At 39.6% G+C, this 72089-nt stretch overlaps 1 protein-coding gene across 1 annotated transcript; it reads left to right on the top strand.

Annotated features, from left to right (window-relative positions):
- Positions 1–46170: 46170 nt before the first annotated feature.
- OBI1 (ORC ubiquitin ligase 1) lies at positions 46171–68405 on the top strand (the record flags this gene model as incomplete). The annotated part of the gene is made up of 6 exons (XM_084285556.1): positions 46171–46242; positions 50631–50766; positions 51822–51913; positions 53561–53809; positions 56798–56886; positions 66112–68405. The coding sequence occupies 6 exons, from the start codon at positions 46171–46173 to the stop codon at positions 67604–67606; spliced, it is 2133 nt and encodes a 710-aa protein (XP_084141682.1). The 3' UTR covers positions 67607–68405.
- Positions 68406–72089: the final 3684 nt, after the last annotated feature.

Raw genomic sequence — 72089 nt, 5'->3', positions numbered from 1 at the left:
GCTAGCACCTTCAAACAGATGTGTCTGGACAGAACTTATCCAGGGAGTCAAAAATACAGCAAGGGAACATGCTAGCAAACAGTGGGGTGGACAAGCAGAGTGACACACTCAGCCTGGACTCCTAGCCTTCACTTAATTTTATGCCTCTGCATATAAAGATACCTAGAAGTGTCAAAAAAACTGGTGGCAAACAAAGAGGGTGTCCCTAGGATTTAAGCAGCTGAGGAGAATTGCCAGGAAGTTTTGTTTTGCTAGGGAGGTCCCACGAGGAATGGGGAAGGTAGCATAAAGCATCTCTTATGGTAGGAAAGGGAATCTTTTCCTCTTCGAGTTGTAAGCAGTGGTACATGAGGTTAAAGAGAGGCAAACTGAGGTAAACACAACAGATATTATTTAGTCTGCTTGAAGTGTTTGATTGAAAAGACTCAGGGCCCAAGCCACCCTTTGTAGCATCCCTCCTGGATTGCCAGCACTGTCCCTGGGGGTGGTAAAAGCAAATCCAGACTGACTTAGGCAACCCAAACGTTCCTGTTCACAGTGGAAATGGGAGTCAATGAGAGACTTCAATGCTCATCTCCTCACCGGCTGTACTCTCAATTCAGGCATTTTACGCAAACACCTGTAGTTAGGTGGGATACAGCCAAAATACCATACCTGAATGCACTGGAATGAAGACCATTGAAAGCATCCCGTTCAGTAGAAAACACTCTCCCTTCAATCCTGCTGTTTTTAAAGGACAGACTTCCAGGAAGGTAGGTTCAGATCCTGGACTTTGACTCAGGTGTTCTTGCTGTAGGTCAATGAATTGTCTTCATATTGCAAATCCAAACCTTGTTGCTGAGACCAGCAATCATAATGTCTCTCAAATTTAGGGCAACATTTCTTTGAAGCAGTCCAGAACTATAAATAATCCAGAAATCTCTTTGAACTTGATCAGAACTTTTGATTCAAGAGCTACTGACAAGATGGCATGCATCTCTAGGTAGCATGTCAAGTCTTTGGATAGGATAGTCTCAAAAATGGAGCAGTTTATGTACTTGAAATCCCTAATCCTCTTTTAGTTAGTAGTTTAAATATAGATTTAGCTTACCTTTGCTCCGTTCCTAATTCTTAAAATGAGAGTAGTATGCCTTGAATTTGAAAATCTCTTATCAGAACACAAAACTTAAAATCTAAAAGATTCAGAGAACTATCCAAAAATCCCTGAGGAAAATCAACTGCCCAGTTACTGACTGGTATCAACATTTTTTTAAATGAAAAGACATCTATAAAATCAGACAATCTTTCCATTCAAGTTTATAGAAGTACATTTTAAAATTAAATACATTCATAGAAGTGTGGGCAAAATTACATGTATTTTGTGGGATGAACTGGCTACAGGAGAATGAAGTCCAAAAAGAAACACAGAATCACTTAGCAAGGCAATCTGTTGCCTGTGACAGTGATGTATGAGACATGGGTGATATATATACTGGGTGGCTTTATCAGTAAATCATTGAGTTATTTACTTCCCCGAGGAACTGGACCTCTCCCTGGAAGAGACTACACTGTGAGATGCACGAGTGGGGAATGAATATTGGCAAAGCAGTCAGTTTTGATTTGTTCCCACACAGGTTTCATAAAACATAATTTAAGAAATAATACACCACAGATATAGCTCTTCTAAATATTAGTGCTTGCAAAACAGTAGAATCCAGATCTTCCTGTTGTTTTCCTCATTAACTTAAAAGAAAATTCTCCATAAAATGGGCTAGTTTAAAACAAAGTGTTTAGCCAATATAACCCCTTGAGATGTACTGGCTAAATCCTTTATTTAAACACTTTAATGCTTTTAAACTAATGAAAAACAAACTTAAATACTTTATTTTTAAATACTTGAAAATAAATTTAAAGTCTTTTCTTCTTAATATCCATTTATTGAAGAATATACATGTATATATATAAAAAAAAAAAAGAACCTCTGCACCTGAAAAAGTATCACAGCACTTCTGTTTTCTATACATCACATGTTAGGGGTAGAAGAGAATCTCCACTGTCTGCAAGGAACAATTGCAAGGCCGTAGCAATTTTGATCTTCTGCTACCAGCCTTTGGTATAAGGCCATCCACAGGGACTCTCAAGGACAGCAATGAACACAATGCTTCCCACAGCCTCCCAGCAGGCAGAGTGGCAGTCAAAGCATGCCTTATGTTCTCCTGAGCTGCTGCTGAGCTGCTTGGACATGAGGCATGCGTGCACCCTGTCCCTGGGCTTCAGCTCCACACTCCCAGATTCACTGCCTCAACGTGCAGCAAGCCTGGCTTGAGAGGAGGTTCACAGGGCTGTCCTGGTACTCAGTGTGACACTGTTGCAGAAGTCCCCTATCTCCTTCTCTTACCCTTGCTTGGTTTTTACAAACCTCCAGCGAAAGCCACATAGACTGAAAAACTACAATATATGTACCTGGCGAAACTGCACAAATAAATAAATAAATAAATCCATTATTGACACAAAACCTATAAATATTGCTACTTACTGCATTAAAAATCAGCAAGAGAGTTCAAATGCTATAAACAGTTGGAGTGCAGAAAATGGTTAAATAGTACAGAGTGTTATAGGAAGTGTTTCCATTAACATTAATATGTTTTTCAGAAAAGCTTTGCACAAATAATAATATCAGATGATAATTTTCAGTGTAATAAAAGCATTGACAACTTTATCATCGCTAATGCTAGGAATATGGCAATTGTGATGCATAGCATATTTTGGCTTATGCAAACAAAATATTTTTTCTTTTTTAATTCCCCCAAACTATGGCCATTCATTGGAATCACACCCCACCTCCAGTGCTATACAGTGAATTAGCTTTTTACTGATTTGAGGCTGCTATCCATATATGAATATTTTTTTGCTGTTGTTATTATGTGAAAGCTGTGGAGAATCACAGACTAAAGTCTATGCATTCCTAATGCTATATGCCAGGATTTTCAATAAGAAGTTACAAGCACAGTGAACTTACCTAAGCCATTAAAGTATGACCGGATATTAAAGCATGGTTTACTCTCTGAGACATTAATAAGAATTAGTGCAGTGGGGAGGGGACGAGTAAGTCTTAGGTCCAGCAAAAGGTTTTTTTGTAGGGGAATGTGTGATTTTTCAAAGGAAGAAAAAGCATAAGGGACACTTGCTAATTGAAAAAGGGGAGATAATAAGCAAGTTGCATTTATTTTCAAAATGACAACTACAAGGATTTACCCATGTCTTTATTGTCATTCTAAAAGGCTTGGATCGAAAGACATGAGGGAAATCTGTGGAAAAAGTTACTGTATGCTAATAACACCATAGTAAGGAGAGCTAGTACAGAACTGAGTAGTCCTAGACTATTTTTGAGCTACATGTAATACTGCCTTGTAACATTTACCATCAGATACTATAATATTCACATCAATACTGTCTTTGACCATCCCTAGCATGCAAGAATATGACAGCTATGCAGACTAATCACTCTATTTCTCCTCTGATCCTACCCTAAAGTTTGGACTGTGGTTTGCTTCTACTTAATGTAAAGGCCATTCCTATGGCAGACAAATATCACAGCACGGGATTTGGATGAATCCAATTTTAGGACTAGGACCACATGTCTGATGTGACAGTAAATCATATGCTCATTTAAATGTGTGTTCATATACATTCATCCACATTTAATCTTGATAGCCATACCAGCTCAGAACTGGGCAGGGCTGAGTTGGTCCATGTCCCACAAAGGCTCTGTGAATGAGGGAAGAGAAATGGATGCTGTTTACCCCAACTTTAGCAAGGCCTTTGCCACGAAGTAGTGTTCTTGTAGAGGTCACAGAGATATGGACTCCAGCAATCCTGGCAAAGTGACTTGTCAGGCTCAAATATCAGTGTCCAGTAGTACAATGTCCAAGAGGTGACAGCCTTCCTCAAGGCTTCATGGCTGGCGCTGTAACATCTCTATTAGCAGCCCAGATGATGAGGTGGAATACCTCCTCAGCAAGTTCATGAATGACCTCAAAACAGGAGGCACAGAAAATATGCTGGAGGGAAGCCATTCAGAGGGTCTCAACAAAAGGGTCCTCAGACCCTTTCTCTCAAGAGATCTCATAAAGTTCAGCAAATACACAAATTGCAAAGTCTTGTACCTGTGACAGATCTGTACTGAGGACTGACAAGCTAGAAACTGCTTTGGAAACAATAACCCAGTGATTCTGGAAGAAAACAAGTTTAGCTTCAGTCAGCACTGGGTTCTTGCAGAGATGAAAAACAACTGCATAGTGAACTGTGTTGGTAAAAGTGTAGCCAGCAAGCCAAGGAAAGTGATTATTCCTCACTATTACTCTATTATTCCTCTGAATACTATTATTCCTCTGAATGCATCTGGAGTAATGTACAGTTTTGGACTCCCCAGTACAAGAGAGAGATTGACATACTGATCCAAGCACAGTGAAGGGCAACCACAATAGCCAAGGCCTTGGAGTACACAACATAATGAAGAGGCTGAAAGAGTTTGTTTAGGCTAGAAAAGAGGAAGGGGAAATCTTATTGCTGTCTTCAACCATTTACCTACTGGGAGGCTATATAGAGAAGATGGATTGACCAGGCTCTTCTTGGCAAACACAGCAAAAGAACAAGAGGAAATAGACCCAAGTTGCAGGGGGGGGGAAACGCTGGACAAATGTAATGAAAATATTCTTCATAATGACAGTGGTTAAATGTAGGAACAGGTCCCTGGAGAGGCTGTGGGATCTCCAGCCATGGAGATCAGAACTGACTGGCCACAGTGACGGCCACAGCCACAGCCAGCCTGCTCTGCTTGAACTGCTTTGAGTGGGGAGTTAGACCAGAGCATCTCCTCCACAGCAGATCACACTACTGTTTTGTAAGTAGAGGAGTTAAAGAACACAACAACATATTGCAGACACAAGACTACAGCATAATCAGAAACTGCTTAAACCACGAAGTATGCAGTCCTACATTTCCCACGTTTTAAACTTCAGAGCTAGTGAACTGGTGTGACCAGTTACTTCTGCAAAGTATTCTTTCCATGCAACTCCTATCACCGATATTATTTTCATTAAACACTTTAAACTTCATTTAGAGAGCAAATGTAAATTGCATCAAAGCTTTAAAACAATCATTAAATTTCCTCTCTGCTTAAATAGATTCTTAATGAATGCTAAATCAATCATTATAACACCATAAGATATTAAGTTGTTATATACAGAGCAGTTTTGTTCTTGCTATGACCTACTCAAATGACGTTTCCTTGAAGTGTTTTTAATAACAAAATCAATCATTAATTTCCCAGTCACAGCAGCCACAGTCATCAAGGGTGAAGTGAAAATATATTGGAGACCCTCTTTACATGACAATTAATTTATGAACAGTTAAATATCATAATCAGTTGACCTAATCTCACAAGTCTGTATACTCCTTTTCACTGTTCACTACTCCTACAGATTCAACTCTTATATGATAGATCTATTAATGGTTTTAACTATTATTAACAGTAGGAACATTGGGTACTTATTCTGCTTTTTCATATAATATATAGTGGAAGTCCAGTCACACCCATCACATACAGACATGTCACATGTATCAATATAAAAGTGATGCATTTAAGTCACACATACATGAGCCAGGGGGGTATAATAGATGAAGAACTTAATATTTTTTAAGCACAGGCAATATTTAAGCATGCAATGATATATGTCAACGCAACTTTTTCAAGGAGTAGGTGTGTAAGTATCTGCATTGACAGTGACAAAACACAGAAGGTGAGATTGGTCAACACTGAGAAAAAGTACAGAAATGAAGAGGATGAAATTATAAGAAATACAAGATTACCAGAAGGGTAATTAGAAACACTGGTGAGAGGAAAATGTATTTGTTGCAGAAAGAGCAGGAACCAGAAAGATCTGCAATAGATAGAGCTTGATAGAGGTGCCATAATCACAGAAGATATTAAGCATTTGCATGAATAAAAAAGAAACAAACAAAAAAAAAAAAGTATGATGTAGCTAGAATTGTAGTCTTCAGTTAAATACTCATGAAACTGGAAGCTGCATTTAGAGTAATATACATTTTAAAAGAAAAAAAAACACAGAAGGTCATAGGAAAGAGAACAAAATGCAAATGCAGTTTCATAACTTTGTTCAAAATAATAAAGTGAGCTGCTTTTGATTCAATTTGAATTGACAGCAAAAAAAAACTCATTTACTGTTATTTGATGCTTCATTGAGTGACTTGTGGTTCGTTACCAGCTTTTGCAATTGACATATCACTGCAACAAAATAATAGACAGGTGACACATGCTATGAAATATGCATTTCACCAAGAAACTGTTTTCAACATCTTGAAAATCCTTGCTAGTATTTATGCTTGAAATTAAAGCAAACATTGGACATTGATGTTAACATGTTTAGATTAAATCCAGTTTTCATAATTGTGTTAACACTGTGGAATATGCAGTAATTCATGTACTTTATGTGCTGATAAATCTGAAACTACAGTAGATGTATAATTATGCAACCAGTGATATCTGTTTCTGGTGCCCATTACTCAGATACTGCGCTATCGGTAGATAGCACAAAGCTGTAGAGCTTTTTTGGTTGAAAGTACCACCAAGGCAGCAATCCGTTTTTCTCACAAATTACTGACTCAGTTTAAATCAAAAAATCTCTGCCATTAAACAACTGCATTCATAATTTCAAGGAGCAGCTTTTCACTTTCATCTATGCAGTATCAACTGACTTTAAAAGAGCTCCATGTACTAAGTATGTGGACAACTATAGGAAGAACTCTGTTCAGCCCCCATATATTTAAGTTCCTAATACTGACAGCAATGCTGGTCTCCATGTGCATATTAGTACAATTCACTCAAATCTCTTCTCATGTTAGCCAGTTGTTTTGATAACTCCCCCTCCAGGATAAAAAGAAAGAAAATTGTTTAGCTAAGAAATCAGACTGCATATTGTTCAGCAACCAGTTGGTTCCAACAGAGTTCAGATACAATAAAGGAAGATAGGAAACAGGGACTGGCAGGGTGGAGGGTGGAAGGATAAGAATTGGAGCAAAGGATTTTTTTGATCAATTGCCAAATCAGGGAAAATAAATTAATACTTCAGAGTTTTTGACTACTTTAAAAAATAAAATTTCTGCCATGTGCACCTCTTCTTTAATAAAAGCAAGCATATTTAAAAATTGTTCTGATTAAGAGTTTTGAATTATTATCAAAATGGAGGAGTTAGCCTGGCACCCAGCTGGAACCACCTGGAATGTTCCTAAGAGACGCAGTAGCTTCTGGGCTCTGTTTTGAGATTTTCTGGATCTTGTGGGAACATATCTGAGGCCTCTTGGGTACTCCTAGGAACCCTTCAAGGAGCATCAGGGTGCTGGTGGTGCCCCAGGAGGATAACCACAGAAGGCTTGCACTTCCATGAAGCTCTAGATCTCGGACATTGTGGAGAAACTAACAAGGTTTGTCTGGGGCTTGGAGCCAGGGCTTTGGATCTGAACTGGATTTTCTCCTGTTTCTGTCAGTGAGGGTGGAGTATGTGAGAAGGACTGGATGGATGCAGATTTTTTACCCTGCTGGGCAGCTAAACTCCACCACAACCACTCATTCTTTCACTTCCCTTCCTCAAAAGAGGTGGAGAAGAAAGTATGATGGGAAGGAAAAAAAAAAATACAGTTTAGGTCAGCTACCCTGGTGATGTTCCCTCCCCACCCCTTGCCCACCCCTAGCCTACTGGCTTTGGGGTATTTGAAGGGAGTCTGGATGCTGTGCCAGCACTGCTCAGCAGTAGACAAAATACTGGTGTGATACCAGTGCTGTTCTAGCTAAAAGGGTAGAGCACAGCACTGTATGGGCTGCTGTGGGGAAAGTCAGCTCCATCCCAGCCAGACCTAGTACAATGGATCTTGTAGATCCACAACTTGTTGCATAATTGGTATTGACAACAGGATATTCTGCTTTTCTGAACATGGGATCCTCTCTGAGGACTGAGGAACCCAGTCTGGGGATCTCTATTAAGGGAGGGGATCCAAGTGAACATGCAGAGCAAAAGCATCTTTTTCCAGTGTGTTGTCCAGCCTGATGAGGAGAGCTTTAAACTAGGAACAACATAGATGGGAGGTGACGACAATCAAGTGAGGAAGTGGTGGACTGGGATGGCAAGCAAATGGTGTTGTGGACCAAAGAGACTTCACAATCACCAAAACAGGGCTGAAGCATCACCACTTCATGCATATGCACATAAATGAGTGAGTGATGACACGAAAGTACCATGGGGAAAGCTCTTTTGCCGTTTCTGGGAAATTGGTACAACTGGATGTCTGAAGTACATGCATGCTAGTGCACACAGCAGTGGATATTCATTATCTTGACTTTAGCAAGGTTTTTCACACTGTCTCCTCAAATTGATGAAGTACAGGCATCTACAGTTAAGTAGACAGTGAGGTGGAACAAAGTGGTGATCAGTGGCACAAAAAGAAACAGCTAAAGGCCAAGTCACTAATGCTGTACTCCCATGTCAACAGTGGAATCAGTACTGTTCAATGTCCTCATTAATGACTTGGATAATGAGATAGAGTGCACTCTGAATACATTTGTAGATGACACAAAAACTAGTGCTTGAAACCCAACTGGAAATAGCCCTGAGCAACCTATCTTTTCTCTATTTTTTCTTTTCTTGGAGGTGGGGAAGATGGACACTACATTTGGAGGTGATTGTCTCTCCTCATTGGCTACAGAGAGCATACAAGATGGTTTACTCGGGTTTTAGATAATTAGAATGATATTCCTTACATACTTGCCATGCAGGCATCTTATGGCAGATGCTGTTGCTGCAATTGCTTGTATAGTCAACAGAGAGAAATAGGCACTGCAGTTCTGTGATTCATTTTATCCTGAAGCAGACATATACATGTACATTCAGCTACCTGATATGTTCCGTAGAAGTATTTTTCCTTTTTTTCTCATGACAATTGCTCAGATACAGGGATCTAAAATGTAAGTTTATTTCTTTATCAAATGTTGGTTATAGAATCATAGAATGGTATGGGTTGGAGGGTACCTTTAAAGATCATCTAGTCCAAGCCCCCTGCCATGGGCAAAGACATCTGTCACTAAACCAGGTTGCTCAAAGCTCCATCCAACCTGACCTCACACACTTCCAGGGATGGGGCATCCACAATTTTTCTGGATAAACTGTTCAAGTGCTTCACCACCCTGAGTGTAGAATTTACTTCTTGTATGTAATGTAAATCTACCCTCTTTCAGTTTAAAACCATTACCCCAATTAAGCATTACCCCATTTAGATATGAATGAGCATTAAAAAAGGGGGGGGTGAGGGAGGGGACTTAATCTCTTTTTAGCTAAGATGCAGATGCAATTGTCAGTCCAGAACAACCTACTTAAGGCATCACAGAACATCTAACCTGATTTTGAGCACCTAGAACTAACAGCTTGTGTTCATTTTTCAGACAACAAAGAGCTATAGGTCCTTGGTGTGGTTCTTCAGAGAACACAAGTTACAGAAAAAATGTTTGACAGTGCAACCACCAAAGTCACTTTTTCAAAGCAAGACTAAGGTGCCTAAATACTTCTGAAAGTTAATAATGATGTGTCATCCTAAATTGTACTCTGACTGTGCCTACAAAAGCCAACTATGAATCAAGCTGTTACTATGTTCATTGCAGTGCAAAGAAAACATGATAGGCAAACACTGATTCTCTTTTTATAAAAGCCAGCAAATGGCGCACCCCTTACAATTAGTTCTAGAAATTTATGCCTGGATCAAATGAAATAGTTCTTCCCTTTCTTTTGCTGCTTATAATCATTGCTGCATAATTTCATGCTGTTTTGTTCTCTATCCTGAAACAAAAACAAATCTATGAAGAACGGTTCCACAAGGAACATTACTGTAATTCTTTACTCTGTTGCTGGTATTAACAAGATTTTTTGTAAGGAACAAACTTCTTTCTGGTAAAACTGCTACTAAAATAAAAATATAAACAATTATTGCAAATATATAGCCACAACAAACATTAAATTTGTCTTTTAAGCAGGTTTATTACTTTACTACATATTTGAATAAAGATTTGTCTTCTATAGCTTTGGCACAAGATCAGATTTATATAGTTTATAATAACAATTATTTTTCTCCATCAGCTACCCAGAATGGAGCTGTTTAGGAGGTGTACTTTGTCAAATGTTATTCTAACAAAAATAATCTGTTCAAGTATACTTAGATCTTTTAATAAACATATAGGCTTCAGTATTGTTTATGGCTTGTTCACAAAAGCCTCTAATTTATCAAGCCATTTTACTGTACATCACTGAAAGCAAATGTGAGAGGACTCACCTACCTTTATATTGCAGCTCTTATATTACTTGTGAAAAATTCAATAATCTTAGTATCAGTGATATAGCCAATACAATAAAATACACATGAACACAGCTTCAAAATGTTAAGGGATGTCACTGCCCAGAGCTGTTAGAAAGTTTAGGAACAAAAAGGCACTCTTCAAGCATTACCAAATGCACTGAAAGTAACCAGTCTTGAGACTGGTATGAAGTTTTGCACTCCCTTCCAAAGCTATATGCATAACATTTTCTTTCTAAGATCTTACTATGTCAGTGTCACCAATCAACGTTCAGCACCCTTGAAATTCATGGATTTCAAAACTGTATGGTCATCATTCTGTCTATTATAATTTTTGCCATTAAAAATCATTTTACCTGTGTGGTACTACAGCATGGGAGTGAAAACTGAAATGTGTGTTAGTTATATATAGCATACGGGATGTGATAGGTATTCATTGGTATTCTTTCTACATTATTATTATTATATGTACATATTTCTCTTGCTTTTCCTGAAGAGAAGACTGGTCATATAATGTATGGATAAAGTGATTTAGGTAACAACCGACGGGCCTTGGCCAAGCCACTCTGGAAGCAAAGGGAATCTTGCCATCAACTTCACAAGGTTGCAGATGAAAAAACAGACTTTATTTGCATTTCTGCACACCTGATGGCAGTAAAAACAAGCTCTTTTTCGTGCCTTCCTTTAAAAATGTTTAAAAACCAGCTGAGGAAGTAGCTGTTAACACAACTGCCAGCATAGTTAAGAACCTCGGCTTCTAATTCCTAGCTTTCAATTTCTTTTATCCAAAGTTTACCCAAAGTGAGAGTGTTTGAGTTAAATAGCTCCTGCACTGGAGAACTCCCCTCTCGACCATTGCTCAGGAAGCACAGGGGATGAAAAGATGTCTCTTTGGCAGCTGGTTCATTCTGTCTGCCAACCAAGCATCAAAAGAGAAGTATGCCACAGAATAGAAACTGGTACTGCATCAGTGGTGCAGTAGCTAGAACATCCATGACTGAGAAAATACTCTTGGCTTATAATTATTAGCAAGCTTCACACTTCATACATTGATTGAAGTTATTATGTAAAGAAAACTTAATTTTCTAGAGTAACTCCTGATTTAAATATTTTGATTCTTTCACAGGTTTGGCAGGTCAGTGTCATTCAATTTATGTCTTGTCAATGTATCTCTTTTTCCTTCGTGAAGTCTTCCTCTCTAAGTTCTGTCAAACTTATCCTTTTTTTCTCTTGCTTTCCAATCCAAAACCATTCTGTCCATAACAGTCTTCTGCCAAATCAATTAGCATAATTTACTCATTCAGATTTCCTAGTAAATTATTGTTTTTTCTTCTATTCCTCCCTATGAATCTTTATTAATTTTCTTATTTCCCCTCTTCATTAAACATCCTTTTTGTGTAACAAACTTCATACTCTTTCCTTTCTCCTCTTCTTTTATGCTTCCAGTTTTTATGTCATACTTCAACACTCATTTCTTTCCATTTAGTTTCATGATTTCTGAAGTAATGCTATTCTACCTGATACTGCCTTGTTATTTAGACCGGCATTTGACACACAGAGTAGAAAATTGTTCATCAACTTGCTCTTCCATAAACCACTTCTACTGGAAATTGATATCGTTAAAGCATTTCAAACACCATTGTTTACAGATTATTGACCTAACCTAGCAGGTTTGCCTTCCTTATCACAGATAATTAACTTATTTGGGTAAAATGAATGGCAGGTGTACAAAATATTGCAATGTAAGACTGTTAACATTCTATGACATACTATTCATTAGGAAAAAAAAAAAAAAGAAAAAGACATGTTAGTGTGGCCTCCTTGAGGAAGAAAAATTTGGAAAAAAAAAAAAAAAAGGATGGAACTGTCAATCTCTTGATATTAGTGGACTAAATTATTTCCAAGAAGAAGACTGACACTGTTGTTCATCTCTCCCTTGGCTACTACCAACACTTGATGCATTACATCGTATGGGTTGGAACGTTCACCTTTTATCCTGGTCTAACCTTGGAGAGCAGGATAGCTGAGTTTATATCTATGCTAGAAAATGAAGTTGGCCACCATCTATTTTCTGGACATGACTGAAAAGCACAGTGCATATATACCAAAAATCATCTTCCTCTTCCTTCTTCCAAAACACCTACTGGGAACCATTGCTGTCTCAATCTGTATTTCACAAACAACACTCAAGCACTATTTGGGAGAGAGCTAGTTCACCCCAAATTATGTCTATTGACTAATGGCTAATTTCAGGTGAGTGCATGCCAACGTTGGAGTCTGTGATTTGGCTCTGTTCAGCTTACTGGTGCAGATGTAGCTGACATGACTAAAACTGGGAGGGCATGGACCTTACCCTGCACATTACTCACACTAAGAAGCACAGCTGGAGCTACTGGAGGATCCCCTGTCTCAAAATGGGAAAGAGCGGCCTGCAGCTCCCAGGAGAGTGGATAAGATGTAAAACTTTTCTTCTTAGAGCTCACTCCTCTCTAAAGATAGGCAGTGCAAGCATACTGGAATGACTGTAAGTAATGGGCTATTAATTCTCATTTGTGAAATGAGACCATATGATATCATTTTTTACAGTGATGATAAAATTGAAACATTAATTATTTCTATGCCAGTTAGGAAGTAGCTTATGTTATGGACAAATGATTCTGAACTGTTCTCTACAAAGGCAAGTGTTCACAAACAGTACATCTGGACAAAACAGAAACCAAGTACGCCTATTTCTCAGAAAACAAAGCATTTAGAGATTGCCACAGGATGTGCAAACTGTACAGTCTGACACACCAACCATAGTTTTCTATAGAATGGAAATCTATTCAGGTTAAGAAAAGGACAATATAAGTCAAGCCTGAGTAAATGATGTCCAGAATCCTTATCAGCTGAGTTTTTCTTTAAACAAGAAAAACATGTCACTATTGGTTAACTCTGCATGATGTTTAGTTTCAGTGAGAACTAGGAAGACCTCTTTTAGGTGTGTATGTACATATGTATGCACATACATAGTAGATGTATCAATAAAGACACTGATTAAATATACACGTACATACCCATGAAGATATATATTTCCAATTGTGCACAAAGGGGAACAGTTTTCAAAATAATTTTAAAAGAAATGGATTTAACTATTTTACATCTCAGCTGAATTAGGGTCACAGTACTTTGTGATGAGTGCGACAAGCAAACTCCATCAGTAAAAAATTTGCAATTGTCATTTCTTGATGTTAAATACAAAGTTTTTAAAATGTTAACTTTTAAAAGTTAACCATTTTTAAAATGGTTAACTGCTTGTTTCTCATTTCTTCTGCTGTTTCACCATAAAAATATAAGTAGATGTAGTTTCTGACCTTTGCCCTTTCCTCACACCACCACCTGCCAATGAAGACATTCCACAACATAAATAATTAATGCTGTCATCTTAATTCCTAGGCTGCTACCAAGAAGCGTGTCCTCTTCACAGTTTCTTTTCTGTTTTTTTCTGTTTCCTCAGTCATTGCTGCATCCTGATGAAGTGCAACATTAATGTAACATTAAAGTTGCAAATTTAAACACACAGAAGTGTGGAAATGGAAGCATTGCCACTCACAAAAACGCTAAGTCCAGTATTTCTGACACTTAGCAAAGGTAAGATATTGAAAAGAAAACAAAACAAAACTGCTAGCTAGCAGGAAAAGGAAGTTGATTCCATACATTATAAAGACTCAATCATTATCCATGCTAAAGATGCTCAGTCTCTCTTGTGATTTCTGCTGTATTGTTGGCAACTGTAAAAGTTAAAAAAATAAAAGTTTTTTAAAAAAAACATGTGGTTACTCAGATGTGCTCCACAGCTTTACAGAGGAGTTGCAGTACTGTTACACCATACTGCTGTGTTGTTTGTATTGCAAATTGGCAACTAAGAGCATTGCCTGTAATACTGATCACAGACATTAGAATTATTGGAGTATGGGGATGGTACCTACTATCGCTTTTAGAATCACCTACAGGAAGCCTAAATATACAGCCTATTTTATTGATTGCCAGAAAGGAGTAACTTGAAGAATCATTGCAATGCAATATTGTCAGTCTCCAAATTTCAGAAAGTATCTCTTTGTTTGAGATGTCAGGGGATGGCCAGTCATCAGTTTGCAATATTGAAATGGAAATTATTGCTTTGTCTTGATTCAGTTGCCTTCCATAGGCACCTAGAGCCATCCTACCTGGACTTCTGCTACTCCTACTGTTCTCCCATAATTCCTGTGTTATATGTCCCAGCCCCCTGTAAGTGTTTGAGATACTTTAGGGCATTTAAAATGGCCTGAACAACCTTTGTATGGGTCTGAGCCCTTAACAATGGAGTACAATTCAACTAATCTAAAACAAGTATCTAGTCTAACCTATTTTTCCAGTTCTCAAGTCTTTATCAGTGGAAAAGTACAGGCATCCTCCAAGGTTCTTCAGTCCTTACTGAAGTAGATGTCCAAGATGATTGAGACAAACTGTCTTTAATAATGTAAATTTGCCTTATTCTGTCCAGGAATACAAGACTTATAACAAGTAACTATTCACTTATTTCTCTAATAAATGTAATTTTAATTATTTTCCTAGAGATAAGCATATTAGAATTAGCTTGTATTTTATCCTAAAAATTATTTAAAATAAGGTATATAGAATCCTAAAGTTACTGAAGTCTTTAAACCCTATTTTGACTTCTATTGTATTTAGTACCTTGTAAAGTTTTCAGCTTTCAATGGAACAAAGCACTTTTTTCCCCTTAATATTCAAAATACTTTATTCAGAATGTGGAAACAGGTAAAATTTACAGTTCTGAGAAGGAGTATCATGAGGCCTGCTCTTGAGTTACATCTCCCAATTCAAAATTATTGGTGCACACAGATGGGCCTGTCTTTTATTTAAATATAAATTTCTAGAGAATGCAGTAAAGATTAATTTCTAGAGAATGTGGTTTTCTAAAGCTGCAGTTTTCAGCCTTTTTACCATACTGAAAGTCCCAGTGGAGGTTCCAACCTTTATATAAGAAATTTAAGTAAAGCACCAATAGCAGCATTTTCGTATTTAATTTAGCATGTGTGCATATTTGTTGATGGAATCCTAAAGATAGAGTATTGGTTAAATATGACAGGTTACTAGTATACAATTTTAAAATATAGAAGGGTAAGAACATTTTCCAGATCTACATTTTGAATTTAATTAATTGAATAAATTAGCATAAACAAGCTGATAAATGACCAACCCCTTCACTGGGGACTGGAAGACAAGACGTGTGAAGCCACAGCCTACCAGACAGCAACACCCATTAAATAGATTTGGTTTGCTATGTGACTGTCTTTTTCTAAATCAGGATTTCTTAAAACTCTGAATAATATTTTAATATTTTTTATCTATAATCAGATGAGATGAACCCTACCCAACATTTTGTCTGAATCATTATACATGTAAAAATAATTGGAAATCTCATCACGAGATTCAGAAATATATAATAAACACTACAAATAAATTTATCTTCATAGCACACCCTGTGTTATCTGAATAATTCATCTTCAAGTGTAAGAAATAACATGCCCAAACTCATATTGTTATTCTAAATGAGTAACGCTGTGAATCTTATCAGAAGAAAGCGATCAAAATTTATTTACAGAGACCTTCACAATCTGTGGGAACTCAAGAAGCATGTTTCAGAAGAAAAGTCCATCTGATAACAGAGAAAGTTTCTTACTGGAAGTTCTAATAAAAACTATTGATGGGTGAGTGGCCTTCAAGTCCTCCATCACTTTTGTTTGAGCATAACAAAACTGGAAATGGAAAGAAAAATAAATTGATCACAAAAGTAATGTAGACAAGCAAGACAATCTTGTCCCAGAACAAATGGTTCTGCCATAACTATCAATTTCACAATGGCACCTGTACCTTCTTAATGGACTGATGAATGCAATACATAATGGCCCACAGAAGTTATATACAGTGTTTCTTCAAATTTTGATGATGACATCTCCACATCCACTGTTGAAGCTTTTGTGTACCTCCAGCTTCTCAAATGCTAATAAGTTAAGTACCTCTAATTTCATGACAGACAAAGAGGTTAGAGGCACCACTACACTCCATGGTAATTCAGCAGTAGAAGAATAAATATAGCACAGGGGGAAAAAAATTATGCATTCACTGCCAGTACCCTGGAGAGTGTAAAAAACAGTACAGTACAAAACAAATATAAACATGTTATTTAAAGTCATAGAATAAATAAATAAATAAATAAACAAATGAATGAATAAAGGAATGGAGGCTAAACCAGATTTCCATAGTAAAGAAAAACTACTGAAAGAAAGACTTAACTGTGTTCATGCATGCAAGAAGACTGGAGCTCAAATATGTGACAGTTACAATGAAAGTACTTGACACTTATGTCACTCATTTTTAGGACAATGTCTGACACATCTGCTCTAATACTCAGCTTTCACTACACAGGCAAGATATACTGTATTATAATGAGTCTTAGACCATCACATCAGGCTCACCAAGGACTGGTTCCTTCTAATGACAAAGGGATTTAAGGGAGGGCTTGGTTTTAACAAATACTGTGAAAGTGCATTGGACACCACTAGCAAAAAGGGATGCATATCCTTCACTGCCTAGTGAACTTGTTCAAATGTCTCCCCAAGCTTTGCCTCTAAGTCAAATACACAGAAGATCCTATTCACCTGAAGAAGGTCAAGATTTCACCATGTAAATACTGGATTGAAATACAAATCAGGACTTCGCTGTTATGCAGAGGGATTTCTCAGTATACATGTATATTTACCAAGTCCTGACACTTTGACCAAGAGTTACACACCAATTAATTTCTGAATATGTTTAAATCATGAGGTCTGCTGAAATTCACAAATTTCCTTCACTCCCCAAAGTAGTTTAATATCATCCTTAAATTATTTCCATTTTGTTTTTTTAGTATAACCCTTGACAATGATAAAGTCTCTTGTATTATATCCTACAAGCGTGCTTAATAATCATTTGGTAATTTACTCGGAAATGTTTTCTTCTTACAGGTCATGAATTACTTGTGTACAATCAAATAAAAGAAGTTGATTTTAAGCATGCTTATTTTAAGAGTATGTTTTCCACAGGACAGATTCATAAAATGCTGGCTGTCACTTTCACTAGGAAAGATGAAAAACAGTCATCACAAAAGGGATTAAAAAAATAGGTCAAAGCTCAAATTTCTTCCACATACACTTTCACCTGTTCATCTGATAGTTTTGCTCTTCAAGAGAAATGAAAGACATCAAATCTTTCCTCCAAATCAACTGAAACACTGCAAGTCACACGTGGCTATTGTCGTCCACATGAAAGATTCTTTGTTTTCAGCTCATAAGAGCTAAATGGTTTGTATCCATACATTTGTTAGAAGAGCATGACAAAGTAAGCAAGCGGATCTGCTAGAACTGTAAGAGAAGGAAAACAAGAAACTCTAACTAGCACAATGTAAAAGCCACAGGTGCAAACATTTCAGATACCAGCATACAAAAATAAAACAAACAAACAAGTATAAGTCAAGGGTGTTGGTAGCAGCTCCAAACTAAATATGGGTATTTATAAGGGAATAATGAGCAGGATTTTGTTGCTCCAGTGTAAGTATGTAGGACCATTTGAGACACCAGCATGGGAGTGACAGATACGATACGGGACTTCTGAGATCTCAATGCTCTTATTTTGGCAAGGTGGTTTATACAGGTTATCTCAAATAGCAACTCTATCTCATCCTAGGTGTCTAAGATGTCATCATAGTCCACCTAAGTCCATCCCAGTTTGGGGAAACACAATACCTTTATAATTTTATTAGAATAAATACATTCTTTAAGTGCATGGCTATGTCTTACTTCAAAAAAGTTGCTTGTACACTGGAAGTTTCCAAGGCCACAAGCTACCAAGACCCAACACATCTTAGGAGCTAAGGCCTTCTCACCTGTTAATGAAAGAAATCTTACAGATGAGATTTAACAGAGTCACCCGCTGATGCATTTCATATCAAGGCAGGGTAGCTGGTGTGGGGACTCACAAATAGTACCACTGCTTGGAAGATTCCTCCTACTAATCATATCTTCACTCATACCATGCATTCATATCTTCACTGGGAAAATGCTGGAGTACTACAGTAAACCCATACCCAGTTTATCCAGGGTTCTGACTTCTGAGTTCTCTGATGACCCACATTGCAAAAGTACTATTTTGCTCCTGGGACCTTGTTAGGAATGAACCATCTAACACCCTTCAAACAGAAAACAAAACAGAAAAACAGAAAACAAGTGGAGTATGGGGGATAGACCACTGACAGGAGCACGGATTAGAGGCAATACAGAGGAGATTGATCTAAATTTGATCCCCTCAACCCTGCACTTGCCTGCTATGCTGGAAAAAAAAAAAAAAAAAAAAAAAAAAAAGTCAAATGTACCACTTTTTCCATAGGCTAAGGATTATTCCCTAAGGCAGATTCATCAGGCAGTGCTGATTTAGCCTTAAACACTAACCCCAAGAGAGAAATGCACAGCTTTCTTCAACTGTTCGTCACTCCACCTGGGTTTTTCATTGTACAAAATATAGGAAAAAGCCAAATAGATTGCACTGTCTTTCTAAACGTCACACTTAACCCATGTGTGACAAATGAAAAAAAAAGTCTTTAAGGAAGGTATTAGGCAACCTGTGGTTGCTGGGCTGTAGATTGTGTTCTGTCATTAGCAATATTGCAAGCAAGACCTGCTGTTGAAAGAAGCTGAGGAATCTGAAGAATAAAGGGCAAAACTGATAGCAGGAGAATTATGGAAACAGGAAATGCTGCAACTGGAGGGGACAATCTATCTCAAAAGATTATTTACAATTCAGAAAGATGAGAGCCAATGTTTGTTACCTGAAAGGAGGAATTCAGGGTACAAAAAGGAAGGAAAGGAGGAAGATAGCTCAGGCCCTGATTTCCAGGAGAACCTAGGAAAAACACATTACACCACTGACTTCTCTATTTTACAAACTAACACTTTTTACCTTACCGATTTCTTTTCACCTCATCCTGTTGCATGCAACCATGCATCTACTGTTGTGAAATAGAAGTCAATGTCAGCTCAGGAGAAGTAAATGTCTGGATTCACAGAGACACATAGAACCAACATGTTCTCACTTTGGGTCTCTTTTCTCTTCACAAAGGGTGGTTTCTCTAATGCTGCTTTAGATAATGGAGGAGAGATGGAGAAATGTCATGTGGTGTCATCAGAGTTGTTTTAAGACTCTACAAGACAATCAACCAATATAGTGCAATAAACACAGTTCTCATATGTTTATTTTTTGTAGTTGTAACCTCTTCTGTTATTACAACTGCAAATTATAGTTAAAAGTCCACTGTATGGTATATATTAATTCCACTCTAATTTGTCACAGTTGCCATTGGTTCGAAAAGAGTTTCCTTGTACTAAGAGTTTATTTTACAATTATTAATTAAGGATTGAAAAAGGAAAAAGGAACAATGTTTAAGGAAAGAAAAAAAAAAAAAAAACAACAACAAAAAAAGTGGTCATCTTCCTGGAATACATTAGCAAAGTCTGAGCTAAATTAGAGAGCTGATAAATATATTAGCAAAGCACCAATAGTGCATAATGAAATCTTTTAAGGAACATAGGGAAAAGGAATAAAGTTATTAAAAATAAATGTCTTTTTCTACAATGGTACATGCAAGGGGTCTCCACAGTATTAAAGCATATAAAAATAATGGAGAACAAAATTGAGCTGTGAGCTCTGAGATTTTCTACATTTGCTTGTTTTTAATGTAGAATTCAGGCAGGTGTCTAAGGCGCTATACTACAGTTTTATGTATAAATGAAACAGTAAGTTTCAGTAACTTGAAATTAATTTAGATTAAAATTAAAGTTTAGCTCCAAATGGAATTGAGTTATGAAATAGTCCTGTCAAAAATGAATGGAGATCTAAATTTTAAATGTCTATTGGCTAACAGAATAGTGGAATATAGGTTAAAGACTGTGATCTGAATCCCACGCTTACTAAAGAGCATATAAAACCAAGCCTTTAAGGAGAAGTATCTGGCCCATATAAGACATTATTTCATCTTGTTACCAAGTTGGTAATATTTACTTTCATCCGTTATTTTATAAGTACAAACTGCTTTCAAAATGACACCGTACAAATCTTAATCTGACTTTTATGTTAATGTTTCTGAAAAAATGTCAAAAAATGAAATATATATTTTTAGACTCTACTAATGCTTTCAAGCCACATTTGCTTTCTTTATTTAAAAACAAACAAGCAAAAAAAAAAAAAAACATCAGTTTCATTATGTCAGTACTATCCTAATCATTTGGATATTTTATTAAAATATACGTCAATAAGAAATGTTAAAAATCAGAAGTGACATTATTTTGGAGCGTGAATTGCTAATAAAGCAACACAGATTTTCATCCTGTGTGAAACAGCTGGACCATGACGAGATCACATTAGCACTAATTAAAATGATATTTTTTGTGCAGTTTTTGTTAATCCAGTTTCATTGGACTCAAAAGGATTTTTGAAATCTGTAATAAAGGCTATTATGTAACCTTACTCTGGTTCTCTTGCATCAGGTTACTGTGTGAAATTTCACTACAATAAACCATATTTTCTTAAAACTCTCACTCAGTAAAATCAATATTTAGTTTTTTACTATTATAGCTGTTTTTTCCCAATATATGATCCTCATTTAATTAAAAAAAATTAAAGCTCTAATTTATTTTTGCTTGATGAACAAGAAAAATATCATATTAAAGACAACATTTTGCCATGTTTCTCTTTCTCCCTCACTTTCCTGGGTCCCTGTTGTTCCCAATGTATAATTTGCAAAACATATTGCTTCAATACTTACAATGAGAGAGGCGGCCCAGCTGTGGGAGGGAAAGGACAGCAGTCTCCAATATTACCATAATAATCTGCCTAAGGTCCCATGAGCCCTCTGGAGTATACAATTCTCTATACTGCAGGCCCCAGCTGGAGAATGTTCTCTTGACATGTATGCCAACCTTTGCCTGCAGGCAAAATAAAAAAAGGCAGAGAAGTAATCATGAAAATAAAAAATCTTGTCAACTGTGGTAGGATGCAGTTTCCATGTTTTTTTGCTCACGTAGGCAGTCATTGTGCTAACAAAATGATAGGAGACTTAAAAAGACTGCAGCTGGTATATGTTTAGCTGGAGAGGGTAGAACATCATGTGCCACGTTAATTCTGCAATTCTAACTTTCGGAAAAAAAATAAGCAGTGATATTGTATTACTGTCGATATGCATGACAGCTTTATTTACCTCTTTTTCCAATGGCTGCTCATTACAGGATTTAAGCAGGAAAGTGAAACCCTGACAATGTTGTGCTAATTGCAAAGGGCCAGACTGTGATCCTCTTTGGGTTGTTTTTTGTTTGTTTGTTTGTTTTTGTTTTGTTTTTGTTTTGTTTTGTTTTTTAGTGATGAAGGCTCTCAGGCAAACAGTCTTGCTGGCTCAGTGGGACTAATTGGGAAGTACATGCTCACCACTGTGAAAGGCATGCAATTGGCTTAGTGAACTTTCCAAGTAAAAATGCATAACTTTAAATGAAATAATGCAATAAACAGAAAAAAGTTTGGTTAAAAGATTTATGTATAAGATCAAAAACCAAATATATGCTTTTGCTCTTCAGTTTCAAAATCAGTTTTTTCCAGAACCCAAGGTCTTTCTTCTGATTGCATTCACATGGATGTAAGTAAGAGGAAAGCAATATACAGAGCTTAAATCAAGTCTGACATAGCTGCAGATTTCTGAAAAATAGAAGTGGTCTTCTGTAAAGAGATAAAAATTGTGTGTTTACCAGTTGTGTGTACAAGGCTGTATTTTCAAAACAGTGTTGTCAAAGTATGATTATTTACTTTTTTAACCCTAATTAAAACTAACCTAAGATTTCCTTTTATTTTCCTTTGCCATCAAATGGCATAGTATTTGACCTCACTTTAACCCTGTGCATTTTACAGGTGTACTCAAGGTGGAAAATACCAGTACCCAAACTGAAAGCCTTACCCTGAAAAGTCTGAATGAGTTCGGAATATAATGTCCATCAAAGAGAGTCATACGTTTCTTTATCTAATGATAAAAAGCTTTTTTTCATAGAGCAGATTTGTGTAGTCATAAACCTCTATGCAAGAAGAGTGAAAATGTCTGTGGAAAGCTAACAGGTAAGAAAATTGCTGATCTGCTGCTGGAGGCTCAGAGTACACAGGCATGAGAGAGACCCAGAGACAGGCTGCTCCCAGCAAGAGAAGTTTCAATGCAATCACCATCTTCCTCCTCCCTTCCTAGTGCCCTCTGCCTTCCTACTCCCCACTTTCCTTTACACAATTAATACAGGCAAGTCTGTTAATTTCAAAGTATTTTTCACCTACCTCTGTGTGTACATGTATATATGTGTGGGTTTTTTTTGTCTCCAAAATCACTTTGCCTCCTTTCTTCAAGGCATCTAGAAGCAACAAGAACATGTATTAGCTTAATAATTGCTCTTGAAGGATATGTACAGCAGCGAGTTAAAGAGTTCGATTTGTTGTCTGAAAGTGGAAGTCATTACTTACGCTGGGTGGACTTGGGAGAGACCTTGTCTGTCTGGCACATGAGTGAGATCATTCTTTAAGTCTGCAGGCTCACAGGCCAAGTGGAGCTTAATTGAAGACGCTAGAGAATTTAAAATGAGGAGAAAATGAAAACAAAATAAAATATATATTAAATCTACCGGGCCAAGATTACACAGCATAGAGAGTATTCCATGTGGATGTAAGAGAAAGAAGGAAGCATGGCCAAAGCATATTTATACAGACTTTAACAATGCTCCCTCACAAAATTACTGGAATTGAAGAATGGGACTCTTTGGAAATATGGGGCTTTTGGAGTCCAAGGCACTACTAGCCTTTAAGAGAAGTTTTTATGTAGTGCAGCCCTGGATATAGGTGTCTAAACTGTATATTTGCATTTCATTATGGACAACGCAGTCCATGAATAAATAAGATCTACATCTTACCATGGAATGAGTAGGAAACCCAGTTACTGTCATTGTGGCTGAGTTAGGTATATAACCTCGCTATCATCTGTGTTCTTACAAAAATGAATACAAGTTTGGGGTGGCATTTCCTCTCTGTCTTCTTACTTGTTATAACTATTACTGCTTGTTACATGGCTTGTGTTAACTACTTACTCCTCTGAAGCCACAGCTCTCTCAGTAAATTCAGCATTCCCTAGTGCATTCCCTGGTGCTGGTGCTGTGGTCAACTTACATTGCACAGCCCAAATGAGAGCAATTAAACCCAGACTGTACCACTCTCTGCAATAGGGTGGCGCTATCCAAGCTGCTTACTGGGAATCAGCATTGGCCTTTCTAAACTCCCACGTCATCCCCAGTTTGGGAAAGCACTACTCAGCATGGGCCAAAACCATGGGCAGAAAGACTTCCAGTGCTACTTACCAGTACAGAGGTAGTAGCATGAACACATTTTGCTTGTATTTGAAATAAATTTAATCAAAATTTTTCAGGTTAGTGAGACCACCATAAATGCAAAAGAATAGTTACCATCTCACAAAGCTACTGTAAATAGTTCAAAAAAGTAGGCTATAAATGGGTTACAGATCTTTGTGAAACATTTACACTTTATTTGCTGGTTCAACCACTTGAAAATAAATAATGTTTGACATGAAATGTCACTGTGACACAAAAACAAAATGATTTTTCAGAAACTGTAAGAGGAATGTATGCTAGATTAAAAAAGTATGGTTGGTTTTTGTCTGAGACAATTTTATCAGTTCCAACCAGAAAGGACATATTTGGACTTACCTGAATTTGCACTTTCCTTCAACTAGGTCTACTCAGAAATATTAGGCATGGCAGTAAGTATTTCAGTTGATAATCAATGTATGTAGGACAGAAGGCCAGGGTCAGATTCCATTAGAGATAACAACAACAAAAAAGTCTAGCAGAAAATGTATTTTGACAACTATAGCCCTCCCATAATCTCCAAATTAGACAATTAGACAGTTCCATGTCTTTGTCTTGATGGTAGGGATAAAAGTGGGGGTTTTGCATATTAATTTTCTCTTGCTTTCTTTACTCAATGGAACAAGATAGACTGGCTCAACCCACTTACATCAGGCACCTATTTTTGCATGGGATGAAATCTGGAAGTCCATGTGTCTCTCCAATGAGAGCCTAGTCAGCTAGCTGATTAGACAGCCAAACTTAGGTAAAATGAATGTTGTGTTTCTGTTACTTCAAGATGGTTTGGAAAATCCCTCTAAGCATGTACTGAGATGTGCCAAGCGCCTTTAAAAATCCAGCTCCTGATCTTTGCAAAATCCCAACCACCTGTGTTATGTACTCAGTTTGCAAGTACTTTCCTGTACTTTACAAACTCCCTTGGCTCACGTCAGCAGAAAATATTTGCAACCAGTCCAAACAGCTCCAACTGCAGATGCTGCTGAGAAGCTGGCTCAGCCATGCAGTAAGAGGTCGGCAGCCAGCACAATACCTTAGGACACTGACAAAAGCAACAGGAAAGCAAAGGATGTATGCATGCAGCCAAATTGTAGTCCTGTTATGATGGGAATCAACTGGGCATGCCACAGCAGCTAACAAAGACATGGTGCTGAAGAAAGGTATGGTGGGTGTCTTCCTAAAGAAAGGAGATCAGAGCGGGTGTCCAAATAGAAGGACAACATGAAAATAAGTATTTCTACCCTCCAGTGAGTGAGACAAAATTGCAGATCCATTATATTTCTCACTTTTAGGGGCCTTCAGCACCTATACTCAGCCATACAACAAAACAAAAATAGTTGTGACTTTGGTGGTAGGGAGTCTCCCATGTTTCCTTAAAAAGAAAGTAGTACAGAACTACATATTCATCTTCCTGGAAAAGTAAAAGCTTTGTATCCTATGTTATTTGCTACAATGCTCATCCCAGATGGGAACTGCTTGCCCATCAAGGGAATATGTGCTGAACACAACACACTATTCAGAGATGTGACTAGGAAAAAAGGGTTTGTGAGTTGCTGGAGGAGCCACTGAAACGTTTGTCTGCAAAAGAAAAATGATTTACTTCCCTATGGCTCTATGATACCAGAGAATTTCAAATAAAACAACCAAACAAACAACAAAAAGAATTTTTTTAAAAAAAAAAAAAAAAAGGAAGGAAGAAAGGAAGAGAAGGTGAAGGTATGGTATAAGAAAATTTTTAACAAACATAAAACATCTGAAATATTGAAATATTGACCATAGCATAAACTGGGTGGACCCTTTGTCACAGTATGTTGTGGTACTGTTGTACTGTACCCTCAGAGGTATGAAAGCAAAAAGAATAGAATAGTTAAAACTGAAAGACTATTGCAAGTCTGACCCAAAACCCACTAGAATATTGGATTTTAATGAGTTTTGATTCAGTACCGGCAAATTTATTCCTGAGCGTGAACAAGAGGTTTGTAAGTGAGCAGCACCACTTCCATGAGGAAAACAGGAGGTTTCTAAGAGCAATATGAAGCATAGTAAGCAATGGGATGGGTTTTTAAAATTACTAAACATGCTTAAAAATAAGGTTATTGTTTAAAGTTAGAAAGTTACTGATAGGTGCTTAAAAGAAACTTAATCCACAAAGAGGAAATTAAGTATAAATTACTAGGAAAAACAAACAAACAAACAAACAACAACAACAAAAAACATATCAGAGCAACTCAAAAGATGCAGAGATTTTTGTTTGGAAAAAGAGAACTGGGAGTACTGAAGGAAAGCAGGATTATGGTGTTGATAACCAGAGGAAAAGAAAGTTGTGTCAGGCCTCAGTCTATTCTGTTTCTGATTTGTATAGTATCAGTTAATTTATTCTCTCCTTCTCTATGTTCCCTAGTGCTGTCAACATGCTGGGCTCAATTCACCTCCTGTTCAAGAAAGATCATGAAGCTGTGACTGAGTTGTTTGAAAAAGGAAAACTGACTGTGATAATTCAGATTAATGTACAGGCATCAGTTTTCCTTGGCAAGCTGTTAACACAGATGCAAGTCTTTACAGAGGCTCAGCTCTGCTACCCAGACTCTCCCCTCTCTGCTTCCCTAGCTCCCAGTGGAAGTGAAGGGGACAGTGCCAGGCCAGGTCATTTTCCTTCTTAGTTGCTGTCCTTGACATCCACTTACAAACCTAAAAACATATTTATTCACTATTTGTTTTGCTGTCATAACTAAAGCTTTCCATCAGATACAAGAATCTCACTTCAAAATACACCAGAAGATTACCTCTGTCTCTGAAAGCTCTTGGGGCCAAGTCTAATTTACTTCTTTAGGGTCAAAGGGAGGGGAGAAGATAGTGATGGAAATGTCATTCACTGGAGGGCCAAAACTAATAACATTGCACAGAAATAAAAATGTAAGTCTGACCAAAAAGGAAACATAAGAATGTAACTCATACAACCATAACTCAAAAATAAGAAAGATTACCAGATCTGTCTTTAAAAAAAAAAAAAAAAAGACAACTTATTTCCTTGTCTGAGAGATATAACTAAAATAGTGGCTGCTCCTAAGCAAGTATTATTATTATTATTATTATTATTATTATTATTATTATTATTATTATTATTATTATTATTTGGTGGTGGTGGTGCTCAGAAGGCTGATGTGAAAATCTGAGTTTACAGAAGCCATTGATCCAAACCAGGGCTGTTGGCTTGGTGGATACAACAATGATGCTGAGAAAAAGAAGCCTCATCTATGGTGAAGCAAAAGTTAGGGAACTGTGGCTTCTGCATACATAGAAAGTTGCATCCAGACAGAGATTTGAGCAACCACAGGACAACTTGAGCAGAATTTAAAATCTCTAATACAAGACTAGTTAATCCAGAAATCCCAAATCCAAAACCTAGGTTTAGTAGCTGAAGCATCTCAGCATCAAATTCTGAATATGTGTGAAGTTCTGCTACTGGGAAAATGCCAGATCTGAAAGAGAGCCGCTGGGATTCATGAACTACATGAGAAAGTGTAAGTGCTGCATGGTTTTCAATTTCCGTGCTTTAGAACCCCTTACAAAGCAGTGTGCAAGTAGCATAAGGGAGTTGGTGTCACAGAAAAAAGCATGCTCAGGTTGTTTGCTTTACACTGCTTAAGCCAAAACTTACAGCAAGAAATCAGTCCTGCTAAGGCCACACTGCCCATTATTAAGGTCCAGGGACATGTTCTGGCCATATCCCAGCTACACACTGGGAGCACTAGGCCACTGCATGCAGCACTCTCATGGTTGTGTTTTTTTTTGTGCTGCTATTATTACTCTGAGTTCAATTTAAGGAAACCCAGGCTGCTGTCTGGGCAGGATCCAGACTACTCCCCAGTCTGCACGATGAACAGGACATTCCCTCATACATGGAGGTTAAGAAGTAATGCTGCTGAGGGTGTGCTTAGTCCCACGGGTGGCAGTAACTGTGATCTAACAGGCCAAGGTTCATGCCATATCTTCGCCACTCCTCCACGCTTTTTGTTCAGAAAAGAAGTTTCTGCACTAGAAACATCAAGCAAATGAACCTTACCACTGTAACTGCCCCTTCACTCCTTCTCCATTCTCTCATTCTTCCTGGTCATCCCCTCTGCTGGCCTCCAGGCTAATGAGATCATTAGCTTTTTCATTTTTTTTCCTGGGAAAGATATTCGGACATGGGTAAGTAACAGTGCTGCTGTCCATGATGAACAGGAAGGTATGCATTCTCAGCCAAGGAAAAATCCCGTGGTTATTCTTTATATGTTACCCATATCTTTGTATCCTTTATTGAAAAAAAGGGGCCATGAGGAACCTGCTTTCCTTAAAGACACATTTGTGATATTGAAAATACATATATATTTAACTACTTTAGTAATTAATCTGAGTTCCTTACATTTATATATCTGCTCTTCAGAGTCAGAAATAATAAATAAATTCAATATTAATTTATCTATAGATAAATTAATAAAAAATAAAAGTTGTGTTGCTCTGAGACAGATGCCAGCAGCATCTGGATGGTTATGTAATGGTTTAAAGCATTTTGAGAACCTGTGATACAACTGCAACAACAAAACCCCCACAATGTGACTGCACTATTTATTCAATATAAGTCTATACAACATGCTGCATTTCCATGTAAAGAATACCTTATACTGAGTATACCAAGTTGTAGAGGTAGGTGAGATTTGTTGGACCTCTTCCACCTTCCTGCCAACATAGTATCATAACGTATTTTAAGCATACTTTTTGTGCTTTGTCCAGTCTAGATTAAAAAGAAACTTAGTGTCTAGAATTCCTTCAGGGATTGTTCCACAGCCCAGAAAATCTCACAGTCAGTGTCATCTGATGTTAGCACTCTATTTCTTCCTCTCCACTACACCCTATTACCCTTAACTCCCTCTCAGACCATCTACTATCCCAACTCTTCTGTATTGCACCTGGGCAATTGCATCCTTCAAATTCTGTAGATCGCTATGAATGTCTCCAGTTTTGCTTTGCAGAGCTCTACATCACTCTTTTTACATATTTTAAAAAAGGTTATAAGTTGGTGATGGTATCAATGTATAAAGGAGTTTAAAAAAAAAAAAAAAGACAAATGGAAGTGGGGTTGGAATCTGGAATGCAAGAAAAGGTAGACTCATAGAAAGACACAGAAGATAAAAAAAAAAAAAAAAAGACCGAGACAAAGAAGGGTTGATTGCTGAAATAAATCTGCCATGTTTTGTTTTTTTTTAACCAGATCCATGGAAACTAGTCATCCAGGATATAATCTTCAAATATGTTGTGCATCACAATATCAGTGAAGTTTATTTACATTTGAAGTATACGGAAATTCTGCACTACATTTGCAATAACAACCTCATGCTTCCCTAAAGACATTTGTTTGAATTAGTAGATCATCTGAATTAGCTTGAAGGTTTGTTGGGTTTGCTCAATGTTGTCAACAGAAATAAGCAGTCCTGTGTCCGTACTGCTTTGATAGCTTCAGCTGAAGGTTTTTGTTAAAGAAAACACTGGTGAAAAGCACCACTTGTTTATTAAGCATTTTCATGTGCTTGTTCAAGCAAGATGTCTAACAGCAGAAAATAACAATAAAGTTCTGTACATGGGATAGTGCCTATCAGCACCCATCTTGTTCATCCTAAGGGGTGACCTCAGGAGAGGCTGTCATTCACCATTTCTGATGGACATGTTATGATTTTATGCCCAAGTCATGATTCTATCAACTACTGTTTTCTTTACAAACATGGATTCCCAGTCAGGCCACAATTTGATGTGGAATAGCCCTTATTAATTCATACAGGCCAAAAATTAAAGCTGGGTCACTGCCAGGAAATATACCTTTTCAACAATCCCTTTCAAACAGTTTCCTTTTTGCTTTTCATATAATTGTGACAGGATCTGGTTAATAAATAAATAAATAAATAAAAATTAAAAAAAAAAGCTTTGAAACAATGCTCACTACAGTATAATTCACCTAGTATTTATCTTTCCAGATTCAGTACCTCTTATTTGATGTAAAATAATGCAAATGTTATTTTTAAGTTGGAATAAGCTCATCTTTTTATTCTACCATGACATCATGTATAAAAAAAATTATATCTATCCTTTTATGAGTATAGTTTAATATTAGAATGCCAGTATTACTGTTCTAGTATAATACTTTTTTATGCCATTTTCCCTTATGTATTATTACCCGGAGGGATAACTAAAGAAGAATCTCTAGAGTTCCTTGTGAAGCCTTTCCATGAGCTATTTTCATATCGTGGGGCATTGTTTTTTGTTTGTTTGTTTGTTTGTTTGTTTTTGGTTTTGGTTTGGTTTGGTTTGGTTTGGTTTTTGTTTGTTTTTTTTTGTTTGCTTTTTTTTTGTTGTTTGTTTGTTTGTTTTGTTTTGTTTTGCTTTTTCCAGAAAACTTCATTCATAAGAAATTCTGAGGTTGGAACCCAGCAGAAATCAGCTTGATTATTCTTTGTACTCTTCTTCATACTCATATTGATACCTTGTATCAATATAAGACAATATTAACTAGACACTTAGGACTATTTGTCTCCTGTACAAAACCAATATCCATATGGCTAAGTGTAACATTCTAAACATGAAATAGTCAGCCATATTCTCATGTTCAATTTGTCTTAAAAACACTCTCCTCACCAGAAATGGAATTCTATCCACGATTGCAAATGTCCATAGTTCATGTGCAAAATTCTTCCTTGTGATAACTTTTTTTGTACGTTATAAAATTAACTTTTAAGTGCCATTTCACAGTCTGCTGGTGCTAGAAATGTGCAATTTGTGCGTAAAGGAGGTTTTAGCTTTCCAAAGGAACATCTGACTTTCCAAAGGAGCATTTCTCACAAACTTTGGCTTTCCAAAGGAATATTTCTCGTTTTTTCATCCTGTCCTGTTAGAAAGTAGAACACTTACAATCATGTAAAGATATATATACATGGAAGAAGGACTACCCAAGGTGGCTTTGCAAGGACGTATTTCAGACAGACTGCAAATGTTGGAAAATATGACTATATGAAATGTGTGCATTGAAAAACTTGAAAAGAAAGTTTTTCTGCCTTCAGTGGAAAGGTAAATTAATCGAACTTTGGATTGCTATCTCAGTTCACCAGCCCATACAGATCTAATATACAAAAGACCTATCTTTCCTCTGGGAAACACAGCCAGCTGCAAGTACTCTAGGTATACTCAACTCTGTTCACACAAACTTAAAAGCACATTTATATTAAACTATTTAGATTAGAAGTAACATATTTACAGTGTTATGGTATTGCTTGTATAATGGCATATCATGATATCTGCATCTGTTGGTAGGTAGGTAAGCAGATCGGAAAATAGAAAGGCATTTCAACAGATAGGTGTGGTCTCACAACATGACTATTAACATGTGGTACCCTTGGCAGCAGAAGTGGTCATTTAATGAAGACCATTGTACATGTAAGTTAGGTTTTAACTTTTGTAAACACCACCTAGTTGCTATGGCTGGAGGCTCTGTATAAATCATTATATATTCAACAAATATATTCAACAATTTAGACAAAGTCAAGAAGCAGGAAATCTCCATTTCCATATTTAAATCTGCCTCCATTTACATAATTTCTTTATTTTATTAACTTGCCAATATATGCACCCCATCTGCATACTGTATTGAAGACGTTTAGTTTTTTTGTATCCTATAGTCACAGAATTTTGTATGGAGCTGTAGGAAAATAAATACAAGTTGTAGTGATGGTTTGTAACCTTTCTCTAAATAATCAGATCAACAGAGATCCATGAACAGATTAATAAAATTGCTGCTTATAAGGGACAAGTTAAGGCTTCAAGTCACAGACAAATTGGGTCTTACAGAGCTAGCATATATGGTCTCTTCCAAGCTCACATGGGGCCTCTTCCAGAAAACTCAGGATTGAAAAAGCCAGCCTACAAAGCCTCAAGCACCTGCTTCAAACTTAATGCTAGTAATCACATTAGCATTAGTTGAACTTCTCTTGTGCTTAAACATGTGTAAGTCTTCACAGGATTGGTATCTAAATTCAAATTATTAGACTTTTATGGAATACAGAAATTGCAGGCTGTATAACTCTTAAGAAAAAATGCACTTTTAGGGTTGATTTTACTCACCTAAACAGTCCAAAGTTCTAATAAAATGCAAACAGAATAATAGCATAAAATTATTCTTATCCCTTATTCTCAGCAGCATCAGTCAATGAGAAGAAAAGACTATAGCCTATCCATATTTAATTATAAAGAAGGTTTCTCTCTGATTAATTGAATCATTAAACATGCACAGATACATTTCATGGTATTAAATATTAGTTACCTTCCAGTATATTAAGAAGTAAAAATCAGAGTGGATTAAATGGGAAGAATTATTCTTAGTGTACATCTTGCAGTGCATAAAACCACTCACTTGTTTCCCAGGAAACGAAAAGGAAGCACAGACATTCAACACAGAGCAAGAAAATGCGTGCAGTCTGCAGAACAACTGGAAAAAAAAAAATCTTGGCCTCTCTTTAATTTATTTATGGTTTTAGCCATTGTACTGTTTATTCTAGCCTTTACAAAAGAACAATTCCAGCATTTCTCATATTCCTGTACTAGCAGTTGGTGTAGGTATTAAAAATACAATAAAAATACTACTTTAGGCATGAGAAGACATGGAAAAACATATCCAACCAAAATATCTGCATCCTATGTTCACAGTTGGGAAGGATTGATCAAAATGTTTTTATTTGAAACCCCTATTTTTTAATTAACAAATAACTGCATTAACAAATGCTGGCCTCAGCTTACAGGTTTATAAATGTACATATACGGAATTGACACCCAAATAATTGATTTGTATCTGATAACTTCATTAAAAGAAAGTATAATGAAGAAAGGGGAAGGGGAAAAAAGGTAATCGGGTGTCACTCAAAGAAATGACAAGGCTGAGAGAATAGTTTGGAGTATTTTTATTTTTTTTTTTAAGCTGCCATGCTGTGCCTTTCACAGCTGCCTACACTTCATGTCATTAATAACCAGTAAATAAGATCTGCAGGTGGGCATATAGGGCACCCTGAGCCAAGAAGCTGTAGCTAAGGCGTCTGTCTCTAAGATGGGTGGCCAGGCTCATTTGCACAAGGCTGCTTATGTTTCCATAAAGAAGTGTAACCCTACTTAGCATAGCTTCAGGGAAGCTGCCACAATACAGAGAATGCTAATTACTGTAACCAACTGGCAATGATGCATCCAAAATTAAATGGCCTGTGACTGAGCAGATGAACAATTTTTATAGCCCTAAGTTCAGGGAACATGGATATTCTGTCAAATTAACAGACAGTCTATTTGGTCTTAATAGGTAAATTGAAGTCTTTTTTTTTTTTTTTTTTAAAAAAAAAGACGTTTAGATGTGTTATTAAATTATCAGTGTGAGTACAGTTCTCCTTCCAGTTTAAAGGCATCCAATTTGAATCTAAAATACCCATAACCAGCAAAAATCAAAACATACAAGAAAAATTCATGGCCCTCGTAAACTTAATTTTCAGGAGCAGATGCAACATGGCCTCTGCTCCTACTCTAGGTGCCTGCTCATCTCTTTGTACTCAGACAAAATTCCCACTGAACTCAGAAGAAGCGCTTGAGCACAGAGGCCTCCGGGCACAGGCACTGCAGGCTGCCTCCCCTGAGGTCCTTGGTCTTCAGTTCCAGGGAAATTTGGGGGCTTTTCAGGAGAATATCATAAGATCAAAGTTTTTGCTTGACTCTCTACAATGAGCTTTAACAAGCAAATCAAAGCAAAGGCCAGATATAAGTAGCCCTTGATTCTTGCTGATCGCACTTCACGAATGAATTACCCACGTATTTCAGCAGAGATGATACACCAGTCCGGCTTTCCTACAAGCACTCTCAGCAAATATATGTATTCATCAGCTGCCTTTACCATCCTCTTTTAAGTCACCATACCTGTATTCCCGAGTAACAGAAAATACTTGAGAAGAGGAAAAAAAAAAAAAAGTAAACTATGGAAAAGGAAGTTCAAAAAAAAAAACACTTTTTATTGTCTGAGTGTAATCCTTTTCAAATGATGTTCTATAGCAAGCAAGGCTTACAAAGAAAGCAATTGGTGCAGTATACCTGGCAGAATGGTTCATTAACAAATTAATCCGTAAGCAAGTGGCTGGTTTCAGGGAAAGCAGAGTTGTAATCAAGCCTAGCTTCGTCTCCCCCCAGATGATAAACAGATGGACCTAAAACCCAATGAACTTAGGATATGATTACAAAAATGTCACTGAAATCAGGGCCTTTAGTTACTTGTCAGAGTTCCTTTTTTTCTGCTTTTTGCTGATCATATTGAATTGAAACACAGATGTCTCTTCATTCCAGCTTCCTAATACAAAGTATGGGATTCACCCCATCTGTCTTAAGACATATTTACAGTGTCTGGTCTACTCAGCCTAGGGTCCCTTTGCAGTCAATAGAGAGAAACTAGGCCCTTTTAGAATATAATTCATCTAATCTATTTAGAATGTTTATCTTAAGAAATGATGCATCATGTCCTAAAAAGCTCTGTTTCTCTGCAGTGACTCTCAGAAGTGTTTGGTAAGATTCGGTCTTATGTCAATGTCTACATCTTTTGGCTGGGTAAAGAGGCATCTACAAAAAGCCTCACTCATTTTTCAGATACCCAAGATGAAAGCCGCATACTCTTCATGAAGGGTTCTTCAGGGAGTTCCTTAAAGAGTGAATGCACCTGGGAGAAGTCCCCTTTGTGGCCACTGGGACTTGTGCAGCCTTCATCTCTGTCATCCACACGAGCACGGAGAGACAGGGGGAGCTGCAGGGACGAGCCAACCGAGGAGTGAAGCTGGCAGAACAGCTGCAGCCACCGTTCAAGTGGGAACTGATGGATATTGATAACATTGTCTGAATACCTCTGCAGTTTTCACAGTGGACCCTCTTTCTCCTTTGCTTATTGGCTGCTTTCTCCAGTTGCTTCGATCTTTGCTTTTCCATTTTTCCATTTACCTCCTAACATAACCCCCCTGGATAGATTTAAAAAACAATAACACAAAGCTTATAAAACTCCAGCAGTTCCTGGATGTATGTTATATCCTTCCCTCCCTTTCTCTCTTGTCTATTTCAGAGCTGTACAGCAGTCTATTTCTTAACTGTGTTTTCCTGAAACTAGCCTCAGAGGCAAAGTCTGCATTTACCTGAGCTGTGGTGTCCCCCGAGCACTCTGAAGTCTCTGAAGTCGTGTCTAACAAGCTACCATGAACTATTAAAAATGGGGTGGAGTGTTTCCATTTTAATCTGGTAACATTGCCATCACAGAAAACAAGAAAAAATATTTGTATGTTAAATGCTTTTGTAAAGTTTAATAGCAACGAAGAGACAGAGAAACTGAGACTGTAGACTTCAGAGATAAGTCGAGCAGGAAAGACCTGGGACTTAGGGTCCGCAGCATCTTGCATATCCTGCTGACAAACGCCTGGTCCTGCAAGGAGCCATATACGATGCCCTTGTTACCACCATACTCCAGAGGTCTCTGACTCTGAGCCAAGGGTAAACACATGCATCAGTAAAAGGCGAAACAACACTATTTTGCATTTTTAACAATGAATCTCTTTGAAAGGCTTTCAAAGATCAGGTGAACTTACTAAATCAACTTAATCTAATTAATATGAAATTCAGAGAGACAGAAATATCTACTGCATATACTAGCAAGAAAGATAATTTTTTTCTCTTACATATATTATGAAGTTAAAATTATCTCTATGAAACACACAGCTTTGCATATTCTAGATTAAAATAACTGTGTATTTAGGGAGATTTTTTTTTTAAAAAAAAAGCATTTCCATAAACTAGTAGCTCATATTAAGCTACAGGATTCATTCTCAGAAGTGCTGAAGTTGTTGAGCAGTGAGTTGCTGAAGTTGTTGAGCAGTGAGTTAGTGACACAATATTTCAGTGCAAAAACTCCAGTTGGGCCATTTTGCAGGTGTTGCAGCAAAAAGCCAGGAGGAGCTGGGGCACTGTTACAACCATATCTCTCTATTGTTTTGCAGCTTTTCTTTATCTTCTTTTCTGCCAGGAAAGACTGTCCAGGATTACTGAGTTTAGTACAAAACTTAACACACTGCTCACATTCGCACTAGCATCTGTCAAAAAACACAGGATAAAGAGACAGCTGGTTCAGATCACCACACTATTGTAAAGAAGTGCTCAGCAGATATTTACAAGATCTCCTTAGCATCCCTTTAATTTGAAGGTATCAGCTGCAACTGGACTCAGAAACATGATTCTGACTTTGCATCATGCAGAGAACAGACAGGGATATCTTAAGGATATAAATGGCGTAATTTAGCACAATCCACCACTTCTAGCACTCCTGTGCTGGACATAACTGTACCCATAGCAGAAAATTACATACAAACACTCCTTAATTTGCCACAGTACAAAACAAACAACTTATGTCCATGATCTTGATGCCTCATGGACAGAGAAAGCTAAAAATGACTTTGACTTTGCAGCATACAGATGAAGAGAACAGGGGTGGCAAACAGATCAGAGAGAGCAAAAACTTATTTATAATTTAAGATCTTATTTACCAATCTATTTATGAATAGCCAATGTTATAAAACAAATGTGTTATTTGGATGGTCTCTGTACATTGCCTTTGACATAAGCCTTATGGGACAACTCTCCTGAAAGGGCACAAAAACCCTGGGTACAACTGAGATTAAAAAAAAAAAAAGGTCTGAGAACTTGCTGTAGACTGATTTCATTTTTATGGGAAAAAATTAGTTCTGTGGATATGCCACATATGAAAATATTACACAATATTTCAGTAAATGATCAGTACACTTTGATTGGTGAATAGGATTCTGAAAAGGAATTTGGGATTCAAGGACCTGAACTGTGTGGTTGTCAATCTTAGATATTTCAGTAGTGACAAAACTGATCCCTTCTCCAAATTACACACCAGTATCAGCAAAAATAAGGATTGCTGACAGGGGTTCACACAACTCCACTTTGTATGGATGCTGAGGAGACCAGACCCTTCGTAACAGCATTTTTATTTAAAAAACCTTACAGAGTTCTTTTTATAAATGCAGTTCCTGCAAAAACAAATATTGGGTTCACGCCCAGGCATGAAAGATGCAGTAGCAGACTCTGCAAGAGCACTTCCAGGTACCTTCCCCATCCTGGAATGGGTCACTGCGTCGTGTATGACCTCAATGACAGGGACTACAGCAGGACCACAGCACACTTGATAGATGTATCCACAAGCACACCTACTCACATGGCTTGTCTGCAGCTTGGGAGAGGCCAAAGAGCAGAGCAGACACAGCACTGGATGGCCATCAGGAACCCATTATTACTTGTGATGGACTAAGAGGAATCAGGAACACAGCCACTGAGGGTGGATCAGGAAACTCCAGTGCGCCATCTTCTTCCCTTGAAAAAATCCACATTTACTTTCAAATCACTCCTTTTGCCTGAGATGACAGTGGATTGCAACTTCCAACGAAATAGGCTTTTTACAGGTGACAGATGCAAGCCAGAAGGCCCTACTGGTACACACTGTGGGTACACAGGACCTTTCAGGATGAGGTGACAAACCTGCCGAAAGGTGGCACAATGTGCAGTGCCTGCATTGTTAGCTGGCTGCTCAAATTAAATTTTAATAGAACTTTTAAAAATAATTTCAGCGTAAACCACAATGTATGGGAGTAAGCCTAAATTAATAAAAAACTATCTTTCAAGAATGAAAAATAAATGTAATCTGAGATCAATATTTATGAAGCTGTGATTAATTGACTGATGACCAAATGATTACAAACTTCTGTCTGAGGCAGCTACTCAAATGTATTAGCTTTGATGGAAAAAAATTAAAAAAAAAAATACAAACTGGGTCAATGAAAGAATGCATTCCTAATCAATTTTTAATAGCACTTAAGATTTTATGATTTTTTAAACTTTCCGTTTAATAATTAATCAGAAAAATGAATCTAATTTAAACAAGGTGCTGTAAGGTGTTCTGTATCTGTTTGATGGTGTTCTTAATGAAGAAATTCAATTAGGGCTGACTTTTCATTATAAATCTCTGGTTTTAAGGAATGTCCTGATTGGCTGGTAAACATTTGAGATGGGGAGAATAACTGAGGTGAACCGCACAGCTCAGCACAAGCTACTCATTAAGATTTTACACCATTAATTCCAGCTTTCTATTGCTTCCAAAAAAAAAAAAAAAAAAAAAAAAAAAAAAAAAAAAAGGTTGTGATCTCTATGATCTTTGTAACTTTTTAATATCACAGGGGGACAGATCGTCCAATGTTGGCATGCATCATGAGGTGTACTTCACCACTCTCATAATCATAGTTTAAACCAATCAAAGGCCTGTCACAATTGCATGCATATTTTCATAGAATGGTTTGGGTTGGAAGGGACCTTAAAGATCATCCAGTTCCAAGCCCCCCTGCCAAGGACAGGGACACCTTCCACTAAACCAGGTTGCTCAAAGCCCCATCCAACCTTGTCTCTAACACTTCCAGGGATGGGGCATCCACAGCTTCTCTGGGCAAACTGGTCCAGTGCCTCACTACTCTCTGAGTAAAGAATTTCCCCTTCACATCTGTCATGGTTTTACTGAGGTAGGCATCTGAGTGCCAACCACGGCCACTCTCTCACTCCCCCTTCTCAAAGGGGAAGAGAAAGAAAAAACAATGCAAAGGGCTCAAGGGTTGAGACAAGGATGGGGAGATTGTTCAACAATTATTGTGACAGGCAAAACAGACTCAGAGTAGGGAGATAGTAGAATTTATTGCCTATTACTAACAAGCTAGAGAAGTGAGAAACAAAGGAAAGAAACCAAAAATGCCTTTCCCCCATACACCCTCTTCCACCTCCTCCCCCCAAGCAGAACAGGGGAACAGGGTAATGGGGGCTGCGGTCAGTCCCTAACGCTTCATCTCCGCTGCTCCTTCATGGTCACTCTCCGACGCTGCTCCACGTGGGGTCCCTCCCACAGGATGCCGTCCTTCCCAAACTGAGTCTGCAGGGGCTGCCCATGGCCAGCAACTCTTGAAGAACTGCTCCCACATGGCTCAGTACCACGGGGTCCATCCCCCAGGAGCAAACTGCTCCAGCACGGGTCCCCCATGGGTGGGCGGCAGCTCCCCCCAGGCCCCCTGCTCCTGCAGGGGCTCTCCATGGGCCGCAGCCTCCTCCAGGCCACATCCACCTGCTCCACCGGGGGCTCCTCCACCCATGGGGGGGCTGCAGTGTGGAGATCTGCTCCATGTGGGACCCATGGGCTGCAGGGGGACAGCCTGCTCCACCAGGGGCCTCTCCACAGGCCGCAGGGGAATTGCTGCTGCCTGCCTGGAGCACCTCCTGCCCTCCTTCTGCACTGACCTTGGTGCCTGCAAGGTTGTTTCTCACGGCTCTGGCCAGCAGCGGGGCCCTTGTCTAACATGGGGCAGCTTCTGGATTCTTCTCGCAGAAGCCAACCCTATGGCCCACCCACTACCAAAACCTTGCCATGTAAACCCACTACAACACCTTATCTAAATCTCCCCTCTTTCAATTTAAAGCTGCTTCCTCTTGTCTCATCACTATTTGCCAACATAAAAAGTTGCTATCATTTTTATAACCGTCCCTTAAGTATTGAAAGGCTGCAATGAGGTCTCCCAGAGCCTTGTCTTCTCCAGTCTGTCATTCAGGCCGTGTCAGTGCACAAGACCATTCATCAATCTCTCGCTTGGATTCCTGGATAATACGCTGCCTGGTGAGCTCTTCTCGCAATATGTCAATGTGCTTGAAAAGTTTGTCCATCTGGGCATATTTACACCCATGACGCCCACCTACCTCTGCCTTCAGTCCCTAGCGGGTCTTCCAGATTCTGGAGTTCCCTGAACCTGAGGGTCTGGGCAGCTCCTTCAGTCCTCACAAGGTCTGTCTGGGTGTAGGCATCTGCCCGGGGAGGTTGCAGCCCCTCTGTCTGGGTTTCAGCCTCAGCCCAGCAGCTGCGGCAGGTGGACATCATTTTTGTTTCAAGTAGCAGACTGTTTCTTTTTGCTCCCAGAATAGAAGAAAGTGGCCTGTCCAATATTTTCTCAGTGATATATCCCATATCAAAAACTCTGGCGTAAGGAGAAACATTCAGTAGTAGCCAAAATTCGCAGAATAATGGCCCAATCCTGAAGCTGTTCCCTGTGTGGCCGAACAGAAGTACAGGTCTCCTTAAATCGGTTAAACCTTTACAGATGAAAGGCTTGGAGAGAGGTTTCTCTTGCATAAAAATTAGATAAAACGCACCCTTTTCTCTGTTACACTGCCTATTTCACTAAGACTCTGTATCTACTTGTAAATAAGCACAAGATGCAATGCTCAGACTGTGTACCCATACTACACATACCTTTTGATAGTTATGGCTCTGCCTGGTGCACCTTTGGGTCATTTCAACCAGCCTTCCACCAGACAGCCACCAGGCACAGCCCAGCATGCAGCACAAACCTGTTTTTTATTATTATTATTATTTTATTTTTTTCTTTGTAGGGAGTGAGCTTAGGCAATGTGGAGCACCACATGGCCCTAAGATCAGAGAGCACCCCTTGACATTTTGCTTTTAGCAGGATAGACCTGGCTTTAGTGCGTGTCTACATGGTATTGCAAGGTGGCCATGAGCCTGACCTCTGCCCGGGTCTCTGCTAGGACAGAGTGCCATACTACGTGCAAAAAGGAAGCCTCCAGCACAGTGTAGGCAGAGCTCAACAGAACTGCCTGAAAAGCCCGTGGATATATCCTTAGGCTAAGACATACAATTACAGGTGTGTCAGAGAGAGCTGGCACAGCATAATACTTCTGGAACTTCTTCTTGCCCTAGGATGTCATTCTAATATAATTCAGTTTGTTCGGATAAAATATTCATCTGAAAAAGAGTCTGAGAGGAAATCAACCTCTTACATGTGCCTCAAAAAGAAAAAGGAGCATAGTCTAATCTCCTAGGCATGAGCATAGTCTAATCTCCTAGACATGCAAGTTGCACCAACTTCAGATATAACCCAGCATTTGTATTTACTCCTTTGGTTCCTTGCTGACACATGGCAAGAAAAATGAAGGTGCTAGAAGGGCAAGATCAAAAAAAATCTCAATAAGGTCATAGAGAACAGGGTTTTTCTGTTCTTCACTTCACTTTGGGCATCTAAAAGTAAGAAGCCTAAGCTAGTTGCTTTAAGTCCCTTTGTGGACAATGCAGCTTGAGAGTGGGTACATTCTACTTTACAATGAGATGTTACCGCAGTTAAACTCAGAAAGAAAGTTGCATCTATAAACGTAATTTGTCATCTTTGATTGTTTTGTGTGAAAAAGACTAACTGCACTAAGCTTATCCAAGGCCGCCAATGTCAAGCATTATTAAATTGCTAAAGTGACGCTCCTACTCTGCCCCCAGCTCACTTACCCAAAGGGCAGAGATTTACACTCTGGCCTCTGGCATTCTTTTCATTTCCTTTCTGGTAGCACAACATTTTTCTACAGTCAGAAACAAAACATTGTTTTAAAGAGAAAGCCGAAATTCACCTTTGTTTCAAAATGAAAACTGAATGGGAACTCACAAAGAACAAGAGTAGTCTACCGTACAGAGAAAGTTACAAATTTCCACTGACCTCTGAATGGCACCAGGAACCAGCGAGGCAGATGCTGCTGCACAGGAGGGCTGTCACTCGGCAGGGCTCGTCAATAGTAAAATCCTGAGCAGGGGGGCCTGTCTTCATCCTTATTGAAAGTAATTGCTTTAAAGCACAACAGTTTTGATTTTAGGCACTGGAATCATAAGCTTAAATCACTTCTTTACTCTTGGGTAAATTTCACTCTACATTCTCCTAAACCAGGCAAAATCACCTGGGAAGCCCTTCTTAAGAGCTAAAGATCCAGCCTCGTTTCTTAAAGGCAAGCTCTAACAGACTTCACTGTTGCAGAAGCAGATAATGACAGGGGATACTCTGGCTTGGTACAGCTTGGCGGCATCCAGATATTTCTACCTCAGCAGAACGAGGGGAAAAAAATAGTGTTTTACACCTATTTGTGCAGGTGTAAACGATGACCTTCAACTTAGGTTTTCACAACATAAAGACATACATCCAAACACCCAAATTATTAGAACCAGTATAGATGCATTAGTTACCTCTTGCTTACCACATGGGCTAATTAACTGAGACAACGCTGTTCACATGCTCACCTGTGCTCCTAGCTATCTCTGCATAACACGTTGGTGGGAAACACACAGATCTAAAATATAAGTGACTCATGACTTTAATCCAAAAATACCAATGACTTCATTCAGCTTCAGGAGTCAAAAAATTATAGATGACTCCCAAGTTTAAAAGAATTAAATAGCTCAATTTAGTGCTCTGACCAGCTTATCTTGTCCTAAGTTGGTTCCTTCAAAGTTCTCATCAAAGAAACTTTTGTTTTTAATAAGTAATGTTTTTTATTTTTGCTGTTCATTGTCTCAAGATTTCCAATATTTCAGGCGCACATGGCTCAATAATTTCACAAACAGAGCCCAAATCCTGGGATGTCATCAGTGGTTGGGTTCTTGGCTTTCGACCTGTCCTTTTTCACCCTTTCTCTGTACATGTATTAGCAGTGGCCAAACACTGATCTCCTACCCATTTGTTTGATCCTTATGCCTAAGAACCTCAGCAAACATAGCAGGCATCCCAGGAAGGTTTTTATCTGTTGCATTCTATTTTGCAGCCCTGTGTGTGTCCCCACCACTCAGTACTACGGTGTTAAGTGGCCTGGACCCTTTAAAGGCTTGTTACCTCCTGTAGTCGTATTATATTTCTCAGCTCCCCTTAACTGCAGCAGATTGTTACCCCTCCAGCTCTCCTTCTTCTCGCTCTCTGTGTTCTCTCTCTCTCCCAGCACTACAGAATTAAATATTTTCCATGCCCCTGAAGAGTCGGTAACATCATCCCATAAATTTCAACTAAACCTCAGGCACTACTAGATCACAAATAATTTCTGAAGTATTTGTTCACCAACTAGGCATCCAACTTCAGCAGAAATCGGCTAAACAAATAAGTTTAACCTCCTTACTCAGAAAATGTATTCCTTTTAGCAGCTTATTCAGAGAAATAAGCTCCTTTATGAGCCTTTTTATTTAAGAGAAAATATATACATCTCAACAGATCTTGTCCTCTAACAGGTCACTTTCCGGTTACGTACAATTTTTTTGAAGTGGTGGAAGTTATGCTGTTGAAAGGGTTCCTGCTTCATCCCAGATTCATTTTAAAGGGTTTCACGTGTCAATTGTAAGACATATTTCCTTGTTTTTGATTTCTCTTTCATGTATTTACCCTTTCTGCTCTTTTTATAGTCAATTTCAATAAAAATCAATATACAAAAGCAGCAAAGAAAGATAAATAACAGGGGTTTGTTGCATTCCTGCATGTTTTGCTTGCTGCACAATAAATTCACTTAACTCACACCATGCTCCAGTGGTTCCCTTTAAGGTTCAAAACCAGATAACTTTATACTTTCGAAAATCCTCCAGGCAGCCTCTTACCTAATCAACAGGTTGATCATGCCAGGTCTAGAAGTGTCTCCTCACAGGAGATGTCCCCCTCAGCCTCTAACAAATAATGGTACACATATTACGTCACTAATTGATTCTTTTTTTTTTTATTTATTGATATTAAATCAGTTTTTCTGAAACTTACTAAAAAGTGATGCATTTTAGCAAGTGAATATTCAACTTTTATTGAGTACAGCTTACTCAGAACTATCCTTTCCCACCTAGGAATACGTTACCATGAAAGCTGCCAGGCACTGTTGGCACTACAATGTCAGTACGGATTAGTTTGCTCACTTTATTTGCAGTAACTCACCTATATCAAATTGAAATGCACCCGTGCAACTCTGCTGTGTCGGTCTAAGATACTTTCCTTGTTAATCATTGCATCCACAACTTTACGCTTGTTTGAATTAGCTGCTCAGCATTCCCAGCATTTATCATGTGGTGCAATGTTAAATCACTCAGGTCTGTAATTTTCAGCATGCTGTGGCACGTTTACAAGAAACTACAGGGATCCCGGGACCGAGGTCAAGCTAACAGACTCCTACAAGCCCTGTCCCACAAGCACTGCTTCCCAGCTGCTGTCAGGCAGCCTGGAAAGCACAAATCCTGGATTTGGAGGGGCGTTGGTGGAAGCAGGGCAGCTTCCAAGTTTTCATCCATGGGTTTACTTTTATGAATTCTCAACAAGCCTCCACTGGGCATTGTTAGTCAAGCGTTGATGCTCTTGCAGGGCTTTCAGAGTCACAGTTTCCTCTTTGCCCTCACAGCCACAGCTGCATGGGCCATGAAAATCCCACCAACTAGCAACCTCTTGAGCAAGGGGTGAAAGGTTTTGGCTGACTAGGCTGTGTGGGAGCTGGCGGTTGACAATGGACATGAGGTTGTAGAGGCACAGGGCTGATCCTGTAGCGCTGGGGAAAATGGCCAGTGCCAGCCAGTGCTCTGAGTAGTGGGGAAGGGCGCGTTGTGCCCTGGGTAATTTAAGTCATAGAACCATCTCGGTTGGAAAAGATCTTCCAGATCACCAAGTCCAACCATTAACCTGAGCTACTGAGTCCCATCACCAAACCATGTCCCTTAGTGCCACATCCATGTCTCTCAAATACCTCCAGGGATGGGGCTTCCACCACTTCCCAGAGCAGATCATTCTGGTGCTTTCCGTGTTGGTTGACCACCAGCTGAACATGAGCCAGCAAGTGGCCAATAAAGCCAATGGCATCCTGGCCTGCATCACAGGTTTAGATTGAACATTAGGATGAATTTCTTCATAGAAAGGGTCATGCGCTGGAACAAGCCACCCAGGGGAGTGGTGGAGTTCCCATGCCTAGAGGTACGAAACATAAGAAATGTACGGACATGGCATGTAAGGGACATGGTTTAATGATGGGACTTGATAGGTCAGGTTGTTGGTGATCTGAAAGATCTTTTCCAACCTAGATGGTTCTGTGATTCTGAATCTCTTCCAGGTGCAACTTGAGGCCGTGTCCTTGCATCCTATCACTTGTCACCTAAGACACTGAGACCCACCTCGCTGCAACCTTCTTTCAGATAGCTGTAGGTAGTGATGAGGTCTCCCCTCAGCCTCCTTTTCTCCATACTGAACAACTCCCATTCCCTCATTTGCTGCTCATAAGTCTTGCTTTCTGGTTCCTTCACCAGCTTTGCTGCTCTTCTCTGGACACACTCCAGCACCTCGATGTCCTTGTACTGAGGGCTTCAAACTGAACAGGGTATTTGAAGTACAGCCTCATGAGAGCAGAATACAAGGGGACGATCACCTTGCTGGTCCTGCTGGCTACACTATTCCTGATGGAGGCCAGGATGCCATTGGCCTCTTTGGCCACCTGGGAACACTGCTGGCTCATATTCAGCCCAATGGGATCCACAGCCCAGCCCTGTTTGTGCTATTTCAGAGCAAGAGGGACAGTGGAAAAAAAAAAAAAAAAAAAAAAAAAAGATGTGGAGGAAGGCATGGGGGAATTAATGGGATTTAAAAGGCTGGCGTTTAAGTGGCACAATGAAGACCATGGAGAGAATGGTTTATCGAGGCAAGAGTGGTTTACTGAGGCAAGAGTGGTTTACTGAGGCAAGAAGGGTTTACTGAGGCAGGAATGTTTTCCTGAGGCAAACACACACCGCTGTGTCCCCACTCCATCCAGACGCCTTTACCAAACTCTCCCCACCACCCCCGCTCTCCCCTCATGGGGCCGAGCCATGGCGGCGCTGTATGAGTGTGTATGAGTGTGAGTGTGTGAGTGTGTGAGTGTGTGAGTGTGTGAGTGTGTGAGTGTGAGTGAGTGTGAGTGAGTGAGTGAGTGAGTGAGTGAGTGAGTGAGTGAGTGAGTGAGTGTGTGTGTGTGTGTGTGTGTGTGTGTGTGTGTGTGTGTGTGTGTGTGTGTGGCGGGGGGGGTGCCGCCATGAGGGCGCTTCCCCCCTCTCCTTTCCCGGGGGGGGCGCTTCAAAAGCCTGCGCGCTGCGCTGCGCTCCCCCTCCATTTCCCCCCCCATTCCCCTCCCCAGCACCGGGCGGCGGCGGCTTGGCCTCGCCGGCTTGCCGTAGCGGGGCCGCCTTAGCGCTGCCTGCCTGCCTCCCTCCCTGCTTGCCTCTCTCTCTCCCTCCCTGCCTGCCCGCGGTGACTTCCGTGCGGGCGGCGCCGCCATGTCGCAGCACGGCCCGAGCGTCACGCTGTCCCTCACGCTGCCCATCACCTGCCACATCTGCCTGGGGAAGGTAACGGCCCCGCGGGCGGCCGCTGCCCTCCCTCGCCGCCCTCCCTCCCTCCCTCCTCAGCTCCCACCCTGCGAGGGGCCCGGGGGTGGGTGCGGGGCGGGAGGGGCTCGCTGACACCCACCCGGGGGGAACGGGGGGGAGGCTGGGCTCAGCCCCGCTGCGGGGCCGCTTGGGGGGGGGAACCGGGGGAGACCCCGGCGGGAGCAGGCACCGGTGGGGTTACACCACCCCCACACCCAAAAAAAAAAAAAAAAAAAAAAAAGACGGAATTTGGACGTAGTGCTTTTGGGGTGAAGCTTTTTGTTTTTTTTGGGGGGAAGGGGGTATTCCATCCCAACAGGAGCTGGGATGCCGCGAGGCTCGCGTTTGGTCCCCGTGCGGTGTCGTGGAGGCCCAGCGAAACAAAGAAGAGGGGTGCAGGACCGAGTGGGTGTAGAAAGTGATGAGCAAAAATCGGAGCTGGCTGGAGGAAAAGAAAAGTTTTGATTTCCTTTCTCTGACCCGAGAGGGTCACAGGCATGGTGCTCATCTCTGGTGTCCGCTCGCGGTATGGGAGCTGGGCGCCGGGAGCCCCCCGAGCCGCCTGCGGGGCTGTCACCGGTTGCTTCTCGGAGCCTCCCCTCGTCCCTCACGGTCCCTTCGTGCTTCCTCCCCCTCCGCAGCACGCCTCATAAAACAAATCATCGATTGTTGTAAGGGCGAAAATAACCCATGTGTTTGTGTCTGTTATTTACCGTCCCTTCTCTTTCTGCCCCACGTGGGCTCGGCTCCGAGGCCTTTTCTGCTTGCGTGGTCGCAGAAGACGAGGAGCGGTGGATGTGTCAAGCAGGAGGAGCGGTGGATGTGTCAAGCAGGCGGAGCGCTGGCAGTAGAGGTGGTTGCACACCTCTGTTTCTCCACTGTCTTACCTGTGGCAGAGAGTGATGCTCTTAGCAGCCATGTCTACTCATTTTTTGGCTTTCCAGTGGGACATGAGCAAGCAGGAATGCACTGCTGTTATCCCTTGTATTTATTTAATACAAATGGAGAGCATAAGTTTATTGTGTCTAATGCAGAGCGGATATTCCTCAACAAGGAGGAGAGCAAAATCAAATTGATAAGGTACTCAGTGTTAAATCTTATCTTGGTGGTTTTCAAAATAATGTCAGCGCTTCATAGCTTTGCTGTGTAGTCATTCATCTTTTGCTATAGAGCCACTGGCTCTTCGCAAGCCTCATTCTTCCAATTCTCTTCTGGAGTTGACCAGGGACTGATGTAACTGAGTTTGTACTGGAAGAGACTTCCACACTCTACTTTCATGGTATCTTGCACTGAGGTAATTTATTAATGTTATGTAAGTGGATCTAGTGGTGACATCTCTAATGAAGGTCTTTGAATGCTTCTTTTTCAGTTACATTAAGTTTCAGTTTTGCCAAAGTTGGCTGCTTTGACTGTCCTTTTTACACACATCTTTGTGCATCACTGAAAAGCATCAGAAAAAGCTCTTCTCAAGAGTAGGGCTGAAGAGGGAGGAAAAGGTTATTCAGTAAAATAAGGAAAAAAAATCACAGTTTTTACCAACTTGTTGGGGGGACAGAAAGCAGAACAGAGGGATGATGTGTTCTAGTACTTCTGTGTTTTGTAGCGTGGGCTTCAAATTGAATATGAAGCCCACCCTCTTGCTATCTGCAAAACTTGCAGAGGATTGGTTGCAAACCAGGAACTATTCACTGTGCTTAGTGGTAAGGGGATAAAAAGAGGTAGTGAATAGAAACTTGTTCAGTAATGTCATCCGCTCGTGTTTAACGAAGCAGAGATCTTTTGGGGGGAGGAGGGGATAGAAAATATTAGATAGAAAATTGTTAGCGTGAACAGTTTATAAGCAATGGTTGCAAGATGGGCAAATGACCATTTATCACAAGTGCTAATTGCTTGGATGAATTTCATCTTTGTAACCTGAATGTTCAATTAACATAGTCTGGGCTGGTGTCTAATGTAGTTGTGTTCATAATTAGCGAGGAGGTCAGCAGCTGGCTGCATCAGGCCTTCAGGTTGCCTGCTGCACAGTGACTGAAGGTCTCCTGTTGCTTTCAGTGGTGGTGGTGTGCTTCGGCTTGGGCCTGCAGTTCTGTGTGTGCTGAAAGCCCATGGGATATGTCCAGGGATTTGTTCACTGGTGTCAGTGTACCTGCTTTTTACTTTGCCTGCTCCTCACTTAATGCTGCTTAAAGGCCCAGAAGAGGCATGGATGTCTGCAGGATCTGATTTTGATCCAGGCGGGAACCACGCTGGCAGGGGGGAATTACTCAAATTCACCGAGCTAATCAAGTCTTCCTACATAAGCTGTAGCCTTTCCAGTCATTATGGTCAATTGAGGAACTGAAAGGGTGCTGTAATTCAAGTAAAATGCTCTTTAGTAATGAGTGTGTCATGATCCCCACCCCCAGGCTTGTCACAGGCAGTGGCTCAGGGTGAGGGGAAGGGGCCCCCGGCCTCGGTGTTTCCTGATGACATCTCGGTAGCAGCTCCTGCTGCCGGGGCACGGATTGCTTTGTGTGGATTCTGAGCTAACGCACGTGTAAGCCTCAGCCCTGAAGTGAAACGTGTAAATGCGTGTAAATCAGGAGCACTGTCCCCCAGAGAGTAATAAACGTGACTTACTATTTTGCTAGAGATACGGAGTAATCATTCACTTGCAAGAAGTGTATATCCACGTCAGGGTTGGGGTAACTGAGGGTCTCTTGCTCCCCTGGGAGGAGACCTGCACTCCTGAAATGTCTTTCCCTGTTTGGACTATTTTATGTTATCCTGCTCTGTACCCTATAATAGCCATCCATATAACTATTCTCATATAATGGCTGCTCCTGGGTTAAAAAAAGAAAAGAAAAGAAAAAAAAGACCAACTAGAGAAAAAAAGTTATTTTCTTCTTCTAGCTGCTGATGGGAAAGCTGGAAAAAGCTCTCTTTCTGGTAAAGAAAAGCAGTCAATAACAAGGATGTGTTTTTAATAAATGAAATTGTAATATTTAAATGTTTACAAAGCCTTGGTGTGCTAATGCTTGCATTAAACCCCCAAAAAGCCGCTTTAATTAGAAGCAAAAACCTGCAGGTGCTTGGAGAAATCCCTTAGTCTCTGTATGCACACCTTCAGTAACTTGAGTTTCTGTTTGTGTACAGACAGTCCTTAGGCTCCTGTCCCACACACAAAGCAAAATGAAGAAGGAACTGACAGACCTGGGTCCTTATACAGATGTGTGTGTATCTCAGTGGTAAAATACTTGGTTTCTAGCTTGTACAACACAGTGTGTGGGCATGATTACTACAGGGCACATCTAATCTGTTTTCCAAGGTGGTTTTTAGCTGTCCTTTCCAGTTTCTTGATTCTCCTTGCCAGCGCTTCATTTTTCCTTCTTAGTTTGTCTGCTTTGCTGATAAAATGAGCAAGGGAAATCTCAAGGCTGGTGAGGGCTTTTCTTTTTTGAAGCTGAAAGAATTCGCATGAACGTGGGCTTTAACAGCTTCACAGGGGCCATGAAGCAGACTCTGAAGCAGAACACGCCTCTATCCCAAGAGTCAAAATATGTTTCTTGGGCAGAGATAGTGGTGGAATAATAACAAATAATTACTTTCAAGAACCTTAACATAGATACTAACGTTAAGCCTTGTGAGATTTGAGAGTGTATTACTATAAATTGTACCAGGGCACCTCAGTAAAGTGACGGTATAGGGAAAAGTTTTCTCTGTATCATATTTGGTCCCTCTATGCGTACTTGAGAGGAACTGTGTCTGATTGCAGTACTTAAGCTGCCCCATTCTTGGGTATTGACTTACCAGTAGCAATGCGTATCTAGCAGGAGGTTTGAATTAGTGATTGCTGGTTCATATTTCTGCTCTGTGGTTTTGGCCCATATCCTCGTTAGTTTATTTCCATGAAGCTGATTATGTGCAAGCTAGGGTTAATCGGCAATGCCACTTCAGTGGCAGCTCTTTCAAGGCAAAGTGCTGGTTGTTGCTTGGGGCAATCTCTCAATCCCTCGCTGTTGGGAATGAGTGAATGTGCACGTTTTGGTTCTTCCACAGAGGAGCTCATTTCACTGGTTGGCTGCAATTCATGGAGATGGTAGGATGAGGGATGGGCTTCTGCCACACCATGTGTTGATGAGCTCTGGGGATCAAGAATCTTTAGTTTTGCAAATAAAGTTATAGCTGTCATGTCACTAATAATAGGGAAATTTGGTGCTGTAAGTCAGGAGCCCACTTGTAGCCTGGGGAAACATCAGTGTCTCTTTCCTGCTGGAGATTGAGGCAGTATGTTTTCATACTCAATTACCTGAAAGGGTTTTTAAGTATTCATAGTGTCTTTCTGTTTGTTTGTTTTCCTTCTTTCCTCTCCTCCTTGATGCGGAAAGGTTCGTCACCCTGTAATCTGTGTGAACAACCACGTCTTCTGTTCCATTTGTATTGAAGTCTGGTTGAAGAACAATAATCAGTGTCCAGCTTGCAGGATTCCCATCACGCCTGAAAATCCTTGCAAGGAAATCATAGGTAAGGACAACTTTAGGCTTTGAAATAACTGATAGGATAACTTTAAGTTGTCCTAGTTTAAGTTGTCCTATTTAAGGACAACTTTAACAATAGCTGATAAGGACAACTTTAGGCTTTGAAATAATTTCTGATATTTACTGATGGTTGAAGTTTTCTTGGGTCCAAAGATGTCTGGATTTATTTTTTTTTTAAAACCAGCCTCTGACTTTAAATCTTTATTAAAGTATACATAAGGTAAAAATTCCAGAGATGATGTGTATAATAACAGCTTGATTATTCAAAGGTAGCAAGCACCCCACCACTGTAATTATTATTATTTTCAATCTTAGTTGGACAGTGCCTTTTGCTGGAAGAAAGGCATCTCTCTTCAAATATCCTACCTGTATGTTGCAGCCTGTTGACCTAAGAGGACAGCATTTAGCTGAGAAATAGTGTGCTTAAATCCAGAACCTTGAATGAGCGTGTTCTTTTTGACTGTTGGTTGTTATTTGGGGATTGTTCACCTTTTGCTTTATTTTTTAAGAAAATGTGAAAGCTACAAAACTTGAATGAGGATATGAACTTCCCCAGGGTTGGAAAATAACTGGGATCTTGATTTGACATAAAATGTCACCATTGCTATTTGGTTCTAATAGGAAAAATATGTATGAATAGTCTTACTTTAGAAACGTATGCTGTCATGTGTTAAATAAATGTATGTGTGTTGGTTTTACGTCGCATTTTTTCCCCCTCCCTTAGATCTGTTTTAATAGTGTGGTCTTAAATAAGGCATGATTCTGTCAAGGATAATATGAAGTTGAAAAAAAATTCAGATGTTGTGTTCCTGCTGTGAGACAGGATTTTGACTTCTAAACATCACTAATAGATATTCCTGTCTAACCTGTTCTGAAAATGAAAGGTTGTAGTCTCCCATGGTGGTAGATTGGTCCAATATTAGCTGTATTTGTAGATGATATTATGAAAAGCACTACAAGCTGGATTGCTAAAATTGAATTGACTGAAAAAAAAAACCAACAATATTAGTTGTTTGTTTTTTTCCTTCTGTGCTGCTTTAGGAGGAACAAGTGAAAGTGATCCTATATTTAGTCCGACAGTCAGAAAACACCTACGTAAAACAAGGCTTGAATTGCTCCACAAAGAATATGAGGTAAGCACATGGGAGCATTGTGATTTCCCAGATGAACTACAACTGTTAAATTACTGTATGCAACTTGATCTTCCTGCTTTGAGTCCTGGTGTCTTTAATTTGAGCAAAGCCTTAAGCTGAATCTACGTGGAACTGAGATGCGTTAATATCCCACCTTCTGGCTGAGGTTGGGGAAGGCATTTGCTGGTGGCTGAAGAGGTCCGGCAGAAGCCATGGTGATGCTCTGTCTAAGCTACAGGTACCCAAATGCAGCCAGTTCCAGAGACTGGAAATTCAACCCTAAGATACTATGGGAGGGTTTTCTTTATGCATATTGGGCATTGGGGTATTTGTTCTGTATTTGGTACAAAGACAAACATTTTCTGAAGTACTTTGCTATTACCTGGGGAGACTAAACCTCTTTTTAAAGAGTAATGCCCACTGGAATCCTCTGGTATAGGTTAACTTCTATTATTGTTGCTTTGTTGAATGATTGAACGGATGAAGGAATGCCTGGAAACCTCTCTGTTCTTCTGCTGGAAAAAAAAAATATCTTAAGAACAAGATAAAAAGGTATTAATAAGGAATATGCTTAGTTTGTCTTCTCAGTTATTGTTTCCGTAGTAGCAAGAGTGTGAAGTCACCACCCATTTTTCAAGGAAACCTGTCTCACAGCAAGGAGAATGAGAGAAAAGAAACAGACGCTGTATAAATATCCTTAATGCAAGGGAGGTGAGGGCTGCCTTACAACAAGTTTGCCTAGAGCTCAGTTTCTTTCATAGAGCGGTCATGAGAGGGAGGTTTCCTGTGTTTCTATTGAATCAACTCCAAAATGACACAGATGGACACAGGATAACATAAATGTCTTTAAAAATGAATCTATTTAGAAATGGTTATTAATTTTTAAGGGGGGTGGGGAGAGTTTGATTTTTTATTTTGTGCAAATAGGCCTTGAATATATACCATCATATGGTCTACTTTAATAATCTTACCCTGAGCAGTGTAAGTCTTAAGTTGGAGAACAGTGAAGAAAACATTTTCAGGATAAATTACTTTTTATCTCTTTAGCAACAGGCTTTTGAAGATTTTTGCTTCATTGTGGCTCCAGACTGACACAGCTAGTTGGCTTTGTTCTTTTTTTTTTTTTTTCCTCTAGTCTTTCCTGAAATGCTTCTACTTTTATGCAGCTGGAACAGCCTTTTCCAGGCAGTGCTCTGTCCATTTTGAATGTTGAGACTTTCAGCATCTGACCATGTGATGTTTCAGAATGGATCTCTCATATCGTTCTCAAATAACAGCAAATGAGTCAGCAGAGGACGACCTTAAGAATACTCTTTATACAGGAAACCTTCCCACAGAGTGCCCTAATAATAGATTCATGTTGCTGACTGCTTTGAAGCTTTTGGTCTGCCCGCCAGTTTGTTCAGGGTCCTTTATGTAGTCAGGGGATTCCCTTCACTAAAACCTTCACTATGCTTGAGTGTGCAGGTTGATTAAAATCCTGCCTGGAGCACAATACATAAGCATATTTAGATAGATGCGTAAGTAAAGGCATGCATCTGGGCTTGCCAGAGAACCCATGTTTCTAAAGTGCTGTGGGAACTTGCCAGTATTATTTAATTAATCTCTCACATTATTTTAATTCCTGTGAATTTCTGACATCTTTAGGATGAAATAGAATCCCTGCAAAAAGAAGTGGAAGAACTGAGAGGCAGAAATCTCAACTTACAGACACAGCTGAAATCTCTTCTGGATCCTACAGTGCCAGTTTCCTCTTGCCAAAATGAGGAAACTAGCCAGTCAGCAGATGAAGCAAGTACCAGTGGCCCAGAAACCCCAGAGGAATGGAGCAAAAAGCTGAAAGCTGCCAATGATATATGTGAAAAAGTGATAGATAATGTGGAAAAGTTGAAGGAGGTAATAAATACATCTTTTTCAGCTATCTGGCCATGTAATTTTTATGTTAGTTAAACGGGTGAGAGCTGGCATGACCTCTGGATACTTCATAGATCTAGAAGAAAAGGGGGAAGAAATGAATTCCAGTGATTGTTGGTGTATCATAGTATTTCCATACAGTCTTTGCACGTGTCAGATGTTATTGCTTGTTCTAGTGAGCCTTGTATATGGCTCTTCCTCAACTCCAGTGTCACTCTATGACTGGGTAATTGGATTATAGTAGTGCTTGTCACCAGTATTGATGACCAGAATTTTCAGGCTTGCAATAATCTATATAATATATCTATTTTACAACATTCAATGGCCAAACGCAGTACAGTTGGCTGAGGCAGATTTTGCACTATTGCCCTCCTTGCTAACCAATATTTTTGGTGCAATTTGCTGAGACAGAGTAACTTGACCCTTTGACCGAAAATAGACAAGCTTCAGCATTTTATGACCCAAAGATCCTTTAGTGAAAACCTGCAGCTTTTTATACAACTTGAATGTAATAGAAAAGAAAACTTGGTGTTGCAGATGGGAGGGGGGGAGGGGTTGAAAACCCAAGTAAATAAAAATACTTTGCAAAATCTACCTATGGGCACAGGAAAAATCATGTTAAACATTGACTTAGAGTGAAATTTCGAGATTAACTTGAAAGGGATAGGGTTCTTTCTTAAGAATTAGTACTGTTCGTTCCCTCTGCTAGACTCAAAGGTGCACATCATAACATTCTGCCATTTTGTCGTTCTTAATGAGACACTTCTAGATTTGTGTCTGTGCAGCCTAAAGGAAATTCTGGTCCTGATTAGACTAATCTGTGCATGGTAAACACTAAAAATGAGACAAAGTAAACTGAGATTCCAAAATAAGCTTTTTTCAATAGCATGGCTAGACTTGGGCCTCAGCTTTACAGACAGGGACACAGCTGGCCTCAGGGGATCCCAGGAGCATCAGTCTAGTTGGCTAAAGGGGATTCACAGCAAGGAGTTCTTGTCTGTTTTTTTTTTGTTTTTTTTTGTTTTTTTTTTTGTTTTTTTTTTCCATTACATTAAACTGTACAATCTCTGTGGTGACAGGTTTATAACGATTTTTCCAAGATAGGTAAAAATAAGAATATATAGTGAAGATTGGGGCAGGGGTAGTGTGTGTGTGTGTGTGTGTTTTGTTTTGTTTTTCTCCAGCATAACCCCAGCAATAAAAGGGTTTTGTGTTTATGGAGTCTCTGATTTTGAATAAGGTTTAGATACAAATAGATTGTTTAGATGAGTTTTAGGGATGAAAACTGATGCAGATACTTTCTTCCAATCTGTTTCCTGTTCAACAGCTGCTCAGTTCTGGAAGTACGTGAAGTCACTTGACTCTTCTTCTTCTTCCTGTCACTTTCTAAACCAGTCTATGTGAGGAAAGGAGTCAGCTTTATCCTTTAGTGTCCTAGGGCAGAGACTCCCAAAGTAGACATTGTAACGTTGAGTGGAGTCAGAGCAAATCCGACAGTGCTGGTACAAACCCGGTGGTTAGGAATATTAGATAAGTATGCTCACTGGTAGTGTGGTTGCATGAAGTCATTAATCTAGACACTGCTGCTTGCGGGGGGATTCCTTGCAGATCACTGGCTTGGAGGTCAGAGCACTCTATGGAAGGAGACCAGAGAAGTTGGGGTCTACCTTCCCCATGGGCCAGCTAGGTAACCTGTGTACCAGCTCTACACAAGTTGTGCAGTTTTCTCTTTCATTGTGTGGCTGAAGGAACTATGTGTCTGGAAAGAGAGAAAGGTCTTGGCTGTGGAGGCAAATGGTTTGATGCTCCTGGATTCTTAATACCTTCAGAATAGCTTTTCATATTTATTTATTTATTTATTTTTAATAATAGAGGAGTTGACGCTCAAAGACCCAGGGCCTGAGTTTACCCTTTCTATTCCTTCTATACCAGAAATCTCTACTTTTGTCTCTAGTAATATTGTAGTTTTTTTGTTTTGTTGATTTATTTCTCCTCCATTACTCCCTCCCCTCTCCATTGTCTCAGCCTCACTCGGGAAGGTTGCTGGGAATATTTTGATAAGTATTTAGAGTTTTCTGCCTCTCTTCTTGCAGTTTGATGCTTGTAACAAAGTACATTGCACTCACAAGCCCAGATAATCTGGATCATACATGATGTTTCCACTGCATACTAGAACTGAGACTGTGACTTAAAAGTCCTAGATTGGTGGTACAGTTTTCAACATACGGAGACTGAGTAGACTATGAAATGCAAAGAGTTCATTCTACTTGTTAGGATGGTGGTGTTCGTAGTTCTGAAACACGGCAGCAGGAAAGCTTCTCTTTATATGAAGTACCTTGTTAACAAGAGCGTCTGCTGAACTGAAAAGAAGGAATTGACCTCAATTCAAGGAACGAGAAGGGTTCTGAATCAAGAGTCTTAATCAGAAAGTCCTGCAAGAAAGTGAAGAAAGACTGCAAATAGCTTGTCATAATGGATTTGCATCCATAGGATAACTGCTTTGAAAACAACAAGCTAAAAAAAAAAAGGAAAAACAAACAAACAAAGTAACCTTAATCTAATTTGGGATGGTGGAAGCTGTTCTACATTAGTTTTGCTGATACCTGCACGTTGTAATGTTAATGCACTTAACGTATTTAGTCATGTGAAAAAAAAAAAACATGGAATTGCCATTAGTACATCTCCTTAATGACTTTCTGTACTAACTAACATAGCTGTGTTTATTTCCCTAGATAGGACACTTGCAATGTATTTTGGGAATATAAATTAAAAATGTCTGTTCGCTATTCAGTTTTGCAAGCCATTTCCCATGGTGATTTTTAAGTGGTGTCCCTGTCTGAAAGGCTGTTTCCTGCCTTCACATTTCTAGTTCTGTCTCTTTAAAAAAAATCAGAAACAGCTTGTCCTATAAATATTGGAAGTCATTTCTATTTTACTGTATACTGATTTTTTTCCTTTTCTTTTCCTTAGGCAAATAAGAAACTGAGCATGGAAAACAATAGCCTTTTAAGAGAGAATTTGCGACTAAAAGCTGAAGTTGATAGTAGATCACCCCAAAAGTATGTGAATATTTTAAAAGCTTCTATATTTTATTTATAGACTCTTTAGCTGTTGTAGGACTTTAACTTAAAACTATGGTGGTGTACATGGCATTGCATATATGTCTCAAGGTAGACTTTGGCGTTTTTATCCTCACAGACTTGAGTGACAAATGCAACTTAGAGAATAGTGGCAAGTCTGCGGTGAAGGAATATGCACTGGCTACAAATGCTGTTGTGTTATCTGGCCAACACTGGAGAAATGGATTTATTGAATTCTACAGATAACTTATTTTTTGTTATTGAGAAATTTCACTTAAATTTGACATCCTTTTGTCAATGCAGGTTTGTTACTCTGTAGAGGTTCTCATTGTTTGCATTTGGTTTTGTTTGGTAACTTGGTTTTCTTCCTTTTGCTGCCTTCAGGGTTTGTTTTGTGAACTTAGACTTCTCATTCAAGGAGTGTCCCTGACAATCTTGTGCCTGGGCAAGGCATGCAAAATCAGGCTTATGCAGCATAAGGACATCATTCCCAGAGCTGACATCTGTGTTTGATGTTTCTAAGTAGCGAAAACATCAACAACAATTACCTCAAAAAGCAGAAACGTTTCTATACTGATTACAGCTGTGTACTAAGGTACCCCCCCTTGGAAGTACTTTGTAAAGCAAAGTGATCACATTTTTAAAGTTCTGTCTTAGAAAGATAAGAGCGATTTTGGCCAAAGTTTTATACAGTGCTTTTGGAGAATGGGGGTGGGGGGGCATCCTTCATAATGTGAGGGGAGAGCTCTCTGGGTTTCGATCTAATTCACAGCTAGCTTGCTGGAAGATGAAATTCATCCTTATAGAGAGCTTCCTTGTCAGACTGTTTAAGACCCCAGGAAAGTAGATGCATGATCCTTGTGCATGTGATGTTAAATGTATAAAGGTGCATTTTGACCTGATGTCCCCTAATAAGGGTGATAAAGTACTGCTAAAGGTCTTGGCAGTGGAAAGGGATTTAATGGCAACAAATACCTTTCTCCCATAAAGCTAGAGAGTGAGATGGCAAGGATGGGAAACTTATTAATAGATGCAACCAAATAAATCCTAGAAAAGAAGAGCCAAAAGAAACCAAATCATCTACCTCGATTCTGTTTCAATAAGGTCAGGTAAACTCCCCAGTGGAAGGAATTTCAGTTTCTTCTACCTGTACCGTCCAGCTGATCAAAAAAATCAGATGCGAAGGGAGAGGGAACCAGACTTTGCAGACTGGTGGTTTTACCATCTTTTGCCCATGCAGCATAAAAGCTGATGATTTTCGTCTTTAGAAGCACAGATAGAATTAAATGTTATTAGAAAATGGCCATAATTAAGACCTGGTTTTGCAACCCAGATGCCTGGTTGCATCCTTCCTGCATGTTGGGAATGGTTTTGCCCAAGGTAACTCTAGAGCTATGCATGGAGATTGGGAGGACATGAGTTGGATCAGGCTTTAACTGGCTCAGGAACGTTTTCTACACTTTAGAAGTTTAGACAGTTGCATGCTTGTACCCTGCTTCAGTTATCTGCAACTTTGGTGTACCACAAGAATTTAAGTATATGCAAGGGAAAAAAAATATCTTGGAAGAAATCCTACAGCATGTTAAAGTTAGTAATTTTGATGTTCCCTGTCTATACCCGTTCAGTCCTAGTCTTGTCTTCTAGAATGAATTCATCCAACTCTTCTAGGTCTGTGACTTAGGACGGAAAGTAAGCTTCTGATTTATTTGGTGTTGCTGTATACTCTAAGGTCTCTCCATTGCCTATGGATTTCTGAAGCTGTGATGCTTAGAGCTGGGTACAGCATTCCAAGTGAAGGTTCGGTAGTACTGACTTACAGCAAAAAAACTGTCCCATCCTTAAATCTTGCAGTACCATTTTTGTTGTTTCTTTTTATTTGGCATTTCTAGCAGAAATGCCCAGTACCAGTTCTGCTAAATAGCTACTTTAAAAGTTAAACCAGTACCACATTTTGCACTTCTGCTGCTAACGTCCCCTTACAAGTGTGGGACTTGACCTGTTTACTGGCTTTCTTCAGGCCGATGGTCTGATGCTCACGTCAAATTTTAAACAGTTGTTTTGAATTCTAGTCCCATGGTAGGAACTCCATGGAGTCTAGGGACTCTATTACAATTCAAACATGGTCTCTACCATATTTGTTTGGTTACCATATTTTATAAATTCATTCTTTGATCCTTATGGTCATTAGTCTAGGCAATATCTAGATCAGACCTAACATTGAGACACTTTTGAAATGTTCTTCCAGTTCTGATGTCAAACTTTGATAACTAATATTTATAAGACTTTTAAACTAAGCTTTACATCCTGAATAGTTGTTGCAATAACTTAGCCTTGCCTAAGAAATCAGAATGTAAGGCATTAACATCAGAACCCAACGATGTCATGTTAGTTAAACTTCTCTGTGTGGGTGCACTGATTTGCAAATTGCGGTTGGTTTTGGTGCACTTCATTCATTGTTCAGATGGTAAATTTGGGGAATACATTCTGAATGGGTCTCTAGTACAATTTAAAATAGCTACTGAATTACATCTTTGTAATTTAATGTCACCACTGTTCCTTCCTTCATCATATTTCTTAGCTTTGAATTGCCAGGTAAGGATTCACGTTTAAACAACTAGCTAGGTAACTGACTAATACTTGAATCAAGTGATTTGGGAAAGGGTTTGTCAGTATTCAGTTTCCTTATCCCAGAGGTAACACATTTTCTGCATAATGACACTGGAGCTAATTATCATAATTTAAATAATTTTAATAGGCCTTGCTTTATAGCAAAGGAAACTCTGATAGCAAGTGAAAGATCCCTTTGTAACATGGATTTTACATCTGACATCACAGGGAAAGTATAGTTAGCCTTCTTCAGTGGCTAACTGAAGAAAAAAACTTTCCTTTTATCATAATCTTGAGTTGTTTTTTCTTTGATTATCCATTGAAACCTGCTGAAAAATATCATGTATGTCATTGCTGCAGGGTCAATCTTATTGGTGGGGGGATTATGCATTTTTTTTTAATAGACGTTGGTCATTGATTGGGGTTTTATTCTTCTATTACTTCCTGAAACATTTTTGAGAATAATTCCTCAGACCCAGAGTTTAATTTTTGAGCAAAACATATAGAAAGGCAAAGATGTATACCAAACCATCATGAAGTTGGGACATAAGCCTGAAAAGCAAGTAGAGGTAAATTTCATGCTCTGATTCTTACCAGAAACCTGTGCTAATCTCCCATTTCTCAGGCAGATCAGATTGTTTGGTAGTTGCTTGCATGCTCTTTACTTGTTCTTTCTCCAAAGGAATTCTCTGTGACTTCTGTTTTTCTGGTACAGAACAGGAAAACTTCTAAAACTTAAGTTTTGCAGGATGATTAAGCCCTATGACTTCCAGCTCTACTTAAAATAGAAAACTGTTAGGTCCATTGGCAGAGCACAGTGGATCTAAAAGCATTTTTGGCAAAAGAGTGTTTGCTTTTTACCTGAAGGAAAATAACTAGCAAGTCCATCCACTCCAGGGTATAGCGTATTTTATGAATGGTTAGATTCAAATTAGCTTGAATCAGACTCCTAGGCTTCCTAGGAGCCTTTCCCCTAAATATTTAATTTCTTCTGCCAGTTAAAATCCCAGTATGAAAAACAGTCTGTAACATGCTGAAAATTGTTGCATTATGTCTTTTTTTTATTATTTTGTGGTTTTTGTTTTTTGTTTCCCCCTTCTCCAGTTATATTATTTTTCTTGTCTAAATTCATGACTTTGGGTATATGCACGCCAAAATCTTAGGTTGTTGACTCTGTAGGTCTTACATGCAATGTCCAGTTTTTATTCAATTCAAATATTCTCACTCATGCCAGGCTACTCAATTCAGTCTGTATTTCACTGAGCCTACCAATAAGCTTCTAGTAACCTGTGTCCTGCATGCAGGTTTCTATCTTCCTAGATAGAAACCTGGGCTACTTTCTCAATCTCCCTGCAAGCTGGCTGTCCCAGAGGAGTGGCTATTTTCAAAGACCAGCTGCAGTATTGTCTTAGAAGTAAATAGGAGAAATTACTGTTCAGTAGCCTTGAGAACAACTTTGAGTTCTTGACCCATAGCACTAAAATGTAAGGAAGCACTTAGTCTAAGTAAGATTTAAACCTGGAGTAGACGTGTGTTGGTAAGGATGTTTAGATGTTACTTGGTTCTGTGGGCTTTCTGCTGTATTTGTGGAGTTTTTGTTTGGTTGTTTTATAGTAATTCTGAGGTAACCTCTTCTGGCTTATGGCATTCACCACCCTGCTGCTCTATGGTTGTCCAATAAACAGCGAAGCTCAGTCTTACTCGTGATGTGAAGGAAACGAACTTTCCTGGCATCCAGGAGAGAATTTTGTGAGATGTCTCTAGATCAGTTTATACTGTTTGAACGGTGCTATGAAGAATATTTACTGGCTACTATCTGCCCACATTGAAAAGAACTTGCTTTCCTACAAGCTTAGGAAATTAGCTCTGGCAAGAGTTTCTCTTGCATCCTTCAAGGAGGAGCTATTGCCTACGTTCTTCTGTCATCTTTTCTGCAGAATGGAAAGCAGTAGTAGGCTATACCCAGGGCTTTGTATTAAATGAAACCAAATTCCTTTACTGATCCATTTTTCTAGATTCAGATCTGAAATAGAGCAAGATGCTTGAGGCCTATCTCTCTTTCTATTTTTTTCTTGTTAGGATAAAGCTGTCTAAAAAAAAAAAGCTGTTTGTTTGTTAAACATTCCTGTATTGATATTACACGCTGCTTTAAGGAGATTGCCTATAGCCTGGCACGTTGTCAAGATGTTGCTGCAGATTGCCTTTCATAGCTGCTGTAGAGATAGCAAAACTCATTCTTGTCCAGCTGCATCTGGTACATGATGCTCTTCACAGAAAGGCTGTAGAACACAGTATTGCTTTCAGATGTTTTACTGGATTTCCTAGCTTTCTTCCCTTCTTAACAGCAAAATCCAAATGAAACGTGTACTGAAAATATGGGACTGGGTTTGGATGCACGCTCTGGCATTGCCCTAATTTCAATCTGTGACAAGCACTGGCTGTACATTGTCACTTCCCAGCCTTGTTTCATTTGGTGGATGAATCATGCTCATGTTTCTGAGCCTCAGAGCATGGCACAGTCTGGACCATCAGGTGATTAAAACTGGAGAATCATCTGCCACGGTATCCTTAAGATTTCAGTCTTTTTCATATATGGTTATATAGGAAAACTCTGGCTGCAGTTGCTTGCTGTACGGAAAGAGGAATGTTTATCTCAGTCTGTGTGGTTTTAAAGGGGGTTCATATGGAGTTAAGGTCTAAACTAGACAGGGTCATAGTCCGTGGTCACTGATGTGTGTAAACAAAACCCTAAAGGTGAATTTGTGAAACCAATAGATAAGGAGAGAAGAAACAACCGAAGGAACTTGATCTCTTGTAGGTGAGAGACTACTAAACTTTCCAAACTGTTTCTAAATGGACATCTTCAGGAGTATTCAAACATAACTGAGGGAGCAGCTGTGGGATAATGAAAGAAGGCTGCTCGAGTGTTGTAACTGTAATGTTAGTTCTTCTTGTGCACTCATCTGACTGCTAATTTTCTGATTGGTGGTATCAAGCTAAAATACTGTTGGGGTAAGGTGAAGGACTTTGACTGAGGAAAGGCCCTGAAATACAGGATTTAGGTGCTCATCTAGACATCCAGTGTTACTTCAGGTGCTGTAACATATCCAGTACATTCGTCCAGGGCTGGCAGATGTGGTACAGGACCTATAGCAGATCGTATTCTCCCAGAGTGACAGCTGAAGGCCAGTAGTCAAGTAAAGGACCTTATGTCATGGGCTGCCAGTGCTAGAGGATCCAAATCCCAGCTGAAATGTATTCATTTACTTTGAGTGACAACTAGTTTCTCTGGACTTTCCGTTTTTTCTAGAAAGGAGGTACTTGAAACAGATGTAGTGAGATACAAACTCACTGTTCAAGGGATATGACTGAAGAACAGGTCCACAACATTGGAAATAATGTGGAGAGTATGAAACGTGCTCTCTACCACATGCGCTGAATAGCTGAACTCCTACTGATGGATGTCTGTTCTTGTTCCCAGGTGTGAAATGGTTCAGATACTTTCAAGGAAAACAATTTATCTGGAGTGCCAAGCCAAAATTTCACTTATTTTCATGTAACTGTTGTGTGTTTTGTTTTGTTTTGTTTTTAATTATTTCTACCATCAAGCTATAACTCTTTGACTATGACACAGCTCAATGTACATCCAAAGGAAGAGGAAATCACTCAAAGTGGTTTTGTTAACAGGATAGGGAGGATTCTGGCTTCTTTACCCAAAATGTGCGTGTCTTCTAAACTGTTAGCTGACCTGCCAGAACAGTCACTAAAACACCTATGTCATCCTCTTGTCTAGAGTAGTTGGTTTAAATATGTGCACTGTAATAAGTCTGTCTTAAAAATCAATGTCCTTGAAAACTTGGGAGATAAATGCATGGAAGTCTCAAAGCAGGAACAGAAAGGAACTACTGCTTTGGTGTTTAACTGCAGAGGTAACTGTTTGTATTCAGCATGTCAGCAGCTCCATTTCTGAAAACCAAAATTCCCAAGCACATCCCTCTACAACAATTAACATATTAGTAATGCTGTTTGGCTTTGAACAACATCCTGCACTTTTTTTTAACCTGAGGACACTTGTTATAAAGTTGCACTTGAGAATACAGTGCTTCCTCCTCGTAAGCAAATCTCAGGCTGTCACTAATGCTATTTGCATTAAATAAACATATTACACCATTCTTCCATTAAATAGGAGTTGCCAGGTATGCATATAAATGTAAACACGTTCAATTTGTATGTCAAAATGTGTGTTACAGCAGACCCCAGAAAGTCTTGCTTATTCTACATAAGCATGTTTCCTTGTCTCTTAATCCAGCTGTGTTTTTACATCATTTTTATATCCTTTATTGAGCAGTACAGGTTCACACAGCAGTAAGGCTGTGTGAACAGGCCCCTTAGAGAAAGGCAAAATAAGTACTTCTGGATCTCTAGGAAGCAAGAATAACCTTGAATAACCTTGCTTGGGCCTGGCCATGCCGTAGTGGCTATCTCACTCAATGTTTTAAACCAAAATCTGAGTGAATTAAAGGGGGGAATAAGTCAAAATGTGTTGCGTGTGAGGATGCTTATTTCATTGTAAACCCCCTCTTCACCTGTAAGTGCAGCATTCCTGAACTCGCTGTGATTCTGCTTTTATCTGGTTTCATATGGGGAAAGCTGGTAGGCTGGTACAACTTTTCTTCCACTTCCCCTCTTACAAGCAAACAGAAATGGAGAAACTTCTGCAATGAGAGGAGAAAGCTTGTTACACAGAGTGAGCAAATGAGAGAAGGCCTACTTCCATTTTTGCCAAGACAAAGATAATTGGGTAGAGATAATTTGTGATTCCTTGCCGTGAGAGTTCCAATCAAGTCAGCTTCTTTTGGGGGCAAAAATCTTAGAACATCAGTACTCATAAATATAAAACTATTCCCTTGCATTTTCGTACCTGCACAGCTGTGAGTAGCAGATACCAAAACTCAGTGGAACTTGGACTGATCTGATTTAAAAAGTGGTCTAGTAGCAATTCTGTGAAAGAACTGACTGGGACTGTGGTGTGGATCTTTCCCACCACTAAGTTGCCCACATCAAAATCTTCAGAGTCCTTTAAATATGCAGAAGCAGCTGAACAATGACATACATCAGTAGGTCTGGTCGCTCATGCCCGACTTGTTCAGGGCTTGTGATACTCCTTATTTCTTTCCCTCACTGTTGGTTTGACCACATTGCAGTTGTCAGCATTGAGCAGTCTCCTGCTACTTCAGGCTTAATTTAGTTCCTTGCTGGAAATGCTTACACAGACTTATGGATATTTCACCAGCATAGCCATGGGCCACTGATAAACCTCCTTCAGACCTCATTGGTCTAAAGGTTGCAGTGGGAGCATCTCGTGAAGGGGTAAGGGGATAAAATGAGGAAGTTTGTGGAGGAAATGGAGCAGGAATTCCCTGTGAATCTGAGGGATGCTAAAGGAGGAATAGACAGAGAGAAAAAGGGTGGAAATAACCAGGCAGTCTTTGTGCTGGAAGAGTGAATATAAAGCTGTGCTGTAACACAGGGCTGCAAGGTGGAAAGTGAGTGTTAGGTTAAGCCCAAATACAGAATTGTCATTTCTTTGCGATATAAAACCATGCATGTCAGAGTAATAGGGTGGCTGCAGGTCTTTCCCTCCTTCCTAATAACACCAGAACTTTAATTGTTTTACCTTTCTGTAAATTGAAAGTCTTGGATGGAGCAGGAAATTCCCTGGTGCCCACCTGTCAGTGACAGGTTAGAATTAGTCAGGGCATATAGCTGAAACCTTCACCTGCCCTCTGGGGAAGGTCAGTCTTGAAAGCTGGTGGAGGATGGGGGGAAGATAAGTCTGTATCTTTGCAGCTGAAAATGTGCTCAAGCTGGAAGCCCCACAAGCACACAACTTTCACAAACCACGAGTGGCAGGTTTATTGGAGTGGAGTGGAGGAAGAAATTACATTGTTCCAGTTGTAAAGCTCAAAAAAAAAAAAAAAAAAAAAAAAGTAGCTCTGAAGTAAGTGGGAGTACCCACTTGTGATGGCCAAGGAAAAGCCGTATATCTAACAGGAACACAATTGAAATGGTCTGCATAAGTATTTAAACCACCTCAAAGGACTATTGCAATTTCTGAACTTCGTATTGGCATTTTGTATTTGACAAGGTGACATTGTGTAGGAAATGTATTGTAAAACAGTGCTGTACTGTAGGAAAATGATTGAATGTAAATATTTCAAGATGTGGACCACTGTTCAAATGTTATCATAAATCTTTGCCATTGTTTTAGGGGATAATTCTTCATGCATATTTGAGTTGAATTGATGGAACCAGCCCCTGGAAGGGTAATCTGCTTGTTATTGCCTTACTACCACTAATAGTTTAATTTTGGCTTTTCAGGTATTCACTGCAACCTATACATTATATATGATGATTTATTTATTTATTTTCTTAATTAGCTAAGAAATACAGTTCTCGCTTTTGTTTTCAAATTTAACCAGTTTAATAGCTTTGTTCTTTCTTTACGTTAACTTGAAAAGCATGTCCTTTTCCAGCTTAATGTTTTTTGTTGTTTGTTTTTTGTTTTGTTTTGTTTTGGTTTTTTGCTACTTGCAGGTTTGGTAGGTTTACAGTAGCCGCACTTCAGTCCAAAGTAGAACAAAGCGAACGTGAAATGAACCGTCTTAAAAAGGCACTGGAAAGAAGTGATAAATACATAGAGGAAATGGAGTGTCAGCTTTTACAGCTGAAAAATGCAGGTGAAGGAACCCAGACCATGAGTGCTGTTAGTGAGAGAGCTCTTTCTGCAGAAGCTAAAGGAACTGAGAGCAGTGAAGACACGACGTGTTTGAAAACCCAGGTTGAAGAGAAGAAAGCTGTGACTACCGGTCAAAGTTCTGACAGCCTCGAACAGCTGTCAGGTGACGGAACGTGTTCAAGCTCTTCTAGTCAAGATGGTTCAGCTGGTTCAAACAGCCAGTGTGTCCCAAAGAAGGAGCTATTTCCAGGATGTCAGGGAGCTCTCCTGGATGAGAATACTACAAATATGGATACCTCCTTAGAACAGCAGTGGAATAAAATTGAGGAGTGTACCCCATATAAGGATGAAGAACTTTATGATCTTCCAGCGCCATGCACTCCGGTTCTGTCTCTCAGTCGTCTTCAGCTGAACACTCCCGATGGAAAAGAAAACGCAGGGAAACCGTCAACGTTCCTGAGAAAGCTGAAATTTGAAGAATTTTGTGACACTTCAGATGACTGCAGCAAAGATTCTCCAGAGCACAGCACAAGCAGCGAAAAGAAGATGGACTGTTTTACTATGGGAAAATCAGGGTTTTGGGGGACTTGCCCAACGAACTTTGCTGAGAACTTAGATTTTGATGAATCAGCGCAAAATTCAGTAGCTGGCCAGTCAGCTGAAACATCAGCAAAGTCCAGCGATAAAGCAAGTTCATGCTTACCTAAAAGGCTGCATACTCTCTGCTCTTCTGAAATGAATCGCACAAGAACCTCCAGCGAGACATCTATGGATGCCGCCTACCTCGATAAAATTTCCGAGTTGGACTCGATGATGTCTGAATCAGACAATAGCAAGAGTCCTTGCTATAATTTTAAGTCCTCTGATCTTGATAATTCTTCAAAGTCAACAGAGTGCTCTAAGCTTCTGAATGAAACTGAGAAGAAGCTGGAAGGGATGAATGAGGAACAGAGCATGAAGTGTTCGGAGACGAGCGATCTACCAGTTGACAGAGCTGGATGGAAACCTGCTATGTTTTCCATCCTCTCCCCATCTGGACTAGATATGAATGACCACTTCCCACTTTTTACGGGCCAAAACGTAGCAGCTAGTGAAATCAAGCCTCCGAACTGTTTATTTCAAAGAGAGTTTTCCCAGAGTTTACTATTCAGTAACTCACAGAGGCTATTTGAGGAACAAAAGTTTGGTTCGTGCTTTTTAAAGATGTCATCTGACCTGCACACCCAGCTTAATCCTCCTTGGGTGCCTTCCTTTATTTCTGAAAAGAAAAACAAAAATATCAGTCAGTCAACCAAGAGGAAAATTCAGAGCAGCCTTTCTAGCGCTAGTCCATCAAAAACTACCAAGAACTGACTCTGTGTGGAAATCAAATGCGACTCAAAGTTGTCAACCTGCAAACGTTTAATATTTACCAAGTGAACTTCATTTTTAATGACTTTCATGCAGTCTGATCCTGCCTTTTTCTGGCTAAGTGTAAACTGAACATTCCCTTGCCCATTGCAAGGCCTTCCCTAGGGAAGAACCATTCCAGATCTGCTTCTTTGGCTGGAAATCATGTTTACTTGGAATTTTTGTGGGATTTTTTTTCTTTACCTTTTAAGTTTTCAGGTATCATGATCTTCCAGTTGTGAGCACAGTGAATGGCTCCGTTGAACAGGACAGTTTTAAGTGGTCTTGTCAAATCCATCACTTATGTAAGAACTTGTTTTAAAGGTTACATTTTCCATTCCTAAAGATTACATTTTGTGTGTGCAAGGCAGCTACTGGCTATATATCCTATGGATTCATGAAATTGCTATAAAACAATGTCAGTTTTGCCATAAAACTTGCCTCCAAGAGGAAATGTTGCTGCTTTGACTGTTTCATAGCACTGTACTGTACTGAAACTATTGTTTTAAGTGGGTATAAGGTAGCAGTCTCTTTCTTTTCAGGGTTACACTACTTCAGTTAGAAAACGTTGCTTCTTTAACACTGCAAACATGGCTTGTATTTTTTGAAGTTAAGCACAATTTTTAATTTAGTTCCCAAAAAGTGTTGTTATTCTAAACGTGTTCAGTATGCCTATGTAGACCATGAAAATGGGTTTGTATGCTAATGACTTGTTTACCTAATGTGCACTGAACATTTTACATTAATACTGTACCATTTTACATTAATACTGCATGCTTTTCTATGTGAATTGAATAAAACATGTTATAAGCACTGTAATCCTTGATGTTGTCTCTCAAATATTGAATTAGCAAAAAAAAAAAAAAAAAAAAAAGAGAGAAGCTTCTTTTTGCATGATTTGGAAAATATCTGAGTTTTTTTATCGAACACAAATGTGAGCTTATTCGCGAAAAAATTCCCTTTCTCCTCCTTATTAGATGTATTAACCATTCTGGTGTCAGCATCGATACAGTTGATGGAAATGGCTTTTGTCCTCTCTGGAGGTGACTCTTCCACGAAGTATTGCATAGGTCAACATAATGTGAGGGCCTACTACAGGCAAGAGACCTAATTAAGCTGCAGAGCAAAATTGGTTTCTTTGCATTATTGTGTTTCAAGGTTTTTGTTTGTTTGTTTTGTTTGTTTTTGTTTTTCCTAAGGGCATGTTTAACTGTAAGATACCTTTTTTTTTTTTTTTTTTTCCTCTATATGTATAGGCATTTGCTGGCATTTTTTACAAGCAGACATCCTCAATTCATCAATACGTATGATATGAAAAATCCATACGCTGCCTTTAGTCCCCTTGCAGAGTGATAGGCTCTGGGAAAATTTCAATAGACTGGCTCTTTTGTAAAGTCTTGTAAGCGGTTTGACCAGGAATTACATTTCATATTGCATGAATGCGTGCATACCATACATTGCAATCAGGGTTTTTGTTTTGAAGTGGGACTCTTTTTTGTTTGTTTGCCTGTTTGTTTTGTTTTTGGAGAAATAAAATTACCAAAAAATCATTCAGGCCATACATGCAAGGTATCTTTCCTGGTGACATGCAGTATGACATTGTGCTTTTTGTATACTGCTTTCCACAGTGTACCACCTGGATTTTAATCTTCGAAGAAAAATGTAGTTATTCTGTTTTAATTTAGGTTTTTATTTTCACTTTTTCGGAAATAAAGGAGCATCCTTAATAAACATCTGGACATGAGCTGATACTTTGGCCAGTTTCACTAAGTCAAAAGATGCTGCCTTGATTTCACCCTTTCAGGGAAGAGGTGAGGGTATCTCAAATACATTTCTAAAATATCTTTATATTGCTAAACAATCAATGTAAGTGTTAAGGTCACTATTGCTTCACTGTGGTTTGGCAGGATGCGTTGCAGTGGTTCATTGTGTACTTCTTCAAAGAAGAATTGTATACTTCTTCAAAGGTAATTTTCAGAGATGAGAATATGAATACAACTGATACATGTGAAATCAAGCTAGAATAAAGGAAAAAGCTTTTCTAATGCTACTTCCTAGTCTTTTGGTCAGGAACACCACTTACGGGCTTGTCCTTCAAAATGAGCATTTTAGCTTTACATGTCAGGCAACTGGATAGATGAAAAAGAGGAGCCTAGGATTAGGAAAAATAAATAAATCTGAAGGTCACGGTCATAAACTTTATATCTCATTCTCAAGCAGGGACAAAGAGATGTTTGAGGACAAGTTCTGGGTTTCCATTTGCTCAGGGATGGTAACTTCCAGCACTGTGGCAAGACTTAGTGTAGTAGTCTATAACAGGCTGTTTCCTAGCTGTGCTCACTCACACTCAGATTTCAAATGCAAAAACAGCGAGTAGGTTGTGACTGCATCCAGTGCTGTAAGTGGGAGCTTTTTGCGTTTCATGACTTGGGAAGCTTAAACATACCTGAATTCTTGTATCTTAATCTCGGTTATGTTTGTTTGTTTGTTTGTTTTGTTTTAAAACAGTGACCCCACTGTAAATTCTGCATTTTATTTTGGTTAATATAGATTGTGTTTGGTTTGGCCTAAAGTTTGGCAGAGTAGTTGGTGCATTAACAACTTCAAAAAATTAGCTCTATGTAATGACAGAATGGGTTGGCTTGGAGGGGACCCTTGAAGATCACCCTGTTGGATCTCCCTGCTGTGGGCAGGGACATATGCCATTAGATCGGGCTGCCCAGAGCCCCCTCCAACGTGACTTTGGTGGGGCATTCACTACTTCTCTGGGCAACTTGTTCCAGCGTCTCACCACCTTCGTCATGAAAAATTTCTTCCTTACATCCAATCTACCCTATTTCAATTCAAAAAGGTTAATGAATTTCCTCGGTTACAGGTTTCCTCAGTTATAAATTTATTAGCCATATGGGGGGCTTCAGTTCTCTGGGTTGCATTCTGTCAATGCTGTGCTTGCTTGGTCTCTTGCTGTACTTACCATGTTCTCTGAATAAAAGCCTAAACAAGGGTCCGTTGCTATCCATTTTTTTATGATAGTTATGTGTAGTAATGTAGGCTTGGAATATACAAGATCTAAAACTTAAGTATCGCAATTTTGATTAAGACAGGAGATTTTTCAAAGTGGTGATGTCTCATGATATCTAATAGCTCGTAAATGTTTTACTCAATCTAATTATACTTGCTATACTAAATACCAGGCAACTTGCAGGTTTCGACGTAGAAGAACGCGCTCTGGGGGTACTGATGATACAGAGGGTGAGATTGCTGCCAGCCTCAGCTCATCACTGGTAGAAGCTGTTGGGCTGTATTCAACATATGGGTCAGGTTTTGGCTTCTTTGCAGATGGTTTTACCCATGGGATATCTGGCAGATGACCTGTTCCTCCCCAGCTCCCTGAAGGCCTCGAGAGAGCCCGGTTCTGCTTGCTGCTGCTTCCTCAGATCGAAGCTTGTGCTACAGTCACTCTACTGATTGGCATCAGATACCGACTTGGGATATGTCTGGGTTTTACTGTGTTTTATTGTCTTTTTCTTTTTTTCTTTTTTAAAGTATCTTCAAAAGGGGATTGAGGGCTAGTGTACAGCTTATGTCCATAATACAAGGTGCGCTAACTTGCACCCCACTTCTCTATTTTAGTTGTTTCTCACACCAAATTATATAATTAAGGCAGTTTGAATCAACTTATTCCGATCTTAATGCTCACACAGCATCAAAGCGTGTTGCTGCTGCTAGAAAAGAGTCCTGCCTCTGACTCCCATCAGCCAAAGGCTTGGAGAAGTCTTTACACACCTTCTCTGCACTGTGGCTAATGCAAATGTCTTGCAAGTTATGAAGCCAACACACCTTGGTGTAGAAATGCCCCAAGTGAATACACTCAGGCTCCTCTCCTCTCTTCCCCTCTCCTCTCCTCCCCTCTCCTCTCCCAGGCTTGGAGGGGAGGAAAAGTAACTCCAAGGTAACCAGAAATGGGGATTTGGGGTTATCCCAGGGACTGCCTGCAGTCAAAGGTGACGGGCAAGGTGCCCACTGGGGAGGTGCTGTCCCTGTCCCGCCGTTGTTGCCTCGGTGCCACTTAACGCCAACTGGGAAACCCTTCATCAGCAGAGGGACAGAGAAGCAAGAACAGCTGCTGCAGGGGAAAGCGTGCCTGTGCCTTGGCAGCCAGGAATGTAGCACGGGAGGATGAAGCTGGGCAGAAAAAAAAAAAAAAAAAAGTTTACTATTTCTGATTTTTTCAGCTTTTTCTTGGTAGAAAGCGTTGCCTCTTCTGCTTTTGCAGGCTACGTGGCTGCTGCCTGCATTCTCCTGGTTTTCGGGGCACCCAAAGGGACGCTGGCAAAGCCCGGGGTCCGGGGACATGGGGGGCGGAGGGGGGGTCCCGCTGGTCCCCGCTGCTGGAGGGAGGCGGCACGGGGAGGAACCGGCCGGGGATGGGGGGAGAAGAAAGGGG

This window comes from Netta rufina (assembly GCF_964035555.1).
Source record: "Netta rufina genome assembly, chromosome: 1".
Taxonomy (NCBI): Eukaryota; Metazoa; Chordata; class Aves; order Anseriformes; family Anatidae; genus Netta; species Netta rufina.
Note: the sequence above shows the minus strand (reverse complement) of the source record. Positions and strands in the feature narration are given on the sequence as shown.